At 32.1% G+C, this 72,089-nt stretch overlaps 5 protein-coding genes and 1 pseudogene across 5 annotated transcripts; 2 read left to right on the top strand and 4 right to left on the bottom strand.

Annotated features, from left to right (window-relative positions):
• Window positions 1-12,826: 12,826 nt before the first annotated feature.
• On the bottom strand, window positions 12,827-16,390 carry LOC7463032 (uncharacterized). Its single transcript, XM_002305990.4, has 7 exons — window positions 16,079-16,390; window positions 15,907-16,001; window positions 15,156-15,273; window positions 14,929-15,047; window positions 14,241-14,427; window positions 13,958-14,101; window positions 12,827-13,544 (listed from the first exon to the last, which is right to left on the bottom strand). The coding sequence occupies exons 1-7, from the start codon at window positions 16,319-16,321 to the stop codon at window positions 13,254-13,256; spliced, it is 1,197 nt and encodes a 398-aa protein (XP_002306026.4). The 5' UTR covers window positions 16,322-16,390; the 3' UTR covers window positions 12,827-13,253.
• A 3,161-nt stretch (window positions 16,391-19,551) lies between these two features.
• LOC7463033 (cell division topological specificity factor homolog, chloroplastic) lies at window positions 19,552-21,549 on the bottom strand. The gene is made up of 2 exons (XM_002305991.4): window positions 21,255-21,549; window positions 19,552-20,327 (listed from the first exon to the last, which is right to left on the bottom strand). Exons 1-2 carry the CDS (start codon window positions 21,348-21,350, stop codon window positions 19,818-19,820), a joined length of 606 nt encoding a protein of 201 aa, XP_002306027.2. The 5' UTR covers window positions 21,351-21,549; the 3' UTR covers window positions 19,552-19,817.
• Window positions 21,550-30,220: 8,671 nt separating this feature from the next.
• Window positions 30,221-32,493, bottom strand: LOC7463034 (lamin-like protein; annotated as a pseudogene).
• Window positions 32,494-43,964: 11,471 nt separating this feature from the next.
• LOC112323212 (probable ubiquitin conjugation factor E4) lies at window positions 43,965-52,309 on the top strand. Its single transcript, XM_024599441.2, has 16 exons — window positions 43,965-44,977; window positions 45,071-45,275; window positions 45,538-45,689; window positions 45,778-46,027; window positions 46,148-46,300; window positions 46,764-46,967; window positions 47,111-47,223; window positions 47,331-47,445; window positions 49,452-49,541; window positions 49,658-49,861; window positions 49,962-50,057; window positions 50,138-50,260; window positions 51,220-51,312; window positions 51,454-51,618; window positions 51,711-51,800; window positions 51,894-52,309. Exons 1-16 carry the CDS (start codon window positions 44,148-44,150, stop codon window positions 52,071-52,073), a joined length of 3,063 nt encoding a protein of 1,020 aa, XP_024455209.2. The 5' UTR covers window positions 43,965-44,147; the 3' UTR covers window positions 52,074-52,309.
• A 962-nt stretch (window positions 52,310-53,271) lies between these two features.
• LOC7472597 (uncharacterized) lies at window positions 53,272-55,876 on the bottom strand. The gene is made up of 5 exons (XM_002305993.4): window positions 55,263-55,876; window positions 55,016-55,154; window positions 54,793-54,854; window positions 54,075-54,213; window positions 53,272-53,835 (listed from the first exon to the last, which is right to left on the bottom strand). The coding sequence occupies exons 1-5, from the start codon at window positions 55,808-55,810 to the stop codon at window positions 53,698-53,700; spliced, it is 1,026 nt and encodes a 341-aa protein (XP_002306029.2). The 5' UTR covers window positions 55,811-55,876; the 3' UTR covers window positions 53,272-53,697.
• A 9,274-nt stretch (window positions 55,877-65,150) lies between these two features.
• LOC7463036 (pescadillo homolog) lies at window positions 65,151-72,043 on the top strand. The gene is made up of 13 exons (XM_024600066.2): window positions 65,151-65,317; window positions 65,390-65,475; window positions 65,568-65,816; window positions 65,895-66,020; window positions 66,182-66,266; window positions 66,352-66,462; window positions 66,992-67,085; window positions 67,247-67,533; window positions 68,151-68,258; window positions 68,441-68,562; window positions 69,071-69,290; window positions 70,328-70,534; window positions 71,757-72,043. The coding sequence occupies exons 1-13, from the start codon at window positions 65,285-65,287 to the stop codon at window positions 71,832-71,834; spliced, it is 1,806 nt and encodes a 601-aa protein (XP_024455834.1). The 5' UTR covers window positions 65,151-65,284; the 3' UTR covers window positions 71,835-72,043.
• The last annotated feature ends 46 nt before the right edge of the window (window positions 72,044-72,089 follow it).

The raw sequence follows: 72,089 nt of genomic DNA on the forward strand, positions 1-72,089 counted from the left end.
TTCTGCATAAAACATTGATTAGAGGTCAAATATGCCAATATTCAATCCTAAAATAGTTTTTCTCATAATTTTAATAAACTTGTTATTAAATTCTAAAATGCATGCAAATACATATTTTGAATTTTTGTATGAAAATACTATGCAATATGATTATTATTATTTTATATTTTTGAGATACTTAATTGTATGCAACACAAAAAAAACATCTTTTGTAGTTTTCTTGAGAGTAAAAAAAATTAAGGTTTAAGGGGGGGATTTTCCTAAAAAACAAAAAAACAACATCCTAAAAAAAGGGAAACAAAAGAAAGGTGATTTTATGTTTTTATATAATTCTTTTCTCTTTTTCCTTTTACCATTTATTTTTTATTTTTTTTTGTTTTTGCCGGGTTCGACCCGAAAGAGGTGACCCGGTTGGGTTGACTCGGTTGGCGTTGACTCGATTGAATCAATGTAGAAACAAACCAAAGGAAAAAAAACCATGAACAAAACAGATCAAATGAGGCAAAAACTCAAAAAACAAAACGGATCAAAACAGAAAAGACAAAACAAAACAAATAAAAATGTTCTTCAACTCCTCACAAAACATGATTTTCAATCCAGAGCAGATTTTGAACAAATGAGGGGATGTTTCTATTTGTAATCTTCCATAGAACAAGAATTAAAGGTCCATTTCTCCTAATGACAAACAGAATCACATGATTTTGCCTATAAAGGGTTTTGGTTCGAAATCGAAACCCTAGGATTTAAATCCATCAAAACCTGTTATTGATGCAAAAAAAAAAAAAAACTTCTAGATTACTTATCAAAGATGGTGGGCAGACCTCTCTGAACCAGAAAATAAATCGAACAAGATCTGAAACTAGTACCTAAGGTAAGATTCAATGGATGAATCTCCCTTAAAAACACAGAAACCAGCAGATGCCAAATGCGCCTAGAAAGGCCATTTCTTGCCTTTAAAATGTGTCTTTCCTATCCCCACAGATGAAACTATTGATGAGGAACATAATTATGGCCAAAGAAACAACAAAATAACACAAAAACTAAAAAAATGCATTAATTCCAAACCTAAATGCTACCAACTCAAAACAACAATCAAATTTTGACAGAAAGAGCATCAAAATCTGACCATTTTCACTTCAAATGGTCAAACCAACTATCTAGAATCAGGAGCTATCCTTTCATTTATAGAAAGTGTCACTGCCCCTTTGTTGCCACCTATGGCATCCTTTAAACCCAAGTTTCATGCAAAGGAATGCCAGAAAAGCAATCAAAAACATATCATGGCATTTCAAACTTTGTGTTAAAGATAAAAGAAGGATCTAGCAGGCCTCATGGACTCCACTTTCAAGGTAAGAAAGTGTATACCTTTTTAACTTTGAAAATCCAAATCTGGATTGGTTCTTGGTATTGCCTCCCTTTCTTTTTGTTACTAGACCTTCCTAGACCAGAGCTAAAGCTTTGAAAGCTTTCTAAATAGGACCCTTGCCCCTTAGTCTAAGTTTCTTTCCTCTTCTCTTCTCTTCTCTTCTCTTCTCTTTTCTTTCCCTTTATTTCTTTATGTTTTCTCCCCAATTTTTTTCTCGTGTCCCTCCTCTCTTTTGTTTTATTTTGAATTTTTTTGAAAAATAGCAACTTCAACATCGATTTCAAATTTGCGTTAAAAATTGAATGCGTAGGAAAATGATGCTGCAAGTGACACATAAACATCAGAAAACATATTTTTTAGGTTTTGGTTGTTTTTTGCTATTTTTGGTTTTTTTCAAAAATTTAACGAAAATTAGGTAGAAACAAATGTCTCCTTTTTACAATGCTTACGAAGCAAAACCTCATCAATGTTTAGCATAGTAAGCTTGTAAAGAAAAAATATCTTCTTGTCTTGCTAAGTGATCCACTCATCCAAAGATTTTGCTTTTTAAAAGAAAATGTTCTCATTAGTATGGATGACTTGCCCCTTTTAAAGTTCAAAAACTAGTCTATTTTCTTGGGCGACTTGCTTATACACACTAACACTAGTCTATTTTTACGGGTGACTGGCCCTTTCTGAAATTTAAAAAAACTTTAGCAAGTGTCCATGCTTCCCTGAAAGTGGTCTCATTATCCCGGGCAACTTACCCATTTTGAAATCCAAATACTGGTCTATTTTAACGGGTGACTAGCCCTTTCTAAAATTCAAAAACTGGTCTATTTTCATGGGCGACCTGCTCTTTTTTCATAAAATGGTCTATTTTCGCGGGTGACCTGCCCTTTCTACAATTCAAAAACAGGTATATTTTCATGGTCAACCTACCTATTTTTTCTTATAGAAAATGGTCTATTTTCACAGGCGACTTGCCCTTTCTGAAATTTAAAAACTAGCCTATTTTCATAGGCGACCTGCCCCTTTTCATAAAACGGTCTATTTTCACGAGTGACCTGTCCTTTTTGAAATTCAAAAACTAGTCTAATTTCATGGGCGACTTGTCCCTTTTCAGAAAATTCAAAAATTGATCTATTTTTATAAGGGACCTACCCTTTCAGAAAACTTGGTCTATTTTTACGGGCAACCTCCTCTTTAAAAAATATTGGTCTATTTTCATGGGTGACTTGTCTTTTTTAAAACTGGTTTATTTTCACGAGCAACCTCCCATTTAAAGGAATTGGTTCATTTGCAAGGGCAACTTGCCCTTTTAAAAACCGATCTATTTTCGTAGGCGACCTTCCCTTTAAAAAAAATTGGTCTATTTTCATGGGCGACCTCCCCTTTCAAAAACTAGTATATTTTCATGGGCGACATGCCCTTTCTGAGATTCAAAAACTTGCTGGATTTGATCAAGGATTTTTTTTCTAAAAAGATTCAAAAACATTTATGCAATGCTTTGGGATTCCATGACATGCATGTATCCTTGCCTACTTTGAAATATAGCCTCCCCTCTTTAATGCTCCATCATCATAGGGTGTCTTTGTTTGCTATCCAAAAGCCTTCTCAGTTTTTTCTGATTCATCAGGCCATCCGAGTCTACTGTATCCTAGTCCTCTACTCAAATGCAAATGCAGTGCCCATCCCGGGCTGTCCGCAATGATTACTGCTCTCATTGTTCATCAAGCCTAATCATGCCCCTAAAGTGTGGTGTTGTTTGGTTCATCATAAATGAGTTTGAAATAATCATTCTGCTTATTTGATTCTCTCAAGAATTGTCATTTGATTGGCTATGTGCATCTTGCCAACAATCATCATAAATGTTTTCTAGTGTTAACCTCATCTTAGATTTTCAATTGGTCATGATGTTGTCTTTAGTTGAACCATACTTTGATAAGTAAAAAAAGGCTCATTATTGTATGTTTAATGTCCTTCTCAATTCCTCTTAGCCTGTCTAACCATATCATGAAAAGAAATGCATTATCATCATCACTGATATTCCCTTTTTATCACTCATATTCATGTGGTTAGATACAACTTGAATCAATGAGCTTCAAAATAGATTGTCTCATAGTCAATCTTGGTGGCGTGTAGTTATCCAAATGCACCCATGCAATCACATCTTTTAGGTGTCATCACCATACTTTAGAGGGCAAACCAAGATTTCAGACATGAATATGCCCCTTAAGTGCATCGTTACTCTCAATTGTTGTTGGAATTCACTCATTCATAAATTGTCTTTAAGCAACATTGCCCTTAGTTGATCTGATATGCTCGTTCTTCTGTCTATCAACAAAGAGCATTTGTTATTGCCAGATGCTAAACATAGTTTCAATGGATTTCATTGGATCATCATTTAATTATGTTTCTTTGCCCCCTAGCTAATCTGAATATTGTTTGCATTCCCTCCTAGGGTGCATCGCATTGCCCCCAGTTGCTCAACTGTTAAATGAGTGTCGAGAAGTGTTGATGTCATTTTTATCAAGGATTTTGCAAACCCGGTCTATGGTTTTTTGTTTGAGAATTTTCTCTTGTTCTAGAATCAACTCTTATTTTTCAAAAATCATGTCAATTCAAGTCTAATTGTTGAAATGAAATCAGAAAGATGTCAATGTTAAAAGTATTTTTAAAAATCAAGCGTCTTTGATCAAAGACCCAACACACGCTACTCAACACATGTAATCATTTGATTATTTTGTATTTTGAAAACAGAAATTGACTTGTTATAAAATTAAAATAATTTTCCTATGGTTTTTTGTGTCATTTTTAATATCTAATTTTGGGTATGTCAATTGATGGTATGTGACGAGGTGATCTTTAATGGATTTCAACAATAAGAGGTTTTGAGTAAAGACTCGAGGTTTTGTTGAAAATTTATCTTTTTTTATCATCTATTTTATCAGCATGCATAATAACTGGTAACTTAGTTCATAAAGCCATGACTCTTATAGAAAAGCTCTTCAAGTTTTGAGAGCGTTATTTATTGGTTCAAATCGCTTACTTAATTAAGAAAGGATTTTAAAAAGCATGTAATGCAAGCTATGGTTCATGGCTACGAAAGAAAGGGAAATTCATAGGCTAAAAAGTGTTTGAGGGTTTCAAAGACCTAGGATCATCATCAACTATTCATTAACTCTCTTTCTCTTGTTGTCTTTGTAGAAGAAAATGATATGTCATGTTCACCTAAAAGATCAAAATTCTCTTAATAAAGGTCATAAAGCAAATCCAACCTTTTCTTTTATGAATAATCAATCTAAACATTTGAAGACGCGAGAGACTTTATCACAGATATCAAAAGACATGTTCATGGTTTAATATCTTTTTTCTTTTCTTCTTCTTCTTTTTTTTAAACTCTCGCCCTCAGCATCGACTTATAGCATTTGTTGCGCCCTTTCTCAATTAAAAACCTTTTTTGCCCTTCCAAACTTGATAAGAATTGTCTTGCCTTTAATCTTGAAGTGTAGGTGATTTCTTCTTTTTGGCTTTCACATAGCTTTCCTAAAAGTCTTCTTGGATGCCCCTAGTCTAGGGCTTTTTTCACTTTTAGCCCTTTCTCAATCAATGGTCTTCCATTCTTAGCATTCTTTTCTACATTGAGTCAAACATTGTCTTCATATTTTCAACCAAATTTCCCTCACTTGCTCCTAGTGTGGGAGTGTGATCCATGTTAGGGTTTCTTTTCGAAAGAAAGATTTCATTAGGCTCAAATTGGGATTTGCAAAGGATATATATTTTAATAATAGTGAAGGGAATAAACAAAGATTGTCTTTTCTCATTTCAAGCAAGGTCAACTAAAATCAATAAATTTTGATCTCGTTCAGTGTAATGATTTGGATATGTAAAGAATAATGATTCGTGAGTCCATAACTACTGAATCCACTACAAGTCATTATACAAACTACTAAAACTTAACTATATGATATGTGGTTCAACTTTGTATGCGAACTCAAAATTTGTTTAGTCACCCTATATTATTTATCATGTTAATTTAACAAACATTGAGTAATTTCTGCAATCAAAACACTTTTAATCTTTTAGGATTAACTGGCCTAATTTCGCATGTTGGAGTTCGATCAAAATATTTTGTCAAAATAAAATGCTAAACATCTTCGACTTCAAAACAACAAAGAGACAAAGAGAGACATATTTCGTTAAAGGATGAGATGTGATCCCAAAATAAAATACAAAATAGCAAAATTTCATAACAAAATCATTGACAATCGACATCCTAATCAGCTTCTTTAGCAATCATATATGTCTTGTCATCGCTTATTGATCTTTACTATGCTTGTTATGATACAACAACAATATGATCGTTGATATTATCCTTCATAAAGTCAACCTACCTCTTGCTCACCATCTTTTGAACATGATATTTGAAATTTTTGCAATTTTCAGTTAAATGTCTCAGAACCCTACCATGATATTCACATCTCTCATCTAGATTATACAACTTAGGAAATGGTGGTTGCATGGGATTTGATGGAGTCATGGGAATAAATCTGGAATCTAACAGATGCCGGTAGACAAACTCGAGTGGTAAAGGTATGATAATCTTTAGCAAAGATATTTGAGCAGATAACGCTGCAACGGGACCTAGTTGGACCACGCAACTAGGGTTTCCCACCTGAGAGTCATCTTCTAATTCATCTCTCGTTATTGTTCTAAAATCCATGGTAGGACCTTCAATTTTTTTCATTTTGATAGCTTGTTCAATTCTTTCGACAATCCTCACGGCTTTATAGAAATGTTAAGATGAGTTTCCCATCAAATACTTACAATAAGGGGATTGGAAGGTGTTAGCGAACAACATCACCATTTCTGTTTTTATCAGTAGAGGTTGGACATATGTTGCCTTATCTCACCATATTTGCGCATATATCCTCACAGACTCTTGGTTTCCCTTCTCCATGAACATCAGGCTAGTTCTGTCAGGAAAAGTTTCTAGATTGAATTTAACTAATTCAAGAAGGCGTATGCCAAATCCTTTCACTTATTAATCTCGGTACTATTTAGTCTCATATATTAGCTCAATATAGACCCTATGAGACTATCCTGAAAAAAATAGATTAGCATTTTATCATTATGGATCACTTTAGCCATTTTATTGTAGTAGATCGGAGATGGGTGTTCAGGCGTTCTAGCTTGGTGTACTTGATGATGTCTGACACTCGGAACTCCTTTGAAACCATAATTTTTTTGAACCAAACAAACTTCAGCTGCTAAAATAGGGTTAATTAGATTATTCCTTTCAACTGTTTTTCATCTCTCTTCTAGAGTAACCCATTTATCATAGTCCATGCGACTAGTAGACCTATCGTCAGAAGGTTTTTTTGTTGTTGGATCCATAGTGACTTGAGCTTTAGTTGGCTGGATGAGGGCAAAATGGACAAAATATTGCTCATTTACTGAGTCTACCCTTAAGTTCTGAGATGTGTGAGGGACGTGGGCTAACAGTGCTTCCACGAGAGGTTGTGCAAACGTTCATTGTCCATTCTTGAAACCCAACGTTTGTTCAAACAGATTTGTGAGTCTAGGTATTTCACCTTTGATGCTCTAAATTTTCTTTTGATAATGAGCCTTTATCTGAGCCATTTCTTCTTTTTCCATTTTTTTTATCAATCAAGTGTAGTAGATTTTAGGTTAGAGACCTACGTTTCAACCTTTCAATGATATATGCATGTAAGGATACATGCATGTCAAATGTATGAGCATGTTTTTATATGATGAACTTGCCCTTTAAGGAATCACTAACACTCGTATGGGGGACTCTCGTTGTTCTAGTGATCACCCCTATGAATGCAATATGGGGACTCAACAGGTAGTGAGATAACTTGTATACCAATCACTAACACTCCAAGCACTCAACTAAGAGTTGGATGGTTTCATGAACTTAAACCCTGACTGAAAGTCATAGGGTAAGCCGTTACTTCCCCATCTAACCTGAAGTTTCCATGTTCTTATCCCAGAGTAATATATCAAAAATAAACTAATGATGCATGAAAACATATACACATGGGCTAAAGCATAAATAAAATAAAATAAGTCAAAATACAAAAATTTAAACACATCAAAACAAATAAACCACATCAAATACACAAAGCTTAATCTAATACAACAACAAAAAAATACCTACCCCAGTGGAGTAGCCATTATGTCGCACGTGGACGTGCGGCGTTGGGGGGTCGTTTGGAGTCGCCACCTAGTTGTTTGGTTCAAGGTCGCTAGGAAACCCGAGTGTACTGGTTGTCGAAGATTTGAGGGTAAGGGACTGGTTGTGGCTAGAAAATGTATTAGCACCCCTAGCGCACCCTACCTGAGGTAAGCTGTTTTACGGTTTCATGTGGTTTAGAGGTTTTGATGGTTTTCTAGTTGGTGGTCTATTTGTAATTTAGGATTGAGATTTACTCGTATGAATAAATCTGGTGTTTAAAAATTTAGTATGGACTCGTGTGCTCAAATAAATTTTTAGAAAAAAAAAAAAGATTCTTTGTAATTTGTGCATTATGGTGAAAGATACTCCCAATTAAAATTGGTAAATATTAAAAATAACTCTAAGAATTTTCTAGTCAACTCCGATATTTCAAATATCAGCCTCACTTGTAAGTCCAGCGTTTTATACCAGGATTTTTAACCACTAATTTTCATGAATTAAAAAATAATGGTTTATTGAAATATTGACCAAATTCTCATGAATTTATTAAACTGGTTATTAAATCCTAAAATGCATACAAATATGTATTTTGAATTTTCATATGAAAATACTATGTAATATGATTTTCTTTGTATTTTTTAGACACTTAGTGATATGCAACACAAAAAAATATTTTTTGTAGTTTTCTTGAGAGTAAAAAAAAAATGATGTTTAAAGGGGAATTTTCCTAAAAAAAACATCCTAAAAAAAGAAACAAAAGAAAGGTGATTTTATGTTTTTTTAATTCTATTTTCCTTTTATCCTTTTTTTTGTTTTTTTAATGCTAGGTCGACCCGAACAAGTTGACCCGGTCGGGTTGACTTTGTTGGGGTTGACCCGATCGAGTCAACTCAAAACAAACCGAAGGAAAGAAACCAGGAACAAAACAAATCAAAAGTGGAAAAAACACAAAAACTCGAAAAGTTTTCAATAAAAAACGGATCAAAACAAAAAAGACAAAACAAAACAGATGAATGTTCTTTATCTCCTCACAAAATATGATTTTCAATCCATAGCAGATTTTGAACAAAAAAAGGGATGTTTCTATTTGTAATCCTCCATAGATCAAGAATTAAGGGTCCATTTCTCCTAATGACTAAAAGAATCACCCGATTTTGCCCAAAAAGAATTTTGATTTGAAATCAAAACCCAGAAACTGGCAAGATTTAATGGATGAATCTGCCTTAGAAACACAGAAACTGGCAAATGTCAAATGCGCCCAGAAAGGCTATTTATGTCCTCTAAACCGTGTCTTTCATTTTCCCATAGACCAAATTATTGATAAAGAACCTAATTATGGCCAAAGAAACAACAAAATAACACAAAAACAAAAGAAATACATTGACTACAAACCTAAATGCTACCAACTCAAAACAACAATCAAATTTTGACAGAAAGAGCTTCAAAATCTGACCAGTTTCACTTCAAATGGTCAGACCAAGTACTTAGAAGCAAGGGTTATCCTTTCATTAACAGAAAGTGCTCCTATCCATTTGGTGCCATCTTTGGCATCTTTTAAACACAAGTCTCATGTAAAGGAATGCTAGAAAAGCAATCAAAAGAATATCATGGCATTCAAAACTTTGGATTGAAGACAAAAGAAGGATCTTGTAAGCCTCATGGACTCCATTTTCAAGGTAAGAACGTGTATACCTTCTTAGCTCTAAAAGTCTGAATCTGGATTGATTCTTGGTATTGCCTCCCTTTCTTCTTATTTCCAGACCTCCCTAGACTAGAGCTGAAGTTTTGAAAGCTTTCTAGATAGGACCCTTGCCGCCCCTTAGCCTAAGTTTCTTTCCTTTTTTCTTTTCTTTTCTTTCCCTTTGTTTCTCTCTATTTTCTCCCCAGTTTTTTTCTTATATCCCTTCTCTCCTCTAGTCTTCTTTGACCTCTTCTTTTATAGGCAAGTTTAGGTCTTTTAGATGGGTTGTCTAGGGTTCCAACAAACTAAAATCTAACCGGTTTTGTCATGGAGTTGTTGGCTTTGGGTGTAGGTGGTTTTATAGGGTGCTTAGAGACCAAGGTAAGTGTTCTGCCTTTGGAACCAGAGAGAAAGGTTTTAAACCCTTAATATAATCCTTCTGGAGGCTTCTAAGTGAAAACAAATGAAAACGTTGAACATTTTTCTATAATTGAGTGTTCCTGTCAAGGCTACCTAGGATAACCACTTTCAGGACCTCGTCGGAGCATCTTCAATATTAACATCGCCTGAGACCACCTGGACTTGATAGAGGGGGTGCATGTCTTTTGATTGGACTCACTCTTGCTTGATTTGAAGGTTTGTAACTCCATATTCGAATGTTTAAAAGTGTCCACCCAAACAATAAAATGTCTGAAATTATAGTCTTAGCTGACTAGGGACAAGATGTTGTGGAGATCCATGTGATATGAAAGACATGGGGTTGTGGAGGAGGTGTTTCTTGGTCAAATAGTGATGGCTAAGTTTAATTTATTGGGGGTTAGGGTTTTTGTGTTGTGTGGGTATAGGGAAAGTATGCGTGAGTATTTTTTTTATTTTTTTGGTTTCTCTAAAATTTCTCTCCTAAAATTTTCTCCCCCTCCCCCTCTTTTTGTGTGTTTTAGACAGCCATTTATAGGTAAAAAAAAGTTTGTTATTTTTAATTTCTTGGTCCCCAAATAAACTTGGTAACCAAGCAACCCAAAAAAAATTGGTCCTTTAACTTCTTTCTTTTCATATTTGATCCCTTGTAAATTTGGATTTTTCTTACTTTTTTGTATTTTGAATTTTTTTGAAAAATAGTAATTTCAACATCGATTTAAAAAGCGCGTTAACAATTGAACGCATAGAAAAAAACGTTGTAAGTAACTCAAAGATGTCAAAAAACATATTTTTGGGGTTTTTGTTATTTTTTGCTATTTTTTATTTTTTTCAAAAAAATTATCGGAAATTGGGTCAAAAATTGGATAACAACTATTTTATTGCAAAAAACTTTAGTGTAGTCCCAGAAGTTGTAGTTTTTCTATCATTTGCTCCCTATTATTTTAGCAATTCATGTTTCAATGCCAAACTTTATTTTCTTCACATTTCAGTCCTTAAATGTTAAGATAAGAGAGATAAAGTTGACGGAGAATTTTGAGGAGAGAGAAATTTATTGAATGGTTATATTATGGCCACCAAAAAGGCCAATATTTGTGTCATGGGTTCATCTTCTCGAGATGAGTTAATGGATGTGGTGTAAAGCGCTTTTTTATTCATTTAATTCTTGATTTTAGAGTGATTTTAATTATTTTATGATTAAAAATGATTTTATTGAGGTATCTATGTTATTTTTGAGGTGTTTTCAAGTTAAAACGAGTCGAAAATGGGTTTTTGGTGTCAAAACTTGGACCTCAATTTTCTGGTCACCAAAGGTGATCAAAAAATTATCCAGTAGACAATAGGTCATTTGCCACTATAAATGACCTTTCGCCTGGTTATAAAAAAATGGAGTGTGTTGTCCATTCTTTAAAAAAAATTAGCAAACACGTAACCCAGGCCCAGGTGTGCTCGAGCTTTTTGATGGTTGGCTAGCACTTTGGCATCACCTCATTTTTTTTTCCTTTTCATAATTTTTTTTATTGAGATATTGCTTATTACCCTTCTCTCATTGTTTAAATTGTTTAGTTAAATATTTTTTAAAATAGTGATTGATCTTTTTAAATTTTATACTGCTTCAAAGATATTGTATTTTCAAAAACAGGTGACCTAATATAATTTGTTTTCTCTTGTATTTTATATAAATAAGTTGTATTTTTATGATGTATTTATAAAAACAAAAACATTTGTTATTAGGATTGAGAATCAACCTCTAACATAAAATAAATAAAAACATGTAAAATTAAATGAATGGCTAGTGTCAAACATTTATGTCTATCTTTTTTTTTTACCAGAAAAGTTAGCGTCTCGTTTTATTGTTTAATTAGTATTAACAACTCTTTTTATTTATTATTTCATTTATTTTTTAATTTATTATATTAGAAATAAACAATATCTTTTTGTTTTTCAATTAAAAAAATAAATCATAATACTTGAAAACACATTTATACTACAAGTGTTTCCCTTTCTTTTCTTGAATTAAAAATTAACTTGAAATCCTAGCATAACATGACAGGGTACAAGGCTTTTTTTATACTTGCCATATAAATGTATCAAAATATCAAAAGCTACCCCCTCTGGCACGCAAGTAGCTAGCTTAATCCAAATCAATAGTAGAAGAGCACAATCGATTGACTAATGTGATTACAAATTAGGGTTTTGTAGGCAACGAATGGCAAGTAGAATCACACCCTTAAGCAAATGAAAGGTGCAATGAACAGTAGCTTTCAAGTTAATTTTCCCCCGCACTAAAATGGCGTGATCGCCTAGGAAAGCTATGTTTGTTGTTCGTTCCCCAGCTTCTTTCTTTTCCTTCTCTTATTGGCTTTTCAGTTGCTTTCTTCTTCTCTCACTGTCACCTGTGCATCTAAAAGAACCATTTCTTTGCTGCTAGATAGGGATTGAAAGCATAGGAGGACCTCAGCAATGTTGCCATTTTTATCATTGTCATGGACACGACTCTTTAAGTGACAAAATGGTATAAAATTCTGTTGCCGAGCTAAAGGTCCATTCCCATTTAACAAGATAAACAAAAGAAAAGGACTGCAATATATTCAGTGAAACTTAAAAGGATTAATTAGAATTTTGGGGGGAAGAAAAGGTCAACAAATTTGCATAGTTTAGAAACTACTAGAATTTTGCTAAAATATCATAAATTTGATCAAATGTTAGAACTTAAAAGATCAAGACTCAATTGAAAATATTAAAAAGTTGGAGGATTTACTGTCAGCATCATAGCTTAACTGGAAGGAAAAAAAAACATTGAACAGGGTAGGAAACACAATCCACTACCTTTTGGCAATGTTCCTCGAATTCTTGTCGAGATAAAGATAAAGATTCATTCCTCTGAATTCTTTTTTTGGTCAAGATCTATTTGCGCTGTCCCCTAAACATTTTGTCATTCCTGTGGGATGAAATACATTACATTTATTACATGGTACAGCTGAGGCTCAACCCAAAACAAAAAAAAAAGGCAGAAAGAAGTGAAATGAGATAGGAAGAACGGACAATCTTAATAAGATGAAACATGAGCTACATGCGAGAAGAGTGGAATATGCAAACCCCCTGTCATTAATTGCCGTATCAATCACTGCAAATACCCGCCCATGGAACGCTTGCATTATTAAAGACCAACCTTACATGAGCAACCAACACACTTAAAGACCAACCTTTTGATATCTGGAACATCCTTGAGCACAAAACTCTACAGTTGTTTACATATTTCAAATGGCATACAGCTGTTTTTACTTTGAACATACAAAAAGCATACCATTTCTGCAGCTCAATGTCTGCTCACTAACACATGCATTGCGCATTGATCTTTTCTGTAACAATTGGAAATCCCAACTTTCCTTCGAGTTTCCAGGACATATGCTAAATACAAATGTGAAAATATTCACATTGGCTCCCCCTCCAAGGGCCTCTGTTTTTACTTTGAACTTGATTTTTTTTTTTTTTAACAAAATCGTAACCCGGTCATATGCTGTTACAAATTAATTAAATACAGCACTTGGGTTTCGTTGATTAATCACTCCCAAAAGTATTTCTAAGATAAAGTAGGAGGACGTTCACATTTTTGTTTCAGAAAAATAAGTTGATGAGACAGCCAAGCCGTCTACATCGTAGGTTCTAACCAGTCTTTGTCTCTTCTCAGGTGATTCAAGCCAGCAGAACTCCAGATGAAACGACTTAGACTCTGCCACGTTCTTAGAAATATCAGAAGGGCACCCCATGTACATGCCTCCAGGCAATAATGTAATTTGGTATCCTCCATCAAATGTGATCAAGTCATCTGATCTGGTACCAGTCCAATGCACATTAGTTGTAACATCACCTCCATCCGATGTGGAAGAAATATCCTGAAATTTATTTATTTTTTATAAGAAATGAATTTGGATTATGACCCTGATGAACCTATAATAATGAATATCAAAATCATATAAAGCAGTAAAATGAAATAATATGATAAAAAAAAATGTTGTTATCAGCCAAAACCCAAACAGGAGGGAACTAATGGAGCTGACTAGTTGGTTCTTGATTCTAATGGTATTTTCCATTGCAGAAATAAGAAACCTCCCAGAAAACTAAGTTAGAGACTGAAGCAATGGATGAATAGCCAAGACCACATTGCAGGCAAATTTTCTTTTCTCTTCCAGGACATGACAGACATAGATTTTCCTTGTTTTCATAAACCATAAGTATTTGAAGAAAAAAAAAAACAAGTAAAAAAATAAGAAAAGTGAAAGGACAAGAACTTGGTATGTCTCTTTACCTGAATAAGCTGACCCTTGCCATCCATTTCAAGCAAAGCAATTGTATCGGCTTCAGCAATTGTTGCTCCGTAAACACCACTGCGTTTTGTTTGAGAATGACCTTTCCACTTTCCAAGTAATGGTAAGATCCTGTTTGGGCTATCCTGCAATCAATAAAAGAAACCTAGTCATTTCATGAAGTACACAGAACTGATGTACTGTCAACACAAAACAATTTAGTGACTTAGCAAAAACTAGTTCTTCACTGTCTGTTGAACATTCATAAATGGTCATACAACTTACACTGTTACTTTCAAGTGAAGGATGAAAAGGCACCCCATCACCTCTATCCTCAAGGAAGATAAGAAGCATTTCCAAAATGCCTTTAGGGTCCATGATATGAAAGGCTCTTGCTCGTCTGTCCTTCTCTTGTGAATATAGGCAATTCTCACAAACAATAGATGGCCGACGAGAAGGAAGCTTGAGGTTTCTGTATGGTTCAAAGAACAATGTAATGAAAAATGCAATGATGTGTCGAAACAAAGCTCTTAAAAATGTAAATTGCAAGTTAACATTGAGATCTAAACATAAAAGAAAAATACATGTCTACTGTGAAGGCCATGCAATTCATATAGGAGAAGGCCAATTACTTCATACATAACCACTAACTAGTACAAAGAACTGTGAAGATAAAGGTGGGCTAACTTTTGTATCGAGTTTTGTTCAGAAACGTGTAGAGCAAAGACCAGTTATGAGTCATCATTGCATGCCTTATTGCTACTGGATTCAGTGATTTAGTAGCTCATGCCCGAGATGTGTTCCGGTTAAGTATTGCGTCAACTATGAATAACAGCACAATGCCTAAGAGCGAAAGGTTTCAGGGCCTTCACTTGGGTATCAGTAGATTTATCAAATTGTATTTCTATGTCCATCTGGTACAATGATTTCTTAATGAAGTGACAAGAATGCCGTATAGGAAAGAAGCACTAACTTTGGTGATTCTTCTCCAGTATCATCTTCACCCAGCACCCCTTGCCTTAACACAGTTTCTAACATGCCAGCTGTCTGGTACCTTAGAGAAAAAGCCCTCTCATTGGGGAAAAAGGCAATCTGCAGACTAATCATTATGGATATTCAATAGAAAACACGTAGACCAAGGGAACGAGCAAAAAGGACAATTAATGAACCCAAAATGTTTGAATGATTAGAAGAATTCACCTGTTGATATTTATCTGCAGTGAACATATTGGTTTCTTTGATTTTGTATTCTGCCCATTCTGGCTCCTCATCATGTCTGGAGATTGAGGTGCTTGATGGAGATTGTTTTATGTATAGCCTACAAAGCACATCCAAATTAAGCGACAAAGGAGCAAAAGTTTTACAACTATACTAGTCATGAACTACGAATATCACGCAGTCTGCATTTTTTAAATAGAATAAAGGGTCACACTGCACACTGCTTTATTTTCTTTATCTCAATAAACGATTCCTTGATATCAAAGTTCATGCTTAGTTTTTTCTACATTTCTATCTGAGGATTCAGAGAAACATCAAATAGAAATGTAGAAAAACTAAGCATGAACTTTGATATCAAGGAAGAAGATGCATCCCATGCTCGACAAAGTCAAGCATGTTGCTTATGAACCATGTAACAGATAGATTACTCAAAACCGATAACCATCAAAACTGAATTTCCACAGGACACCCAAGTGAGCCTGCAACAAACTTTATAGTCACTCGGTAACTGAAGATCGCCTCCACCAAAAGAGCAAAAATTATCACATAGAAGAAATGCTAATCAGATAGACAAATTCCTTTCATTACAAAATAACCATTTTTATCAATCAAATAACAAATTAACACAAAAGTATCAGTGTTTTTTTTTATCATATCTTTACTGCCCATTTTCAAAAGCGAAAAAAAGGCAAGAAATGTATAAGAAAAGGATAGCAATAGATAGAAGCTTTACGTTTGAATGAGACTAATGAGTTCATCTTCACCGTAAGAGCTTGCTGCAAGCTTTGTGCTCACTTTTTGCATCAATTTTCCTTTTGCATCAAATTGCTGCCAAAAAGAACAAAACCCATTGACACAAAATAACTCATAGTCAACCCCAATTAAAAAATAAATAAATAACTCACATGGAAAGAACCGTGCCATTTGCCTATGCTAAGGTCAAAAAAACGGTGTAGATTGTCAATGCTGATGGGTTCTGGGGATTTAGGGTCATCTTTAACACTTCTTGTTGAGGAGGAGGAGGAAGAGAGAGGGGTGGTAGGTCGGGTTTTGGGGCTCCAAGAAGTGGAGATGGAAGCAGAAAAGAGTGGGCTTGGTTTGAAAGATAATTTGGGAGCGAGGGATAGGGAATTGCAAATAGAAGCCATGGAGGGAAAGGAAGGGGAGGGGTGGCTTTGGAGGGGCTTATCTCATCTGTGGTTTGTTTGATTGATATTTGAGTAAGTTATTCATAGTCCGTACTATCCGTGGCTTCAATCCAAACCAAGCGTAAACGAATTATTATTAACATTAATTTACAATACACTAAGCACGTGAGGGAAATTGCTGTAGCAACGAATAGAATTGTAACCACGAATAGTATTTTTTATTTTAACATGTTTTAGTATGGCCTAAAAAATTATTTATTTGTCTTGGGTTATTTTATTTTTATAACATCGATAACAGGTTTAACAGGTTAATTTGATTAGCTAAAAAAAAAATTAATTAATTTTTTTTCAATTTTATTTTTTAATATTAGATTAATAGGAAATTACACTTCATAATTTGTTTTATTTTCTTTCTATTAGGTTATTTCGGTCTCAAAACCCGGAAATAATGTTTAACGAGTTAACCTCAGTTGACTCGCGGTGTTTTTTTTTTAATTGAATTTTTTTTAATTTTATCATTTAATATTGGGTCGGTTGAGAATTGAGTTTCATAATCTGTTTTGATTTGTTTTTTATAGGGATATCTTAGTCTCATTATCAAGGTCATGAGTTTTGGTATTTTAACTCTGGTTAAATCATGTCATTTTTTATTTTTTTTCTAAAAGGTTATCTCAGTCTCATATCTTTCAACATTGAATTTGTTTTTTATTGGGTTGTCCATGTCTCATGACCCAAGTTGCGGATTTAACAGGATAATCCAGTTAACTCAGCTTTTTTTTTTTTTAATTTGTTTTTCAATTTCATCATTTAATATTGTGTTTGATTGAAAATTAGGTTTCATGATTTTATTTTGGTTTGATTTTTATGAAGTTATCTCGATCTCATTACCCAAAAATAATGCTTAACGGGTTAACCCATATTGACTTGACTCATTTTTTGTATTATGTTTTAAATTAAAAAATTTACAAATTTCATCGTTTAACATTGGGTCCGACAAAATCAATTGAGAAATAAGCTTCATAATTTGTTTTAATTTGCTCTTTATGGAGCTATCTCAATCTCATGACTAGAATCGCGAATTTGACAAGTTAATCCGGATTAAATCATGTTGTTTTTTATTTTTTTCTATGAAGTTATCTCGGTCTCATGACTCGATTTATGGGTTTGGCGGATCGATTTGGATCATTTTTATGTTTGTTTTAGTCTTGTTCTTTAATATGAGATTGATTGGGAATTAAACTTCGTAATTTGTTTTGATTTTCTTTCTATAGTGTTATCTCAGTCTTATGATCAGAGTTGAAAGATTGATAAGTTAACTTAAGTCGCTTTTTTGGTCTTTTTTTTAATTTACTTTGTTTTTTTCATTTTCATCCTTCAATATTGGATTAATTAGAAATTAGATTTTATAATTTGTTTTAATTTATTTCTATAGGTTATTATAATCTCATAATCCAAGTTACGAATTTGACGTGTTAACCTGAGTCAATCCAAGTTAATCCAATAAATTATTATCTTAATATTAAAAAAAAATCATCTTGAAAAAAAAAAAGGGTTAATTAATATTTTTATATCTTTGTTGCTCAGTATAATTACTAAATTATCCTTAGAAAGAAAAAAAACATTTTGCTTATGTCAAAGGGCTTTTCGGGCTTTTTCAACTTTGTTTTTTGTATAATTCAATTATTTAAATGCTCCTGAAAATAATCAAGGTAACAAGAAAAAGTAGATTAATTTACAGTGTAGCGTAATTAATCTATCTAAAAAAATTAGAATCTAAGATATTGTACTTAAATTCTCTGCCACAATTTAAATTCAATCTGATTTTAAGAGATGAATGGATCTAATAAAGCCTTGGGGATATAGGGCGGGCGCCCAGATTATATGAGATCTATGCCTAGATATATGAAACAAGATTCCATTAACTCACAATCAATTTAATAAGAACTTAATGGAAAACAGCACTCCAAGTGAGAACCCAATCCGCAACCTTCAACAAATTCATCCATGGAACAAATATGTTATCAATCAATCAAAAAAATATATTAATATAGTTAATTGATGAATAGTTAAACCTACTCCAATATTTTTAGTTGTTTTGACTAGTTAATTGCACTCGCGTTACTTTTTGATAGTATTATTAAACTTGTTTTTGTCGGACTAGTTAACATTGTGATTAGTTGATCTGTATTTTGATTTGGGTTGGATTTCAAATTAAAATGAACATGAGTTAATTTGATATAATTTGGTTAATTTGATAGGTGTGTTTACAACTCGATTAATCTGGCTAAAACTTTGTTTAACATTTTAAAAATAAATTAAATCGGTAATGTTTTGAATTGATTTAGGTCAACTAATTAATCTTGTTATCTAGATCATGGACATGACCAGGTTTAAATTTAATAACTTATTTTTCTTGGACTCCATTTTTATATAATTATACAATAATAAAAATAGATATTCATAGGAGAAATAACGAATAAAATTATTAAGGATAAATGCATTTTTTTTTATCAGTAACATTGTTCATTGAATAAAAAGCAAAAAATAATAAAGAAAATAAAGGTTTGGCAAAACTATAATGATTTGAATTAAAAAAAATAGTTATTTTTTGCATATTAGGCATATAATAATTGAAAAGGGTATTTTTTATATTCCCATAAAAGCACATAACATTATTATTTAAAAACTATGTTAAAATTGAATAATAATTTAAATATCATGCTAGGTATTTTATTTATAGTGTATTTCAATAAAAATAAAAAAAAATATTGAAAAAAAAACAATTAAATTGTTGTGAAAAAGTATTGGGAGGATGTATGGAGTTACAAACAAGTATAATATAGGAATATATCATTGTTCTTCTGAAACAAAAGGGATTAACTAGTTATATCACTAAGAGCATAGAGATATTGATATTTAGTGTTTGTACTGCTTGTTCTATCAGAAATTTCCTTCTCTTTCTTTTTATATCACTAAAAACATAGACCGCAAATAGATTGATTTAGAGAGAATACATGGAATATATTTTTTTTCGAATTCTTTTCCTAGTTCTCCTTATTCTGATGATCAAACTACTCAAGTTTATAGCTGAAATAAGGATTGTGAGAATCAGCTATATGTGTAACATTCTGCGGAGGTTGCACGTATATGCTTTCATCAAGTCATTCTGCATGCTAACAAATGGTGTCTGATAATGTCTTGTAAATAAAAAAAGAAGGAAAGAAAGAAGGTTCACCGATGTGCCAAGAGGCTATGGCCTCTACTTTACGGCAGATATTCTCATTTGGCAATAACTTGCTAGTTCCCTAACAGTACATTATCCAAAAATTAATCAAACAAAATTGGTCTATCTACAAAAACACTGTTTCCCACCCTAGCATAGACAGGATTAAATCACTACTTGTGACATTAGCAAGAAGAAATCAAACAAATAGATTTTACTGATATTTCTCGTCTGGAATGTAGAACACCGAACATCAAGAGAGCCAGATCTTTATCAGGTGCCCTTGCCCTTGTACTGAATATTAGCCTCAAGATCTTCCTCGTCATGATACCCAGGCTTAACACGCCGGACCGGAACTGTGATAGAGTAGATGGTCCCCAAATCTGAATCTGTTGAGACACTAAGCTGGACTTTATCCTGTGAGTCTATCTCCACAAAATCGGATAGAGTATTCATAACGTTACTCACAATCTTCTGCTTTGCCTCATCAGTGACTGCACATCTATCAGAGAAGAGAATCATCTTCAACCGTTGCTTGGCAATGTTTGCATTTGACTTGCTTCTTGTTGCAAAAGATGGGAACAATATCTTCCATGCCAAATTTAGACGCTCAAAGAAGCTCATGTTCATAGCATTAAGGAGAAAGCCCTCAGCCTCTTGCCTTACAGATTCAGTAATGAGCTCATTGTGCCCAGTAATCCCAAAAGACTGGTTGCGATAACACTTGGTGTCACTGCAGGACCAGCTAGTAGATCCTACACAAGTGTGACCCTTAAATCCTACCTGCAAGAAGCAATCAGGTATTAAAATAAACATTCATAGATTATCCATCTGCCGTTCATTTTGTTTATTTCTACACTCCTCACCAGAAGCATCTCAAGGGCATGACATTAGTCCAGATTAAACTGATCGATAAAGGCAAATACAACAACAGTAAAGGTCCAAGATTCATGTTATGAAAGCAAAGTATATGCCACAACAGAGCACCATTTGGCCATATGCTTTATAGAAGTGACATTAATAGGTGTGCTAGATAGAGCTTAATGCTACTTGCTGCATTGCAAATATAAAACATGGTTCCTATATTCCCATGCAAAGTAATGCCAACTAACTAGTAGAAAAGGACACAATTCCTATGCTGATGGTAGCACCAGCAGTAGTGGTGGTACTCACAACAGTGGAGAGAGCATTGCAGTATGAATGGATAATTGCAATCATAAATTTCATTATAGGAATAATTAGCACAACTAATTCAGTAAAATAAAAAGTCCCAATTAGTCTACAATAAGGCAACAGAGAGATGGGAAAGGGAAATAGTCACACGGTGCCTGCAATTAGTTGTAGGAATGAATGCAAGAAAGGGAGACAATTTGGGAGCTTATTCTGTTTTCTTGCAACACATTCCAAAATCCAAACAAAGACTACACAAAATGATAGTAAGAAAATAAAGAATTTAAATAGCCATATGAGTATAAAATCAAAAACCCAATTTTGAAATGGTGAATGTATTAACTGAAGCCAAGCAAAACCCTAGAAGGCTCCTTGAGGTGTCTTCTTAGACCTTATTGGTACACTACTAGGCTGTTTCTACTAACAAGTACTAAAGATGGTATGCACAAAATCAAACATAAGCATTCACCATTTCGCATGAAACTGTAAATTTAAGAAAGTTAGAGAGAAAAAATAAAAAGAATGGGAAAAGGATCCAACCTTGGAGGATGAAGAAATGGAGCTTCCAAAAGGGAGATTGGAACTCATTAATGCTGCATTTGTAGAGAACCTAAAAAGATACCCAGGCATTGCCATTTTTTAGTTTTTTCTGCCCTTCAGTTCTTAGCAACAATGAACACAGATTCAGTAAATCTCTCACTCTTTTCTCTGTGTATGGTTTATACTTTTTTTATTGCTAAAAAGGTGCTTCAGCCTCAGGTGCAGCAAGACAGCAGAGGATAGAAAGTAGCTCGCACACACGACACGAGATGTTAGCTGTAATTTTTTTATCAAGTCGAAGGTGTTCAACTTCAAGGGGTTTTGTCTCTTGTTTTGTCTTTTTCTTTTTTCCATAATTCCGTTACTTTTGATAACATGTATAATTGTGTGATTGTCTTTTACGGTTGGGATTTTTAAAAAATATTTTAAAAAAAATTAAAAATTATAGTTTTTTTTTTATTAAAATTTTAAGAGATACTATCCTACGTAAAACTATGATAGATGTTAATTAATTAAACACTTTTTAAATTTATAATTGGAGGGAAAAACATATCATATCACAAAAACAAACAAAGTCTAAGGGAGTGTTTGAGAGTATGGTAGTAGTTGTTTTTTTTAAAAAACATTTACTCATAAATACATCAAAATAATATTTTTTTTATTTTTAAAAAATTAATATTGACATTAGCACATCAAAACAACCCGAAAACATAAAAAAATAATTTTAAGAACTTTTTTCAAATTTTCATGAAATACCGTTGGAACGCAATTCCAAATGGCACTTAAAACCCAATCAATTCAATTGGTCAATCCTGCAATTTGTTGACCTGAACCTGGCTAGAGGCGAGTTTTATTTTGAATTGGAATATTTCTTGTTAAAACGACATCATTTTATGTTTTAAAAAATAAAAAATAAATGGATTAATATGTTAACTTACGGGTTGCCCCTCCCCGAGACTTGGATCGGGTCAAATCTAAAATGAGTCTTTTTAACTATGCTTATGACTTATTTGTGACTTGTGAGGAAGGATGCATTATTGGGTTTCTCAAAACACATATACCTAGTGAAAACGGTAAATTTAAAAAATCTTCAAGAGTCCCAAGATCTTGCTAGACAAATTTAGAGTTGTTTAGGTTATATGAAGATTACCTAAATATTATATGTTCTTTTCAACTTTGAATAATTATTTCAAGATTGAGTTGTCGCAAACCACAAGTTATTCAAGTGTCTAGTCTCTAACGGTAATTCATATAAACCACTAGTAAAAAAAATTAATGTGGATCAACCCACAAACACCAATGACCCATTACATGTTTCAAATAGGTCCATCACAAGGTCCAAAACAAAGGCATTGAATGGGCTGATTATGCAAGTTTTGGATTTTGACTAAGGCTGAACTTGGGGATCCTTTGAAGCATCAAGAGTAGGCCTTAATACATTTAATCTATGTGCAAGAGGGGTTTAATGCACCTTTATTTGGGCCATGAAGTTTCAACAACAAGGCTGCTAATTTTGTATCAGTTTCAGCCAACCTTGTTATGTGATGTTTCCATGTGTTTTGTGGATTCCTAGTTAGCTTTGGATTTTCTATTATGTGTGGTGTCATGACATGCACGCCGTCACACGGTAGAGCTGCCTTCTAAAATTGAAGGGTGAGTTTTGGGTTTAATCATAAAGTTATGATTATAAGGTTCATGAATCGTCATCTAATATTATGGTCACTAGAAAACCTAATGGTTTGTGAGAATCTATGTAAGGGGACTAATTATGCAAGTGGAAGACCTATCATCCCCAATACACTTTACTTGGGGTAAGTTACATTGTTAATTGATTGTTTTTTTTCTAGGTCATGTCTCTATCTATTAGTCTTATATAAAGTTCAAAGCAGATATCCCTTCATGAGAAAGTCCTACCTTATTAGATTACATCCTAATCATTCTAAGTCCCAAATTTAACATCGCATTTATTTTTTATTTTGTATCTTTAATAATTGAGGGAATACTTTACAGTGTAATTTTGCACTTCTAAATATTAAAGTCTACAACTAAATCCTAATGCTCCGAATAACAAACTAATTGTTGTGGGATTTTTAATATTTTGATCAAACCCTAATGGATAATTATAAATCGGTTATGATATCCATTTTGTATTTTTAAAACATGATAAAAATGTGATTTTATCCTTTTTAGAAAATATGCGTGAAAAAACTTTAGGATTTGGTCGTATGCATGAAAATAAAATATCTTTTTTGTTTTTGAAATGGAAGTTTATTTTTGAAATTTCAGAGAAAAATAAGATATTTTTTATATCGAATATGTATCTTATAGTGTAAGTCTACAACCCGATATTAGACAAATTTATTGGAAAAATATGCAACGGGCCTACAAATGACTTTAAAGTGGTCCTTGAAATTTTTTTAGTTTTATTTTTATTATATTTTTTGGATGGGCTGTTTGGGCTAAAGGCCCAAGCTTAGCCCGGCTGGGCCGACTAATGGCCCGACAACCCTTTTTTTAGAATGGGCTGGACCTAGCCTAACCATATAGGTTGGGCTGAAATGGGTTCAGCTTATCTTTGCCTCTACTCGAGCTCAAGCCAACAGTTGCAGGACTTGAATTAATTTACGTCCTGCATGTATATAAGGGAAGAAATTGCAGGAGGAAGGGGGCGGTTACCTGTCGCAGGGGAGAAGCGTCATTGTCGTTACTGGTCTGCTGGTGTGGCTGAGGTGCCGCTAGAGTTGCTCATGACGCCATTGTTGGAGGTTATTGTGTAGAGGAAAAAGAAGAAGCTTGCGATGGAGATGATGAGTTGGTGAAGGAGATGCACATATGTTGGTGGAGGAGACTGGTGTTGGTGAGGGTGTGGAATAAGGCTAACATATGAATTGTAAAAAAAAAAATGGTTTTTTGCTCACTTTTCACTCTTTTTTCTTGTTATCTAATGCCCAAAATTCACTCATGTTTATAGGGGGTGAAAGAGGGACATCTTGTCTTTATTAAGGACAAATCTTAGCTCTTTATTCAAATGGGAATGATCTCAATTATTTGCTCAAAGTCATCATTATAAGCTGCAAACATTTGGTTGCTAAAGGCTGATTGGGTTAACCTCTTTGGGGGCGCCACAGTGGCTATAGAGGCAAGCAACCAGTAAGAATTTTGATGGGGGGTGTAGTACAGTGTCAGGCCATCAGAGTGATGTCTTGTTTGTCTGGTTTGATGGAGAGATGAGGCATTAAATGCTCTTGAAAAGTAGTCACCTGAGCAGTTTTTCAGGTACAAAAGGTTGAAGATAATAAACAGTAGCTAGATGACAAGACAACATCGTTTTGTACCAAAACAAACCACTTTGGTCAAAACACATCGTTTCATTTAAATGAAACAACACCATTTTGATGTTCTTAGGATTTTAATTAAGGATTTGACTAAAGTTCAATTTAGTCTTTTGGCTTTTAATTTCTTATAATTGCATTCCTAAATGACTTTGAACTTTTAATTTTATGCAATTTTACCTTCGTCAAACTCAAATATCAACCTTGGATTTCAGTGCCTTTCCATTTTTGTTCTTGGTTTTGAATTTATGCAAATTAACCATCAATTGACCATTAAGCTTTTAATTTGCTTCAATTTCACCCCTTGTTTTCAATCGAATTAAGTCCTCAAAGTTTAGCATCTTTTTTTTAAAAGGTAAGGGGCTATAAATTTCTTTAACTTAACCCTTAATTGACCATAAACTTTGAATTTCTTGCAATTTAGTCCTTGATTTCAATCAATTGGCTTCGTAAAAATTGAGTTTGGCTCTTTAAAATTCCAATCTTATAAATTAAGCTCAAATTAGGCTCCAAACTTAATTGTTTTACCAATTATGTCTCTTATAAAATTAAATTGACCTATTAAAAGTATAATTAAATTCTCACACCTAATTAAATCTTTTAATTTGACCCAAATTAATTATTAAATATAATTAAACTTTTAATTTGACTCATGATTAAATCAAATTGGCTTATGAAAAATCTAATTAAGTCTCTAGACTTAATTTTTATGAAGATCAGTCGAATAATCATTTAATTTGACCTTGAATCTGCATTGTTTCTTTAGTCTTGGGTACAATGAGGTATGATTATGATCACAATTCCATCCAAAACTCCAACTTAATTCTTCTACATATTTGAAATTTTCCTTCGTTTTCATATTAATTAGTTCATGTTCTTCAATTCTTCATTTTAAGCTTAATTGACTCTCAACTTCATTTGTTTTTCAATTAAACCCTTAATTGATTTTCTAACTTGGTTATTTATTTCAAACTCATCTTTAAACTTCAAATTCCTTTCAATCTTAGCCAAATTAAACCATTTTAATCTATTTCTTCAATTTCTTCTTCAATTCAACCCTCAATTATGACCCAAAATTTCCCAAATTTTATTTTTGCCGATGATACTAAATTATTGATCCAATTTCAACCCTAGCTATGTATTTTTTATTTTTTTTTTATCTTCTTGATTTTTTTGTATTTTTATGATTTTCATGATTTATTTTTAATGCACAATAATTAAATAAAAATAAAGAATATAAAAAAATGATTAAAATTAAATAGATTTACTAAAAAGATATTTTTTGGATTTTTCTAATTTTTTCAAAATATATACAAAAATAAAGTGTCAAAAATTGAGTGATGACAATATTTGTTGCTCCTTAGTTTCCTTATAGAACTAGAAAAAGTCCCAAAATTAGCTATTGAATATTCTTGCATTATTAGAAAACAAATCATCTTCAAATAGGAAGCTCACAAGTTAAAAGACAACAAATAACAAAATTTATATTGCATATGCTGGCATATATTGCAAGACCTTAACGAACTCTAATTTACTTTAAATTTTAACTCAATATAGAAAAATATATTGAAACTCCTGTTAGAATTTTAGCTCGATCCCATAGTCGGATTGAAAATTATGCTCAATAACATAAAATTGAACAATATGCACAATTACACTAGAATCCGAATTTCTTTGTTTAACTTTTTTTAGATCGTATCATTCTCTCCCCCCCCCCCCCCCCAAGATGATTCATCCTTGAATTACCAAAAGGTATAATGGATGTTTTATAAATCTTTTGTTTAAGCTTTCAACGCTCTTTCTTGCCAACACTCGCCTCCAACAATTTTGTATAAAAGTAGCAGTCCTATTTTTTTGTCTTTCATCCCTTCAATGTTTTTTCTCCTCTTGCTTTGAAGCTTGCTATTCATAGAATAGTTCTTTTAACTTATCAAATTCTTACCTCAAAACCCTAACCATATCGAATAGGTCTTTGCGTTCTTGAGTGAGAACTCTTCTTTCTTCCTTCTCCCTTGGAGAATACAAGACACAAGTAGAAAAACAAGATAGAAGACATGAAAGATATGATATAAAAACACTATGGAATAGAGATTCTGACCTAAAATCTTAAATTTGAAACTATAGGTGCCCACCTAATTTTGATGAGATCAAACTTGGATGAGTCTGCCCTTGTAAACTTGAATTTGCGATCCTGTTGATTTTTTAAAAACTTTAAATAGATATTCTGGACATAATTAAACATTAGATACTTTTTTATCAAAAGACCTTAACGCAAAACTAAACAATAACAAAAAAAGAGAAAATAAAATTGACCGAATAGAACTTTAACCAAATCATACCCAAAACAATACATAAATAAAAACAAGAAGAAGATATATGCGAAAACAAATTTAAACAACAAAAACAAAGAGGATATAACCTAATTTTTTAAGTCAAGCTTTAATACCAATTGATGTGAATCATGTTGATATAAAGACCTAAAAACTCACAACAAAGTAGATAAACAACCCAAGAAAACTGAAATTCAGGTTTTTTATAGAAAGTTTGACCTAGATATAATCATTTATCTAAAAACCAAGTGTATTGGAAAAGAACTTGGACTCATTATTTATAGTGAAACAAGAACTTGAAGCATGCAAGGACACCACAATGTCAGCTATACATTGATAAATCAATTGTTGATCTTTGTCTTAGTAACGAAAAAATTATTGTGTCATGCAAAATATAAGTTTATTCAAAACATCATGGCTGCAAAACAAAAACCTAAGTACACGCTAAATAACCTTATTAATATGAGATAAAAACATCATAAACAAGTCTCGAAAAATAATAAAAGAGTTTTTTAAAAATAAAAAAAAATCTTAAATCAACTAGAAAACTAATATAAATCCTTCACAGTAGCTTTTGGACCTTATCACAAAGTCTTACTTATATCAGATTGACCTAAAATTTTATTTAGATATAAAACAAGACCTCTAAAAACTTTTGATAACATTTTAGCTCGATTCAATAATCAGATTGAGAGTTATACTTGATCGAATAAAATCAAAATATGCTAGGATCTAAATTTCCTTGTTCAACATTTGCTTGAATCATATCATTCATATCAAAAGCATTTACCATTAATTTTTTTTGGAAATTCCTTTTTCCTTCACAATAAGATTCTTCTTTTGATTCTTTTTATTGTAGAACTTTCCTATTTGTTCTTTCCTATTTGTTCCATAATATTTGCTTTTGAGCAGCAGAAAAGTTGGTTCTTTTTTTAGATAATTTATTGTTTTTTTCTATTCTTAGCATTAAAATAAGATCTTCAAATCCTTTCTCCTCATGTTTATGCTTAAGATAATTATTGAAGTCTTTTTAAAATAATGATAATTTTTCAATAATTGTAGCTATTTGAAATGACTCACTAAGTAAAACTCTTGAAATTGGTTTATGTTCAAATACACTCTACAAAACTACTGGATACAAAGAAAAAAAAATTGGAATTGATGCCCACTGAGTAACGCAAGTTATGTAGCTAGTATACACTGAGCACTGAGTAAGTTATGTAGCTAGTATACACTGAGCACTGAGTATTGCCACCATTTATGTATCTCAGCTCTACAATTAACTAATATACTAAACCGTGTGGGGAATCACTGTTCCCCCACACACATTTCACTGTGGATTACAACAGTAATCCACAGTGATTCTTCCCTTTTTTTTTTTTTACTTTTCCCTTTTTTTTTCTTTTTTTTTTTCAAATTTTTTTTTTTCAACTTTCCTAATTTTTCTTTTTTTCATTTATTTTTTCTTTTGTTTTTTCCAAAATTATTTTTGTTGATTTTACTTTTTAAATATTGACCTGGTGTGGGGGAATCACTATTCCCTCACACACATTTCACTGTGGATTACAACAGTAATCCACAGTGATTCTTCCCTCTTTTTTTTTTTACTTTTCCCTTTTTTTTCCCTTTTTTTTCAAATTTTTTTTTAATTTTTTTTTCAACTTTCCTAATTTTTATTTTTTTCATTTATTTTTTCTTTTGTTTTTTCCAAAATTATTTTTGTTGATTTTACTTTTTAAATATTGACCTGATTAAAATTTTTGCTTTGTAATTTTTTTCTTGAAAATACTGTGGATTGCTGCGATGTTTTTCCACATAGTTTTTCTATTTTATTTCTTTATTTTTTAAAATTATATTTTTTGATTTTTTTTTAATATGAAGTTGATTGAGAATTTAGTTTTGTAATTTTTTTCTTTAAAACATTGTTTATTGCTACAGTGTTTCTCCGCATGGTTTTTTTTTTATGATTTTCTCCGAAATTATCTTTTTTTATTTTACTTTTTAATATTGAGCTGGTTAAAAATTACAGTTACAATATGTGAGGAAAGCACTTTAACTTTCCTCGAAAATTACTGTTGGTTGCTACAGTGTTTTTTCCCACATGGTTTTTTTCTGTTTTCGTTATGTTTTTCCCTAAAATTATCTTTGTCAATTTTATTTTTTAAATATTAAGCTGGTTAAGAATTGTAATTACAAGTAAATACAAGTTTTTCCTCAAAAAATACTATGGATTGATACAGTTTTTCCTCACATAGTTTTTTTCCAGTTTCTTTTGTGTTTTCTTTTTTTGTAATATTTTTTTCCAAAATCATTTTCGTCCATTTTATTTTTTTAAAATATTGAGTTGGTTAAAATTTAACTTTGTAATAAAGCTTAATCATGTGGGGAAAGTATTGTAGCTTTGTTCATAAAACATTGTGGATTGCTACAGTGTTTCTCCGCATATTTTTTTTTGTTATAATTTTTTTCAAATTATCTTTTTCAATTTTATTTTTTTGATATTGAGTTGTTTGTGAATTACAATTACAAGTCATTACAAATAAAGCTAAATCATGTGGGGAAGCACTGTAGCTTTCATCACAAAACACTGTGAATTGCTACAGTGTTTCCAACATGATTTTTTCCCCTTTTTTTGGTGTTTGTTTTTTTTTTTTTCTAAAATTATCTATGTTGATTTTTTTTTAATATTGAGCCGATTAAGAATTTAGCTTTGTTATTTTTTTTCTTTAAAACACTGTGAATTGTTGTAGTGTTTTTCCATGTGATTTTTTTATGATTTTTTCCAAAATTATCTTTGTCGATTTTTTTTTTTTTTAATATTGAGTTGGTTAAGAATTATAATTACAATAAAGCTAAATCATATGAAGAAAGCGTTGTAGTTTTTCTCACAAAACACTGTGGATTGCTATAATATTTCTCTAAATAGTTTTTTAGTTTATTTTATTGGAAAAAACGCTATAATTTTCCTCACAAAACATTGTCAATTACTGCAGCATCTTTTCTCATGGGTTTTTTTCCTTCCAAAATTATCTTTGTTGGTTTTTTTTTAATATTAAGTTGGTAGAGAATTTAGCTTTGTATTTTTTTTTTGCTTTTTATTAACTGAAAAGCTAAATCATGTGGCAAAAGCACTGTATCTTTCCTCACAAAACACTGTAGATTGCTACAAATCATTTTGTTCAGTCTCTAAGTTTTTGATCACCAACACAACTTTTTTTTCCGTCATGAAATATTTGCTCCATCATACCTTTAATTTCTATTACTTATCTAGCGCTGGTTCACAATTATAACACTATCAAGTGCATTTGTTTTATAAGCCCGCGGCAGCGCGCGGGCAAGTCATCTCGTATATAGCATAAAACATGCCTTAGCGTTTCGATGAACATACTCAACACATTAAAAAACTCAAACACCAAAACCCTAGACTAACTTACACATCAAGACATCCAATCTCGGGTCAACTATCATAAATTAAAAAACTCCCCAACAAAAAGAAAGCAAAAATTTAAAAAGACTCAATTTCCTATTACAGTTTGGTTGAAGGAAATGTTGAAAATAATATGCATGGAAAATGCTGAAACAATGGGGCTACCAGAACCAGACAAATGCATCCCATAGTGCACCAATGGCGAAAACAGTTGATAGAACATACTGGCATTTGAGAATGGAACTTGACGAGCCACTCTTCTCGTTTAGTGGGGCAGCGGTGGGAGGGGGAAGTGGGTTTGCTACATGGACAGCTAACTTCATGCCTCCATAGCAGAACCCCTTGCCACTAATGAAATAGTAAGTGCGAGTGACGTTCAATGGAACCACATCTCTTCCAGCTCCCCTGGTCAAATTGTGAAGAGGATGATCAGAGTTGCATGACTCAAAATCTGTTTTGTTCACCTCTAACACATTCATTTGGTTCCTATCTTACACAAAAACTGGGGAAAATTTTGAAATCAAGTTTAATTTTTGTGAATTAGATGACTAAATTCCACGCATGGTACACGCACAGTACAAGAACTGGAAAACAAGAGCAAATCATGTATTTGAAAGGAATACTCTTTAATAGCAACTTTAGGGTATGTTTCATTAATCATGAAAAGCTTATTGTTTGGTTTTAGCCATCGCCGTTAGCTTAGTAGTATCAACAGGGCAAAAAATGTAATATTTTATCTCTAGCCATGGAACTGAAAATGTGGGGTATCGTGCTATATTCGAATTAGGTCTGACTTACTGAACTTAGCAGCAATCAAAGACTACTTTACACAGCGTGGTAAAGACTTAGACCTTCACTATTCTAAATGAATCTATTCTGTCTAGGTACAGTTGAAGGAAACTTGATCCAGACATATGAACTAGCTATGTGCAAAGATTGCCAAAGTAAAAGTTCACCCCCAAATTTGGACTTAAATATAATGCTTAAATTAGAGTTTGGATTTTGACAAAGTTTATGCTCTCATTTTAGTACAAACAATAATATATCCAAAGATTAATCAAATCCAATAGGAATCTCATTTTGGTCATCATATAATTCAATTTTGCATGCTATAATAAGGTAAAAGAAACATGAATTTAATATCCATTAGCCTCTGATAGAAATGAAATGAAATAAATAAAAATCTATGCAGTTTTCACTTTGATTTCTTTAGAATTTTCTCAGAAGTCGAATTTAGTTAAGAATTCCGGGCATTAGTAGAAAAGACATGCTAATTAACACCCACATTTGAAGAACAAGCTAGCTCTTAATTGCAGGCAGAAATATCCTAAAGAAATGCAAACTAGAAGCTTAATCCAACAAAGAATGAAAAAGGTCAAAACTTGAAAACTAAAGCCAATTTCAAAGGCATCCCATTTATAGATCTACCCATCTAGCTCCGAGACCAACAAAGTAAGTGAAAATAAAAAAACATTACACTACCCTTCACTCAAAACAGCAAAAGCGTGCACACAGAAAGAAGAGAAACCCAGTTAACGAAGCATAAACAAGATCTGAAACTAGATTCATGCAAGAAAGAGTATTTGTAATTACAGAGCCAGTCACCATTGTAGAAGTGCTTGTCTTGAGCCCACATAGTGTAGTTGACATTAGTTGTCCAACCCATGTTGGATCCAACTGTCCATCTAGTTGCAGACACTTCAGGTACCATCACCATCATGGCAAAAACAAGCACTGCCACTGCCACTGCCACCGTCATTGATGAACCAAACCCACTTCTCTCCATTACTTCTTTTCTTTCTGTAGCTCACTCTAGCTAGCTAATGAATTTGAGTTGTGTTATTATAGGTCTTTCTTTGCTTGATGTTTATTTTCTTGGCTTCGCTTTGCGGGTGCTTATCAAGAAAAGGTTTCCTGTAAGCTTCTAGCAATTCACAGCCATCTTTGATTATTTATTCTGAAAAATCTCAAGCTAAACTAGCTAATCTTAGATTATATCAACTAACATAAAGTTTATTAAACTCGCGTGACCTATAGGTTGACTTAAGAAATTTACATTCTCAAACACTAACTTGAGTTTGAGTTTAAATTTTAAGTTAAGTTAGAAAAGACATTGACTTATTAAAATACAGTGCTAATTTTTAGGGACTTGATTAATCCATTTAAATTTGATTTAAACTCAATTAAGTTAATTTCAAAGAACTAAAAAAAAATGTTATAGTTTTAATAAAAATTTAATTATTCAAGTTGTCTTTAATGAGCTTTTTATTATTAAATAAAAAATAAACTAAAAAAAATCAGTGTTTTTATCTACATTGTGAGGTGAAACATTACGCAATTCACACAATATTTTTCTTTTTTACATTTTTGTCCTTTTTTTGCTTTGGTCATTGAATTTTTTTTCTTTTCAATTTTATCCTTTAATATTATGTTGATTGAGATTTGAAGTTTATAGTTTATTTCAATCTATTTTTAAGATGTTTATCCTCATATAAAATAAAATCATGATATCAGGTTGGTGTTTGATTTCACGAAAAAGAATTGGATTATGAGATTAAAAATGAGGGGAGCAAAATTGATTAATAAAAAATAGCAATTCTTTTTTTCTAAAAAATCTTTGGAGCCGATTGTAGTCTGTTTTTTTTTTTTTTTGGCTTTAGTCATCGATTTTTTTTCTTTTCAATTTTTTCTTTCAATATTGTGTTGATTAGGATTTAAGGTTGATAATTTATTTCCATCTATTTTTTTATATGGTTATCTCAATCTCCAAAAAAAAGATTGGTGCTCGATATTATGAAAATGAAAGTCAATTTTATGAAAACAATTACAAATGAGGTGATCAAAATTGAAACACAAAAAATGGGAGCCCTTTTGGAAAAATAAAATGGTGTCAACACCTTTTTGCTTAATTTTGCCTTAGGATATTTTCAAATTTTCTTTGGGTCCCTTTAATTTTCCAATTAAAAATTTTAGTACAAGATTTTATTTAGTTCAATTTTCAATTCTTGAATTTTAGAGAGGAGAGAGAAAAATGATGGATGAGAGAGAAAGAGATTAGTTGGTACTGATGAGAAAAATAGTTAAATTTAGTATTAAAGAGTTCTTTTTAACGAGAGAAATGTCATCAAGGTGGTTTTGGGTTTCTAAGTTTCTGGAAAAAATAGATTTGAGTTGAGAGATTTTTTTCCTATTTAATTTTGTGTTTTTTAATTGATTTTGGGGTTTTTTTATTTGACGAATTCCTTTTCGAGGTTATAAAAGTCTTTTTTAGGTATTTTTAGATAAAATTATATTAAAAATTAATTTTTTGGGTCAAAAAATGCCCATCATTTTCCTGTCCACCTCCCTAGTGCTTGAAAAATAGGTTTGTAGAAGACAAGTCATCTACCTACTCTTTAAAAAAAAAACAAAATTGATCAAATAATAATAAAAAAAAAATATATGGCCTAAGCCCATGGTCCTTTCTTAGCATGTCCTACGTTGAGCTTGAATTTCAATGGGCCAAGCATGTTGGGCCTCTAAGCCGTGCGCAATATTTTTTTCCTTTATTTTTTTTATTTTAAGTTTATTTTATTGGAAATTAAATAACTAAATATATATTATATACATTTATTTTTTTAATTTTTTAAGTTAATTAAAAATATATTTTAGTTGTCACTAGTTATAGGTCGTGTTATGTTATAGGTCAGATCAAAAAAAAAAATTAAACGTAATAAAACATATCTAGGTTATAGATAATTATTTGGTATTGTTATTAAATCACACTCAATTGATCAACTTTAAAATCTCTCGACCTGACTTTTTAGATATCACTGTTTTAAAACTAAATCGTATGAGAGTTGTCTTGTTGTGATCCAGTCAACTTGACAGATCCAAAAGCAACTTGGACAACCAATAGAAAGCATGGCTTGGCTTTAAATAAAATTCCAAGATAACATCTTTTTTTTAATATTGAGATGGTGGCATATTAGATCCAAACCGAACCCATTCTACTTTTTCCACAATGTTTAGAGGGAAAAATCACATCTATTGAAATTCTCTCGAAAAAAAATTTCATTGACACAAAGATCCTCTATTTCGGTATTCAGATTATGGCAAATCGATAACTACACCATTTTCTAAAGATTTTCTCTCTCCTATCTCTAACTCGATGACTGAAAAATAAACAAAATAAAAATTATCATTAATGTGAGGTTAACCTTAAATTTTTTTGTGTTTTAATTTTAGTTCCTTATCTTTAAATGTTGAATGTTTACTATAATTTCAAGCCTAATATCTTTTAATTAGACTATAAAAAGGCTTGATTAACAAAAATAAAAAAGCACATGAGGTGTATGGTTCACTGTTCATATGAACAGTGAACCAAACACCTCATGTCTTTTAGTTCGTAGCATAATTTTTTAAAATATTATGAAAATTTTAGTTTAATTTTTAGTAAGATTATATTTATCTTTTTTTTTTTAATTTTAGCAAGCATTCTTTTTCTACAGCCTATCATATCTTTTTTTAAAAAAAAGATGTTTGGTTACTTTTATATGAGCATCTATTTTTATTATTATATAATTAAATAAAAGATAGTTGAAAAGAAATAAAATAATTAAGTCAAGTTGGGTCAGTGACCTGGGCGTGTATTTGGAGCCTAAACCCGAGTTGACCCGAGTGAATCTGACGTATCATTGTCTTAATATTTAAAAAACAAAAAACACATTTTGAATTTTTTTTATTTTTTCTTGTTAAAAAATGCATTAACAATGCATGCATATTTTTTTGATCTACTTTCAAGGGCTGCTTTGATAGAAAAAAAAAAAAAAAACTCTTGTGTTTTAAAAGATAACTCGCAGTATAACGCAAACAACATATCGAGTGAGAACTATGAGTAAATACCTTTAAGCAACTTTGTTTGAAGGTGATTGTGTGCATGTTACTAAGAGTGATATCGAGATAGAATGAAACTTGTAAAGTTCCAAATGAATGTTTTCACTTACCAAGTTAAGGTATCAAATCAAAGAGATACAAAAATGAACAAACTCACCACTATAAAGATACAAAATAAATCACCACAGCAAATAAACTCACTAGTGTAAAGATACAAAATAAATCATCACTTTAGAGATATAAAGTTAAGGTATAAGTTCACCAATCACAAAGGAGATATAGAACTTGATAGGTTGCCAAAAGGCCAAGTCAAAGATTCTTAATTCAAATTTTGCTAAAAGATCTCAATGCATGGTTTGATTTAATATTTTATACTCGAAACAACCCTTCAAGTCTAGGAAAACATCAGAATGATTGTTGTTGTAAAATTAGACAGAATGTACAATTATGCTAGAATCTGAATTTTCTTATTCAAACCTTTCTTGGATCGTCTCATAAAATTATAGATAATTGTTTAAGCTTTCCAAACAAAAAAGAATGGTTGGGCTTCTAAAACTGCACATATGAGCAGAACACTGAATAGTGTCTTAGTTGTGAGATAGATTCAAACTTTTCTTTTGTTACTAATATTTGAACTTAAAAACAACAGTATTGAGTCTTAGTCTCTTCATGAATGTTTTAGAACTACATCTTAGCTTTCCCTTAAGATAAACCAAACTTGAATCTAAGGTCGATAGCTCCAGTTATAACCTAAAAACCAAATGGTGTTTCAATTTAAATAGAACCAACACAACTAGGATTTGTTCTCTAAGCCTAACCCTCCTTTTGTCTCTTCACATAAACCTCAATTTCAATAATTAAATACATCAATCAATTCTCTGAATTGTGAGATATGTTTTTTTTTTATAAACTTGCATTTAAAAACAACATATACCATAAATTAAAGATATATTATATTATCAGACTTGTTATTATAAAACATGTTTAAGTTAGAAAATTTAATGATACTTTAAATGTAATATGACAATATAAAATCTTAATAAAATATACTTTTAAGTACTTATCACACTGTTAAAAAAAAAAACAATGTTGGGACCAATATTTTTTTAAAATGTTGTACATTTTCAAGAAAATGTTGTTAGGACCACCGTGTTTTTTAAAAAAACACCAATCCCAAAGTTGTTTTATTTTGAAATTTATAATACTCTATATTCAAACTCCAAACTCCAAACTTAAATCATAAATTCAATCCTTAAACCTAACTAAACCCCTAACCTCAAATACAAACCCTAACCCTGATTAAAACCCAAAACCAAGCCCCAAAAAACATTGTTCAAACAAACATTTAATTAAGTATATTCTAAAAATTAAATATTTTTCCAACATTAACAGTGGTTATGTGATTTAATGTTAAGGTTAACATCAATAGTTTAGGGCTTTCTTCTTCTTCTTCTTCTTCTTTTTGGAAAAATAGGGTGCTCTTTTGTCTTGTCATATTATGTTTTATTTCTCTTTTCTTTTTATAGCTTTAGTAGCTACCTGCACTTTTTTTTTCTCTTAAACTTGGTTATTACTATTTAGTGCTTTCAATTACACACTACAGGTAGTTTAGTGTTTAACTAAATGATTGACTCTCGCTATGCTGCTAGTGAAAATCATGTGATGGTTTACTCGATGTAACCCGGTTGACTTTACTAGTCCCAAAACAACATATGCAACCTGTAAAGATAAATTTTGACTAAACAAAATTTTAAGATGATATCTTTTCTTAATATTAAAATAACAACATATTGAATTGACCTTGAATAACCTGGATTAACGTGTCAAATTCATGACTCGGGTTATGAGACTATAATAACCCTATAAAAAGTAAGTCAAAATAAATTATTAAGCTTAATTCTCAATCAACTCAATATTGAAGGATGAAATTGAAAAAAAAATCAATTAAAAAGGGACCTAAAGAAATGACTCGGGTCAACATGTCAAACTTGCAACCCAGGTTATAAGATTGAGATAACTCCATGAAAAGCAAATCAAAACAAATTATAAATTTCAATCCCTAACTAGCCCAATTTTAAAGGATGAGATTAAAAAAATCAATTAAAAAAAACATAAAAAACAACCTGAGTCAATCCATCAAACTCATGACCCGGGTCATCAGACTAAAATAACTTTATAAAAAATTATTTTTAAAAAAATAACATGATTTAATCCAGGTTAACCTGTCAAATCTGCGACTTTGGTCTTGAGACTAAGATAATCTCATAGAGAGAAAGTCAAAACAAATTATAAAGAACAATTCTCAATCGTCCCTATCGGACCTAATGTTGAACAATGAAAATTATAAAAATCTTAATTAAAAAAATTACATAAAAAAGCCAAGTTAACCCGAGTTAACCGTTAAGCACTATTACCGACTCATGAGACCATGATAACCTAATGAAAAACAAACCAAAATAAATCATAAAGCCTAATTCCCAATTAAACACAATATTAATTGATGAAATTGAAAAAAAAAATCAGTTTTAAAAAGAGAAAAAAATGAGTCAATTAGGTTAACCCGCAATCTGGATCATAATGAGACCAATATAACCTCTTAGAAAGAAAGAAAGAAAAAATAACATGATTTAACCAGGGTTAAAATGCCAAAACTCGTGACCTTAATCTTAAGACCAAGATATTCTCATAAAAAGCAAATCAAAATAGATTATAAAGCTCGTTTCCTAACCGATTCAATATTGAATGATAAAATTAAAAACAAAATCAATTAAATAAAATACACAAAAAAAACCCGAATTAACTCGGGTTAATCCGTTAAGCATTAATATCGTGTCATGAGATCAAAATAATCTAATGAAATGTAAACAAAACAAATCATAAAGTTTAATTCTTAATCAAATCAATATTAAAGGATGAAATTGAAAGAAAACAACTAATTAAGAAAAAAATAAAGATCTGAGTCATCTAGATTAATCCGTCAAACCAGGTTAACCCGTCAAGCCAAGGATCCATGCCATGAGAGTATGATAATTAAATAGAAAAAAATCTAATATTAAAAAATAAAATTAAACAAAAAAAGATTAATAGAAAGAAAAAAAAACAAAGTATTATTCCAATGAATAGTACTTTGTGAGGAAGGGTACAACAAAACCACATTCTTTTTTAATTTATAATTAATTATCTCCTTTTTTTCCAGAAAGAATAACAAAAAAAGGGAAAGAGGGTTTTCATATCAAGAAAATAAAGTTGTTGTAACCAGTTGGTCCCAACATTGTTTTTTTAGTTATGGTATTTGTTTTTTAAAAAATTTGCTTGTAATAGTTTTCAAAAATAATAATCAAAGTTGCTAATTTAAAATAAAAAAAATAGAAAAACTCCATGGAGAGGGGTCCAAACTTATGAATCCTTGCATGTTTTTGTTTCTTTATTTCCTCCTTTTTTAGGCAAAGAGGAAATAAAATTTGCTTGTAATAGTTTTCAAAAAAATAATCAAAGTTGCTAATTTAAAATAAAAAAAATGTGTGTTTTTAGAGAGAGAGCTTATATGGCAAAGCGTGAACTAAAATTAAAATTACATTATTATGAGAAAAAAATATTTGAATGTACATTATTATTTTATGAAAACATATTTCTAGTGAATTACACAACTAAAAAGAAATTGGTATTTTCATATGAATTATGAATTTTGTTTTTTTTTTTTTTGAAGGATGGAGGTCTAGATTTCCTCTCTTTCTTCATTTTTTGTCATAATAGTTGTTGATTTCCTCTCCCCTTTATTTTCTCTTTTTGTGCTTCTATCACCTGGCCTCGACCTGTTTTTATCGTTGTTATTGTTTTTTGTGGTTTCAAATTGTCACATATGTCTTCTTGGATTTCACTTTATGTAAAAAGCCATCAAACTTATGCTTGGTTACAGCTGACCTCTAAGGTTCTTGATTTTCTCTTTCATCTAGTTGAAAAAATAGGTATGTTTTATCAAATTCAAGCTACAGTCATTACCCTTTCTTATCGGTGTACATGCACTATGCATAGTAGCTTTCTTGAGATATTCGTCCAAAGCTTTTCCTTTGATCATATTTTTAGTTATGGCAGTGTTCTACAGAGGATATGTTTTGCTCGGAAATACATTAAAATAATATCTTTAAAAAAAATTATTTTTAACATCAGTACATTAATATTTTGAACATGTCATGCAAATTGTGTTGAAAAAAAATCAATTTTGGTTGGTCATGGTATTGTATTATAAGGTATTTGATCTATTTAATAATACTCATTATAAATTATATTTACCACCATGTTTTGACATCTATTTTTGCTCTTTTTAATATATAATTTAGAATTTTTCAAATGTAGAAAAAGAAATAAACAAAAACACCAAAGAAGTTTAGGGTTGTGACACTGTTCATATAATCAGGTGCATCATTATTGTAAAATTTGTTAGTGGCTTTGTGTCTATATGAACTAGCTCTCGGATGGATTATTTCATGCCCGTCCTCTTGCTTGGGCTGATAGTGCCCTTGATTATATAACTTTATGTGTAAATTGCGATATTCCCACCACTTTGCTTTCGTCTCTAGTGACCTCATTTATAGCCTTGCTTTTCATGATTTTAACATCTACTATTTTTGTTTTTTTACATGAATTTGAACTCAAAATGTGGTGATTGTTGAAATCACAAATTCTCTTCTTTTTTTTTTTCTTTTTTTTTTTTGCTGTGTACATGTGTTGATTGTAAAATAAATTTAATATGCTAAATATATAAACATAGGATAGCAGTAAATTAATACGATACATATTATTTCCATCCATGAATAATAAAGTGTTGAGGTTATCTTGATTTTTTAACTTGGATCATATATTTTATAGGTTAACCTGAGTTGATTATTTTTATTTTTTTCAGTCCTTTTTTAATTGAGTATTTTTTTAAAACATGCTTCATAATTTTTTTTTATTTACTTTCTATAGAGTTATTCTAATCTCATAACTTGGGTCACGAGTTTGACAAATTGATCCAGGTTGACTTGGTTTTTTTTGTCATTTTTAATTGAATTTGTTTTTTTCAATTTCACCATCCAACAACTCAATCTTTTTTTTAAAAAAAAAAACAAATTATCCTTTAATATTAGGTTGTTTAGGAATTAAGCTTCATAATTTTTTTTTTCAATTTGCTTTTTATAGAGTTATTACAATCTCATACATTTAGTTTTTTTCTCGTTTTCAACCTTTAATATTGGATCTATCATAAATACAGCTTTATAATTTTTTTTATTTACTTTTTATGAAGTTATCCTAATCTTATGACTTAGATCGCGGGTTTAACAGGTTAGATCAAGTGGACTTAGGTTGTTTTTTGTCCTTTTTTAGTTTTTTTATTTATTTTTTTCCTTCAACATTGAGTTAGTTAGAAATTAATCTTTGTAATTATTTTTGAATTTGCTTTCTATGAGGTTATTTTGCTTTCATGACCTGAGTTGCCGGTTTTGTGGGTTAATTCAAGTTGACTCGAGTAGTTTTTTTATCTTTTTTTTTTATTTCTTCCTTCAACATCAAGTTGTTTATGAATTAACCTTTATAGTTTATTTTGATTTTCTTTCTACAAAGTTATCATGGTCTCATAACTCGGGTCACAGATTTGACAAGTTAATTCGGGTTGATTTAATGTATCATTGTCTCAATAGTTTAAAAACATATCATCTAATATATCGTCGTATCAATATTTATAAAAGATATCATCAAATATGCATTGTATTTTGAGCTCATGATTATTATTTTTCATTAAAAAAACACATTAGCAATGCTTGGGTATTTATTTTACAATAAAAAAAATTAGATCTGATCCGTAGATATCAAAATGAATATATATATTAATTTCAAAATCCACATGGAATACAGGTCACCTTAAGGATATTTTTCTAACATTCTTATATGTGGTCCAAATGACACCATTTAAAAAGTGACAATATCTTTGTAGAGTCCAAATTACTAGTAAGTGAAAACACTCACTTAAATCAAGTCGTACTTTATAATCAAATACTTTCTTTCATGTATTACAATATATTTCATCATCAAAATAAGCATTTAATGAGTAACTAAAATTTATGAATAAACTTTCAATAAGTCATTAGGGTCCAACTTTATATATCCCAATAAATATCAAAAATAATATTTTATGTGCACTAAATATCAATTTAATCTCTAATAATAACATAAAAAATATCTAGACAATCAACTAAAAAAAATAAAGTCAAACATCAAATGAGTTAGCTAGACTCATACAATCCATAAAATCTCTATCGCTATTAGAGTGTGATTGCGGTTGCTTTTCACTTGAAAATACATTAAAATAATATTTTTTTTTATTTTTAAAAAATTATTTTTGATATCAGTGCATCAAAATGATCTGAAAATACTAAAAAAAAATATTAATTTAAACTAAAGAAAAAAATAAAAAACTTTCAAATTTTTTCAAAAGCGCTTTTAAAACGCAAAAACAAACAGGGCCTTAATATGCTCAATGAGCACTTCATATTCCTTCACTTTCTCTTTCACGATGAAATATTTTATATTGATATGCTTCTTTTGGCTTCCATTATTATTATTCTTAGAGAAGAAAACTGTAGTCGAATTATCATAATATATTCTTATTAGTTCTGATATGTAACCAACAACTTTAAGACTAGAAATTAAATCTCAAATCGCATGTGTCATTACTTCATGCTATGCAATGAATTCTGCTTCCATAATAGACAAAGCAACAATAGTTTGTTTAGTACTTCTTCAATATATAACTCCTCTGACAAAAAGAAAAATATATCTTAAAGTATACTTTCTTATTCATATAACCAATAAAATCCGATTCTGAATAACCAATCACCTCAAGGTGATTAATATATTTGTAAGTCAACCTATAATAAATGGTTTCTTATAGGTACCTAATGATTTTCTTAGCAGTTTCACAATGATCTATTCCTGAATTGCTTTGAGTCCTTCTCAACATTCCTACTATAAATATCAAATCAAGTTTTGTATATACTTGTGTATACATCAAAATATCAATTGCAAATGCATAGGGAATGTTACTGATTTGCTCATTTTCCAATGCACTTTGTGGACATTAATTCTGATTAAATTTGTTCCTTTTGATAATAAGTGTTGCCAAAGGTACACAATTTGACATCTTGAACATTTCCAAAACTTTCAATATATGCATATTGAGACAGTTCTAATGTTATTTAAGACTTGTCTTTTTTAATCTTTATGCTAATAATATAAGAGACTTCACCTAAATCCTCATATAAAAGTCTTATATAGCAAACTCAAGTCACTAGTTGTAAACAAAATGTCATCTACATATAGAACACACGAAAGATATATTTGCTCTCACTAACCTTAAGGTATGTACATTGATCAACAATGTTCTCAATAAAGCTGTATGAGATTGTAACATTGTGAAATCTAATATACCTTTATCGGGAGGCCTGTTTTAGTCTATATATAGATTTTTTTTTATCTTATAAACCATGTGGCTATTTATGTCATCACAAAAACCTTTAGGTTGATTCATACATACCTTCTTTATCTAAATTTCCATTTAGATATATTGTTTCACATTCATCTAATATAGCTCTAAATCAAAATGAGCTACCAATGCCATTATTATTCTAAATGAATCTTTATTTAATAATAGAGAGAATGTTTCATGGTAGTTTATGCCTTCCTTTTAAGTGTAACTCTCAGCTACAAATCTAGCTTTATATTGTTAGATATTACAAAAAGTATCTTTATAGGTTTTATAAACTCATTTATAACGAATAGTTACATATCTTTCTAGTAATTTGATGGGGTTTTACACTTGATTTTTAAATATGGACTTCATTTCTTCCTTTATGACATTATACCACAAAATAGAGTTTTCTCCATTCATGGCTTATAAAAATGAATTAGGATCATCTTCATGTCTAACATCAAAATTAGATTCTTAAAGGTATACAAGATAGTCATTAGAAATTACTAGTCTCCTTATTCTTAAAGATCTTCTTAATTTTAATTTTATCATGTGGGTTTACCTTATCAAGAACTAGTTGCTCTTAAACCGATTGCTCTTGAAGTTGTTGTTGTTCAATATTATCTAAGTGATTTTCATAAACAATAACCAAATGTCTTTTACCTTCATACAACTCAATTTAATCTTGTATTTTGTCAAATTCTATCATTCTATAAAACTCAGTCCCTCTAAAATTAAAATTATTAAGAAATTTAATATTTCTTGTCTCTATTATTTTTATGCTATAGTAAGGATAATAAAAGTTATATCCTTTAAAGCTACATAACAAGTAAAATATCAATTAATTTTTCTTGGGTCTAATTTGCTTAGTCTACGATTATAAATCCTTACCTTAACATGACAATCCCATACATATATATCATGCAAAATTTATTAGTTGTAAATGATTTTTTTAAAAAAATATTTTTTTGATAATTCTATAGATAAATACAAAGCAAAATTAGTTACAAAAAAATTTATTTAAAAATAAAATATAAATTATTTTGATATATTTTAATCTGAAAATTTTTTCAACTTAAACTTTAATTATTTTAGCTTCTATTTCTATTTTTTTTATACAATAAATGGATGTCCAGCTCCAACTCCCTCGTTGAATTCCAGGCAAACACAAACCTCTTCAACCTGACAAAAACGACACCGTTCTCCAACCCTTATTACATATATAGAGAAAAAAAGAAAGTGTTCACTTTCTTCTACAACACAGAACAGAGACCAAACACTCTTCCACGTCTCCTTCCTTGTACTCTCAACTAAACTAATGCTTCTCGTCTCAAGCCGAAACCCCAACTCTCTCTCGCTTTCCGTCTCTGTTTACCGAGAAAAATAAATAAATTAATAAATAAATAAGAATCTTCTTGATCCACCATGGCAACGACCTCAAATAAACCTCAGAGATCTCTCCAAGAAATCGAGGACATTGTCCTCCGCAGAATCCTCTCAGTCTCCCTCGCCGACTCCTCTGATCCTCGAATTTTCTACTTAGAAATGACAGCAGCTGAGATTCTCAGTGAAGGCAAAGACTTGAAACTCACTCGCGACTTAATTGAACGTGTCTTGATCGATCGATTGTCTGTTCAAAGCCCTAACGCGGAACCTCCTTTCAATTACCTCTTAGGCTGCTACCGTCGTGCTGTTGATGAGTTGAAGAAAATCGCCAATATGAAGGACAAAAATGTGAAATCAGAGCTGGAATTGTCGATCAAGCAAGTCAAGAAGTTGTCGGTTTCGTATTGCAGGATTCATTTAGGGAATCCTGACTTGTTTGGGGGTGATTCGAGTGTTGTTAGAAAGAGCGGGAATTCCAATGTTTCTCCGGTTCTGCCCTTGATTTTTGCGATGGTTGATGGGTTTAATAGTGGCGGAATTCAGCCACCGCCGCCGGGGTTTATAGAGGAGTTTTTTAGAGAAGGGGATTTTGATAGCTTGGATCCGATTTTGAAGGGTTTATATGAGGATTTGAGGGGAAATGTTTTGAAGGTTTCTGTTTTAGGGAATTTTCAACAACCATTAAGGGCTTTATTGTTTTTGGTTAGTTTTAATGTCGGTGCTAAATCACTTGTTAGTCATAAGTGGTGGATTCCGACAGGGGCATATGTAAATGGGAGAGTTATTGAAATGACAAGTATTTTGGGTCCTTTTTTTCATATTAGTGCATGGCCTGATAATACTATTTTTAAGAGCGAGCCGGATGTGGGGTGAGAGCGTGTGATTGTTTATTTATTGGTTTTTTTCTTTCTTCTCGTGTTTGTGTTATTTATGTGTTGTTTATTTGTTTGTTAAAATGCCAGGCAGCAGTGTTTCTCTGATGCAACAAATCGTCGACCTGCTGATTTGTTATCTTCATTTACTACAATTAAGACTCTTGTGAATAATTTATATGATGGATTAGCAGAAGTGCTTCTTGCTCTTCTTAAAAATGGTGATACTCGTGAGAGTGTGCTTCAGTATCTTGCTGAGGTGATCAATAGAAATGCGACAAGAGCTCACATACAGGTAGATTTCTCCTGTTCATGGAACTTATTGAACTGTAGTTATAGTGTATATGATTTGTCAAAAGCTTTATCTTGATTAATACATGGCATATGAATCAACATGTGGGTTATTTATTTTGTTTAATTTCTTCAGAGAAGGAACAGCTTGATATCTTTTTGCTAAACTGGAATTTGCATGATAGTTTTTTCTTTCCTGAGTGAATGATTTTCAGGTTACTTGATTTGTTTTTGTAGATTAACATGGTATCATGTGACTGTCACAGGTCGATCCTTTATCTTGTGCAAGTTCGGGCATGTTTATCAATCTAAGTGCTGTCATGCTTAAGCTATCCGAACCTTTTTTAGATGCAAATTTGTCAAAAAGGAACAAAATTGATCCAAATTACGTGTTTCACAATAACCGTTTGGATCTAAGGTGATGAACTGCTTATTGTATATATATATTTTTATCACATTATCGGTTTTCCTGGTGTCCCTAATTATTTGTTTTCTTCTTAAGTTAGAGGGTTGACAGCTCTGCTTGCATCATCAGGAGAAATCACTCAATGGCTTAATACTCCGGGAAAAACTGATATCTCTGCACAATCTAATGATGTTGAAAATCGCTTGGTACAATCTCAAGAAGCCACCAGTTCTGGTAGAAGTGGTGAAAAGTCTAAATACTCATTTATTTGTGAGTGCTTCTTTATGACTGCAAGGGTGCTCAACTTGGGTCTGTTAAAAGCATTTTCCGACTTTAAGCATCTAGTTCAGGTAATGCATACATGCTTTATATCTGGACTTGGATTTATAAATCTGTTACCACGTCCTTGATTGACAAATGAAAACGTTTATCTGCCTTTTAAGTTAATTTATGAATAAACATCATGTCAGGAAATTTCTAGATGCGAAGATATGCTCTCCACTTTTAAAGCCTTGCAGGAGCAGACGCCGTCTCAGCAGCTGCAGCAGGATATTGACCGTCTTGAGAAAGATATAGAGTTATATTCACAGGAAAAGCTTTGTTATGAAGCTCAAATATTAAGGGTACTGGACCTCTTCTCTCTGCACTTGACATCCTGGAAGCTAGTCTTGAACATTAAAAGTTTTTGTTCTCCTGTGAGGTGACAAGGGTTTGAGATCTAAAGTTTTGATCATGTCACTTTTGGAAGATGATTCTGACAGTTGGGTGTTGTTTTATTTTCTTGGGTCAGGGGCCATGTCTTTGCCCAAACTAGCACTTCCCTTCCAGTTCTCTCTTGTCCTTCGTCCCTCTCTCCATTCTCCCTCGTTGTCGGTTTAAGTAGTACGTTCATTGTTAAAGATGTCGAACTTAATCATTTTAATTTGGAAAACTCCCTTTCCTCTATCCCCACCCCGTGCTTCTCTCTATTCTATTAATGGCATGTTCATCCTTTGAAGATGTAGAACTTACCAATTTAATTTGTAAATTTAAATAGCTTGCTATTCTTTTTATTCTGCTGATCTTACTTCTCCTTCTTTTTTTAAGGATGGAGCACTTATTCAGCGTGCACTTTCTTTCTACCGGTTAATGTTGGTTTGGTTGGTTAGCCTGGTCGGTGGATTTAAAATGCCTCTTCCATCAACTTGCCCAAAGGAATTTGCCTCAATGCCGGAGCATTTTGTGGAAGATGCCATGGAACTAATTATATTTGCCTCTCGGATTCCAAAAGCTTTGGATGGAGTCTTACTGGTAGGCTTCGTTATAAAATGTTTTGCCATATATTTCTGCCCTTTACACGATACATGAAATTTGTTTTCTTTTGCAAGAGCTGATCTATGAAATTCAATTACCCTGTTGATGTGTTCTTTTTCGCTATTGTACTTGCTGGTCAGGATGATTTTATGAACTTCATTATCATGTTCATGGCAAGTCCTACATATATTAGAAACCCTTATTTAAGAGCAAAGATGGTTGAAGTATTGAACTGCTGGATGCCACGGAGAAGGTGATATACTGTATTCCACTTTGCAAGGAAAGAATATTGTGGAAATTTTGATTGAAATTTATAACTTGAAGTTTGGTATTTACAGCATTTGGTTTTATCATTTGCAGTGGTTCATCTGCTACAGCTTCTCTATTTGAAGGGCACCAACTGTCACTTGAGTATCTTGTAAGGAACCTCTTGAAGCTTTATGTTGACATTGAGCTCACAGGCTCTCACACACAGGTGACTTGCCCTAATATTTGAGTTTCTAAGAGTTGATTGTTTTTGGTGTTAGGGTGCATATATACAGTAAGGAATAAGGAGGACTCATTTTAGGCCGTTGCCTTTCAAGGCTTGCTGGTTTACTCGGTAGTTTTTTCTTGTTGGATGCACAGTTATTATAGATTGGGTAGAAGAAAGATCCTGCAAGGAAACACTTCTATTTAAACGTATTTTTGACAACTTAGCTTGAGAGTTCCCAGAAGTAAGGGCTTTTGGGCTGATATTGGCAGGGACTGGATGTTATCTTGCGTTATCATACTTCAGCTGTAAACAGCAGGATATTTTTTTTTATTTCACTAATATGCTGATTAGGAATTCTGGAACCACTTACTCCTTGCTTTTAGATTTCATAATACCTACTCTTGTGCAATTTAAGCAATAGTTCTAGTTATCTTCCGATTTCTGGTGCATTGTTGACCATTATCTGAGTCTCTACTCTTTGGATTTCGATGCTTAAACATCTGAATCTAAGTCCTCTCGGCCTTTGATCAATATGATTTTATTCTGGGACAATTATTTCAAGTCCGATTGACTAGACCACTCTAGGGGTGATTATTTTCAGTTCGGTTTGGTTTTTACCTAAAAAATAACTTGACTAAATTTATTTTTTTAAAATTAAAAAACGAATAAATTTATTTTTTTAAAATTAAAAAACGAAATCGGTTAACACTAACCGATTTCAGTTCGGTTTGGTTTGGTTGAAGTAAAAAACTGGAAAAAACCAAACCAGCCATCATTTTTCTCTCCAACAAACCAAAGAAACACATGCATCATCTTCAACCTTTCCCATAAGACCAGCAATACCCATTATTTTTGTTTCCTTACATTCATGATCGCCCTTATTTTTCCCAAGAAAACAAGACCACCATTAAACCAAACTCCAGCACCGTCTCTCTAGTAGTCCTCACTGCCTCCCATCATTCTTCACACTGTTATACTAATTGTTGCTAGCACCAGCTACCACCACCCATGGTGACAAAACACCAACACCCACTGCCTGACAATAAGATGGGAAAAGAAAGCTTTTTAAAGATCAAGGGTTGTTGGCACAAATTCACCCTCTCCCTTGTTTCATCTATTTCCAGTGGTGAAGACAAGAAAAGAAACAATAGAAATGAGAGAAGAGGGGACGCAAGAACTGAGATTGAGAGAAAGCTTGGGGGAGGGGGGTGGCTTGGTTTGATTTGGCCTCTAGGGTTAGAAGAAAAGTTTATATTTATACTGTTTTTTTTTTTCTGGTGTTGGTTGAACCAGTTTGGTTTGGTCCGGTTCAATCAGTTTCAGACTTTTGAAACCAAAACCAAAGCGAATGTTTTCTTGGATTTTCTAATCAGTTAATTTGGTTTTTTTTTTCTTGGTTCGGTTTTTTTAGCTAATATTTTTTTTGGTTTTTCGGTTTTTTTTATCACCCCTAGACCATTCTTTATAAAAAGATTTGATGTATTGAATATCTTGATTACTTTTAAAAATTACTTGCTTTGTAGATGAAAAATATGAGTCAAAAGGATATAAACATGGGAAGATGGTCTTTGTAGAACTTTGATTGCTCGTTAGATTAATTAACTGAGATGTTTTGGTTTCATCCCCTGACTGTTGAATAAGAGTCAAGGAGTGTCCAGTTAGATGGTTGATGTCCAAATAAATGGTGAAAGAAACCTTGCCTTTTTTGGGTGCATTGTATGTTGGGTATGCAGATGCAGGGTAGGGATCCTTTTCTGTTTTTTACCTTTTCCATGCCTGGTTTGGGTAAATTGAGCATTTCAAAGTATTCTGTTCAACTATCCATATCCAGGCAGCTGTATGTTGAGATTTTTTTTCTAATTCATCAGTTCTTTGTTCCAAGTCCATTTACCGTTCACTTATTTTCTAAACTGTTGTAACTAATAATTTGCTCTGTTTTGATGTTGAAAATTTTCATTTTTACATTTATTACATGTTGATTCTTGATTTTGTCTCATATGTTACAGTTCTATGACAAGTTCAACATACGGCATAATATTGCCGAACTTCTTGAATATCTATGGCAGGTCCCTAGTCATCGTGATATTTGGAGAAAGGTAGAACAATTGTGTATTTCACCTCTTTTTAGTGGATTAAACACTCCTCTCTCTCTCTCTCTCTCACACACACACACACATTCAGACACAAATTTGACTGTTTTATGCTGTTCCAGATTGCCAAGGAAGAGGAAAAGGGTGTCTATCTGAATTTCTTGAACTTCCTGATCAACGATAGCATCTATCTTCTTGATGAAAGTCTGAGCAAAATTCTTGAACTCAAAGGGTTAGAAGCTGAGATGTCCAACACCACAGAATGGGAGCGAAGACCAGCTCAAGAGAGGCAGGAGAGAACCCGCCTTTTCCAGTCCCAAGAGAATGTCAGTTTGTGTGCTCATGCATATGTGTATGTATTCGTGCACACATCTATCATGAATTCAAAATATGCTTAATTGGATAGGTATATCTTGGCTGTTTCAGATCATCCGCATTGACATGAAGTTGGCAAATGAAGATTTGAGCATGCTGACATTTACATCAAAACAGATTACAGCACCTTTCCTTCTCCCTGAGATGGTATGATATATTTATGCCTTTGACCCTCCATATCTATGTTGTAATCGCTTACAAGTAGGATAAATATTTATTTCTGCCAGGTTGACAGAGTGGCCAGCATGCTCAATTACTTCTTGTTACAACTTGTGGGTCCCCAAAGGAAATCCCTTACCCTGAAAGACCCTGAAAAGTATGAATTTCGCCCAAAACAGTTGCTTGAGCAGGTTAGTTTGATTCTCCAATTTCTAACTGGAGAGCTCTCTCCGGCTACTTGCTGTCACTTCTCTCCTTTTTCTACGTTCTCCCCTTTTTGTTTTGTTCAAAACAGTTATTTTAACATGTTAACAGGATGTTCAAATTTGCACTCTTGAACTCTCCAGATTGTTATTCCCCCTTTTTTTACCCCTTTCTCCTTGTTCGTGTCCAAAACAATATCTTAAGCTGCTTAACATGATTGTACCCCACCCTCTTCTATTTCTTCTTGAGTTTTCTTCTACTGCTTCTTTTCCTTTAGGTTTACATATTGGTTTAGAGGACTTTGCTTATACAATGGCAAAAGTCTTAGATTGCAACCACAGGGTGTAGGTTCAAGTCTTAAGAGTAGTGACTTCATACAAAAGGAAGTTGATGGGTAGGACTTCTTCCCAATTCTCCTGAGTACCCTACTTCAGTGGAGTCATTATTCAGTGGTACCAAAGTTTAGGTTTGAGGCAGTCAGGCAGGTAACTGTGCCGTTTCACCTTGTTGGTTGACTGAGAACATGACTATATATGCAGGTTAAGCGCCAATTCGACTATACTATAAATGCTTCTCTGGTTGTGAATTTTCAAGCTTGTCAAGGTGTCTGATTCAGTTGACTAAGGCTCTGATTTTAAACTCAAGGACTCTGAACCTTAGATCGAATAACTATTAGATGCAATGTAGTGGGGTCATGCTATATTATATATGTGGCTTCACGATGAGCTTTATCTGGCTCATTGACGAGTAGTGATATCCAATTCTTTAATATGTCATGTTACTGTGGCCTTGCTTGAGTGGATCTCTGCATCTATAAATTCTGCATCAATAGAGAATGAAATGTGGAATCATCTTACCAAGCTAACTGGAGGAATCAGTACGATATTGTATATAATGTCATTGAGCCTCTATGATAAACCTAACAGGCTTTATTGATTCATTGAAGATTGTCTGTATATATGTTCATTTGGCGAGGGGTGATAATGAAAACATATTCCCAGCTGCCATCTCGAAGGATGGGCGGTCATACAATGAGCAGGTAACTTCAATGCTGCAAAACTTCCATGAGCTTTTCATTAACTATTAGAATCAAATGTCCATGAGAGAACATCCTTGGTTTCGTTCTGTTCTGAAATGTAGCAGTTGATTGAATACTTTGTGACACTGCTTTCTGCTCTAGTTATTTACTGCTGCTGTTGATGTCCTTCGGAGAATTGGTGAAGATGGGAGGGTCATCCAGGAATTTATTGAGCTTGGTACAAAAGCCAGGGTTGCAGCTTCTGAGGCAATGGATGCTGAAGCTGCCCTTGGAGAGATACCAGATGAATTCCTTGATCCAATTCAGGTAGGTTTCTTATACCTTTTTGGGAAGGACAATATCTTTGGTGGGTCCATAAATTGTACGTGGAAAATATCTTTTATGCTTTTTTTTGGCAGTGCACTTTGATGAAGGATCCGGTGATCTTACCTTCTTCAAGAATCACAGTTGATAGGCCTGTCATTCAAAGGCATCTTCTGAGTGACAATGTACATCTTTCACTTGTTCATTCATTTTATTAAATTTGGTGACAAGGATACTAATTTTGATTAAATTCGCAAATTGATTTCATGTGAGTGCAGACTGACCCCTTCAACCGATCCCATCTTACTGTGGACATGTTGATTCCAAACACTGAGTTGAAGGCAAGAATAAAGGAGTTCGTCAGGTCCCAAGAATTAAAGAAGCACGGGGAAGACTTCAGCTTGCAGAGGGCCAAAGATACAATCCAAACCACAACTGAAGAAATGTTGATTGATTAGAACATTGCTGTAGATTCTTGAAGACGGAATGATGAACTGGGTTTCATATTTGCAGCAAAAATGGAAGGATTTCCACTAATCAATGATGGTGGCAGCTGACCATAAAAAGGTTATAGGCAGTAGTACATACAATATTTATCTTCAGACTAGTGTTGAATGTTCTTGGATGTGTATTAACTCAAGTATGTGTATGAAAGGTATTTAATTTATTTAACAATGGCGTGGATTCTGTTCAAGTATTATATTTGTAGGTGTGGTTACGCATTGCTTTTATCAGGTTGTGCTCCGCAAACAATCCTCAGAAGATCTGGTGAGGACAACATGTAATGCACCAGAACAGAAATAATTCCCTAATAAAATTTGCCGTACCACTTTTTGGTGGTTGCAGATTCTTCTGGTTGGCATTTCGATCACCATCAACCGTCAAGTTGGAAATATCACCATTTCTTGTATAAAAACAAGGTAGGAACCAAATCCCTAGAGCAACCAGAAAATGCCTGTTGCTACTCGAATTGTTCACAAGTTCTGTGCAATCAATCCCCTTCCATGATAAGCCAAGCATCTCAGAATCAGACACAGGATATGTCTAGTGATTGTGGAGATGTGAGACAAGTCATCTCAAAGAAATAACAAGGGATTGCAATATTCAACTCGGCCCTGCTGGTTGAAGGTCATACAAACTATGTGCAGTAATGGCCCGAGGACTAGGCTTGGATGGGCACAGAAGAAATGAAATGCACGAGGAAAGGTAAGACTTAAGAGTCCTGTGAGACATCAGAGCGCTGCATCCCAACATATATTTTTGGACTGTAGAATATGTTGTACTTTGGATGGCTGAGGAACCATTATATAGTTGGAACTTCAATTTCACGTGGTATCTGTTCAGTTGCTGTTCAGCTAATGCCTCACCTTCAAAATGCATAGAAAATGCTGATGCGCTCATTTAACTTCCTCGCATTGCATTAACCATGCCAGAAATTGTTAGGTTAATCCATTGCGATGGTGAATCATCTCTCTATTTGGAAGTTTTCCAGTAGCTACAGGCAGATTCTGCCAACTACCTAATGCAAATGGTCTTCGCTTCAGTACATTGCAGAAACAGAGCTGTGGCCATTTGGCTAGGCTCATGAACAACTTGCCCCCAGAACCAAGTTGCCAGAACTGAAATTTGAAGTCGAGCAGAATAGTGTGAGGTTGATTTGTACATAAGAAATCCAAAATACTATTCTCTTCCCTTGTTTCATAAGCAAAACAAAATTCAGATTATGAAAAGCTGATGCAAAGATGGAACAATGAAAGTATCTTCCTGCTTAAAAAAACATAGTACAACAAATTGATATTGTGAGCCCAAGATAATCGTTGACTCGACTGATGCCTTAGTCACCAACTGATCATCATGTTTAGCATTCTCTTATGAAGCACTCATTGATGTTCTTGCTGGTGTGTTCTCCAGTGCACCAGAAGAAATCCTGTAATTTCAATCAACCCACCGCCTTCTCTGGTTTGTCTTAGAACAGTTTGGCGATGATGTTTGTACCTCCTGCAGTAACTTCTACAGAAATTCCAAAAGTCAATTTGCAGACATCCAACCAAAGGAAAATCACACATTGAGTATTTGTCTCTGTCATAGCTTTGGCTTGGGAGTGGCTGCCTTTCGCTTCGCATAGTCATGGGCAATGCTTATCATATTCTTGCTATGACGAAGTGAAAACTCAGCAAGCAGGATCTGTGTTTCTTCCGGGGTCAAATCACCATGAGAGCCCTGCAAAATTTTGGCGCAACATTATGGTTTCTGTCCAACAGAAAAATAAATCAGGCTGTGAACTTTAGACAAAGGCTAACTATAGGAAACATAGGTTTAGCTTACCGATTTAAATTTTAAAAAACAAAATCAATGCACAAGCTGAGTCAGTGCTAAATGAGCAAAACAAAATCAATAATACTAAACAAAAAAATGGTCCTTGATTCCTGTGCCACAAAATGTAAATCAGTATTCATTACCAGGCGCGAAGTTCTGTCACAAACAGCATGATGCATGAGGATGCCTGCAGCAACTGAAACATTGAAGGAGTCGACCATGCCTTTCATAGGAATACTGCAATGCAAATCTGACAGTTCCAGAGCCTCATCACTAATTCCCCTACAAGTAGGGGCTCAACCATCATCACTAAAGTTTACAACAACTAAAATGTTCTAGATTTCTTTTGGGTATAGAAACCATCAGTAAGATGCCAACTAGTTAGAAAGCAGTCTATATCTTCATCCTTACTGTACATATCAAAAAGCTTAATGTAACAATTAAATCGTCCACCACTCAAGGAAAAATGGTAATGGGTCTATCTGACAAAATATGGAGAGACAAGAAATTCTTGTCTCTTATCAATGAAAAATTTAAATGGGAATCGCCACCTAGTATTCTGGTCACTAGGAACCCTAACTGGTCTCAGAGATGGGGTACGGATCACCTACTAGAGATAAAATCTAACAAAACAGAGCTTCATAAGGAGTTTCTAAGAGCAAGCAAGAATAATGTAGTTTTCTATTATTTTTCTTCCTTTAATCTATTGCAACAAACCGAGGTTCAAAGAAAACCTTTTTTTTCAAATATCAACACTAATCAGCGTAATAAAACTAATGGAAACATAGCCCCCCACCCAAAAAAAAAAACCTCCAGCATTAACTTTGTGATAAAATGATAAAGCATGGGGAAGTAAATTACCTATTTTCATTTCCAACAACTATTGCAGTTGGGCATGACCAATCCATGTCATAAATAGATACCTAAATAGCACAGCACAGAAACAGTCATACATGTATCCACAGCTAGAACGATTCCGCATCAAATTGCCAGAGACACTCCACAGTTTAAACTACTAGCTACAATCACAGTTAAACAACAATGCCAATTACCATTTTCCAAGGAACAAGTAAAGATTCATTACCGCATCGATTCCAACATGAGTGGTAGCAATCCGATAACCGCGTGATTTTAAAACTTGAAAACAGTCTTTAGCAGAATCCCATAATTCAATATCCAACCATTTCTCTGCTCCCATGCTCACATGCCTATTCTCTTTATATCTGTAACACCACCAATACAAACAGCATTAATAAGACAAAATTAACACATTGACAGAAACCTTTAAAAAAAAACCATTTTTTTCACCTCAAAAAGAATCGAAGCAGCACCTTTTGGAGCTATCACAAGAAATGACATGAACAGACTGAAACCCCAAAGCATCAGCAGACCGAAACACGGCCGAAACGTTTCCGAAATCAGTCAATCCTTCAACAACCAAACAAAGGGAATAACTCCTACTCTTAACCGTATTTCGAATCCTCTCTTTTCTCTCTTCCATCATATACGGCCCCACCGCTTCCAAAACCTCACTGCTACTCAAATCCACACCTTCACACTTGAACCTGTCGAAATAAGGAAACCAATGAGAACCCAAGACAGTGTCGTCGTGGGTTTTTGTTATTCTTCTTTCCATTTTCATTAGTCGTAACACATCGTCCCGTTTGGTGAGAAGGAGTTCAACGGTGTCGTCTGGGGGGTCTAATGAGAATGCTGATTGGGTTGCTGTCGAAGAGCGAGGTCTGGTGTGTTGTATGCAGGGAGTGAAGGATACAGAGGGAGGGTGGGTTAGGGTTTGGGTTTGGGTTTTGGAGAATGGAGAGAAGGGTTTTGGGAGGGAAGTAAGAGAGGTGGTGATAAGGGTTTTGCAGGCTCCCATTTTTTGGGGCTGGGAGAGATTTTGTTGGGTTCAAGTTATCGAGGGGGGGAAGAATGGTATGCTTCAGGCGCATCACAAAACAGCAAAAATACTAAGAATACGTTTGGTAACACGTTCAACCGTATTTTTAAAAAAATTAAAATTTTTTTTTATTAAAATTTAATATATTTTAGATCATTTTAATATGCTGATATTAAAAATAATTTTTAAAAAATAAAAAAATATTATTGACATACATTTTAGCACAAAAAATTATTTGAAAAGCAACCGCAATCACACTGCCAATAAAATATACTGTAGACATCTTACAATTTTACATCCCTAATTTTATTTATTTATTTATTACTTTGTCCACATAATTTCATTTAACATCGTAATGTTATCAAAAATGTTTTTTTATCATGGTATAAAAAATACAATATAAATTATATCATAAAATTATATATAATTTTTTTAATTAATTATATATTGACAATACAATATAAATTTGGATCGTAAAATCAGATGTAAATTTTTTTAACTAATTATATATTGATAATTTCAGCCAAGTAATAAATAATAATATAACATAATTATAACAAAAATAAAATAAACAATAGAAAAGTTTAAACGCCTTAAAATATATAGTTCAAATAAAGATTTATACATAGATTAAGTGACTTAAAAATACAATCCAATACAATTCTATCCATAGAATTTCATTAACTAAAAATTAACAAACTTAAAACAAACAATATATTATTGTGTCATGTAAACTAAAATCAGTATCATTGTCTTTATCTTCCTCGTTTTTTCTAAGACATTCATCAAGATCATCATCATCTAGAGAGTTATTACTGCTACTATTAGTATCAACATCGATATTGTGAACATTAGTGTTTCTATTAATACCAACACCAATATTATCAACAATATTTAACTCAAAACTCTTTGAATTATTTGGATTGACATCAATTTAAATCTTTAAATTATCTTCAATACCATGAGTCTTCATCTTGTTGGTGGTGTTTTTTTTAGATGCCATGTATTCATTAGTTCAATAATCAAATCAAATCAACCATGAAAACAGTCATAATAACTTATTTATCACTCATTAACTTTACTAATCATCCCATAATTATTAATATTATAATATAACTACAACTCTAAAGCCTTGACTTATGTTGACATGCAAAGCTATTTAACTAATTTAACCTCGATATGGCTACTTTTTTTTATATGGCGTGAGGTAATGATTTCATTTGACAGTTGAAATAATTAAATACCAACCTTTTTCTTTTTCTTTTTATTTTTTTATTAATCGATTGATATGGTTAGTTAGATTGGATGTTGGTTGCTGGAGATGGCTAAAATCTACTTTCTACATGACAAAGATCTCATGTTGTCGGTCGTTCACGTCACAGAGTCGTGTGGTGCTGAATTCCTCATCATATTTGGATTTATGCTCAATTTTATATAACTAAAATAAGGAAAAAAACAATCATTATAGTCAAATTTCACTTGTTATTGTCTGTCTTTTGAACCGTTATTGTTTTTTTCATCTGTTGTTGTCTATCTTCTAAGCTGTTATTGTTTTATTGTTTACAAGTTTCTAATTCATGTATTTTACTTTTTCAACTAGCTTGTTTATAAAATATTTAGAAATCTAGCACTTTGTTTATCTTAAGTTTCTTATGTTCAGTTTTATATAACTAAAACAAGGAAAAATATAATTGTTATTATTAAATTCCATCCATTCATTCTTTTTAATTGAATTTATAGGGTAGGCATAAAGAGTTAACTTGATCAAAAGAGCGTCGTTTTTTGTTTTTTTCTTTTTCACTCCACTTTCTTGCTTAGTAGCCCTCTTTGGAATCACTGGCATGAAAGGAGATGATTATGAAATTGGAATTGAAGGAGCAGATCAGACTCACATAGGGAAGAAAAAGAATGATAGTACGAGACAATATAACAAGAAGTTTAAAAAACACTAACTTAATTGATTTCAAAACAAGAAGTTTAACAAATAGGAAGGATACAGATTTTGAAAGATTGGCTAGTAGTTTAGGTTTAACAGAAAGGAAGGAAAAAAGATTTTGGAACTATTTATACTTCATGTAAATCGCTGACTCGAACCAATTTTACCGTGTTTACTGATTTTGCACGAGTTAAGTTCGATTTCATTGGTTTTTTATTTTTTAGTTCGATTTTGCAAATAGATACAAATTAACTCATAAAATTGTACAATTTTATAAATCAACTCATGATTTTGACAACAATGATATACATTCAAGAAAAACAAAACAAAAATTACCTACAAGTTTGTCATTAATTAAGCAAATTACTATAACTTTTAACCTTTAAATTGCCCTTTTATTGTCCAATCTCTTAAACCCAAAATATATAAAAGAATTTTACAATGATAGAAAAAAAATTCTTCATTTGAGAGCAAGTGTTTAATGATATTATGTCTATGACGTATATGTCTAAACTTATCATTATATATATTAATTTGTGCTCTTCTAATTGCAGACTAATTGTCACAGTGGATAAAAATAGATGGTACTAGTTTTGGCTAACATGGAATATCCTCTAAGAAATTTTATAGCCACTCAACCTCCTTTCAAACTTTATCAAGAGCAATAAATTCTGATTTCATCATGGATCTTGCGATACACGTTTGCTTAGATGGTTTCCATAATATAACAGCTCTACTGATATGAAAACATATCCACTAATTGATTTTGTCTTTAGTGTTATTCAATTAGCTTCATTATACTTTTCTAGTATTGTATGGTATCCAGTATAATATAGCTCATAGTCCAAGATGCATCTCAAATATTTAAGAATTATTTTTATTGCCTTCCAATAATTCATATTTGGGATACTGGTAAATCTACTCTGTTTGCTAACCGAGCATTTAATATCAGGCTTTATGCAGTTCATAACATGTATCAAGCTTTCAATTATCTAAATATATTCCAATTACTCAATTAGTTTCCCTTGCTTTTTATTTTTGGACAGATAAACACTTATGTCCATTGGTATTTTCACCATGCTATTATCACTTTTAGAAAAATTATAGGGAATTTTCTCAAGATAATAAAATTGGCACAATATCAATCTATCAAATGTTCTAAAAACTTTTATGTCTAATATGAAATATACAACACTCAAGTATTTCATGCCTAATTTATTAGTTAATATTTTCTTGCTAGACTAGAATATGTCCATCATTATTGCTCAAAATAAACATATCTTCAATATAGAGACATGCAATGACATAACATTTATCTGTATTTTTTTATATAAACACATTTATCAACTTTGTTGATTTTGAACTCATTTGACAGTATAACTTTTTAAGATTTTTCATGCCATTGTTTAGGTGTTTGTTTTAAATTATATAATGATTTGACAAACTTAAATACTTTTTTTTTTATCTATTAACAACAAAACCCTCGGGTTGTTCTATATAAACCTCCTTATCAAGATTACCACTAAAAAAAATTATTTTTACATCCATTTGATATATTTTAAGATGGTTAGTAGCAACATTAATTATTAACATTTGTATGAAAGTTGTCTTTGACATAGTTAAATATGTGTCAAAATAACACACACCTTCTTGTTGTTTAAACCATTTAGCAACAAGTCTAGCTTTATATTTATTAATAGTTTCATTAGCTTTCGTTTTTCTTGTCACATCGTGATGAATACAAAACTCTCCTAATTAAAATGGAAAATAAAAGAAAATAGGATTGCCACCTAGTAAATAAAGTAAACTAGGAATCCAAAATTAAGTGGTGGTCTAAGAGATTTATGTAAGAGGTTTGTTATACTTAAGGGAAGGTAGATACCGCTCTTGTTCACGTCCTTTCAAACAAAAAGTTATTTTTACTACATGTTTTCTTCTAGGATTTATTCTACACATGCTATTAATTGTCAAAATTTATTTCTAAACTTATTAATAATTTATTTTTGAAAAATGACATCAATCCCTGTGAATATAAGACAAGTTAATAAATTTGATGTTAATCTCTAAAATTAGAAGATTTCATAGATTTTAACTCTTGAAAAGAAAATTTTTATATTATTCCATAAGAATAAGAGATTTCATTGATTTATGGATTTTAACAAAAAAGTTAACGTTAATTTCTAAAAATAGAAGATTCTGTCAATTTTAAAATTTTAACAAAAATTTTGATGTCATTTCATCGAATTAGAAGAATTTTAACATTATTCCCTAAAAATATCTAGTTTTCACAAAGAATTATAAACTAAACAAAGACTAATTAAGTTAAAGACTTAAAATTGTTGTTCAAAATATACTAGATGATTAGACAAGTGAGCATGAGATATTTAGTTAAAAGCATGCAAAAATATAAGAGAGAAAATGGTCACCTTTCTTGACATGAAGCATCTAACTATAAAATACACTATTATCTAATAGGATTTTACATGTTTATATTCTTTAAGCATCTTTAACACATGAATTAGTTCAAATCGAATTCATTTTGGATTGTCATTTTTCAATTAAATTAATCAATTTATCACCAACATGAACCAGATGCCAATAATTAGATATAAAAAATAGTATACATATATTCTATAATTATAAGAACCACGAGTAAAAATCATACTTCTAAATTTTAAGTCTGCTACGTAAAAAAAATCCTTTTTTTTTTTCATGCATTATTATAGGTTTAATTTGCATTATAGATTATAATTTCATAGAACAAAAATAAGTGGATATCTTTAGAGAATTTGTTTGTGAATTAATGGTGTATAGTTTGTTTCAAGATATTACAATTGAATATGCAATTAATAGTGTATGTTTAGTATGTAATATTAAATATCTCATTAAATTATTAATTGAAGAGTTTTATTTGAAAGATAATCAAAATCCATAATAATATGTGTCTAGAGTTATAGCAAAATCCCCGCTCCTTTTATCTTTCTTCATAATATTTTCTCTAAAAATAACAAATAAATAATGAACAATAACCTTAATATAATATAAAATATTTGTCCATGTCCAAACGTAAAAATAATCCTAGAAAATAGGTTTTATTGAACATGGTTTCCAATTTGCTATTTTTTTCTAAACAAAAAATAATATAATTTGAACATATTATTTCAGTCTTCTTACTTGAAAAAAATATTTTAAAACTTTTTAAAAAATAAAAAATATTTTTGTTACTAAACTCATGAGATATATAGTTTGTACAAATAAAGGAGGGTAGTTTGCGGTTGGGGATTGGAGCATGGCGTAACAACCCAAATATTTAATATAACTCAATTATATATTAACATGCTTTTTGAAATTTAGAGCTAATTTTTTTTTATAAAAAATACATTTCAGTAGAGTTTCCCTTTAATTTTTATTGTTTCAGTTCTTCAATTTCATACCTGCAACAATATCTTTCAACACACAACAACCTTAGATATATATACAATTTCATGCTGCTCAGTTCATTTTAAGCAAGATATATATACAATTTATTTTTCCCAAACTTACCACAATCACCATACAATTAATTAATCAACATTCTAGTTCTTTTTCATAATAATAATAATAATTTAAGGAACATAAGAAGGATAGACTAAAATAATTTAATAGGGTTACTAACTAATACTAAACTATACAACATTTACACTAATTTAGTTTAAGTAAGTGAAATGCAACATATTAACATATTTGTATAAAATACTAATCCTCGGTTTAAAGATACACAAAATGATATACATGAGATTTGGTCTACCTAATAACAAAAGATGACTATAAACCGGGTCAACTCTATCATGCAGTTTGAGAAGATCCTACAAAATATATATATATATATATATAATAAATGATTTCATTATTTCCATTTATTAGGGTGACTCCAATAATATTCACATAATTAATAGCAGTCTACGTCCAAAAGCCGGACTGAGTTTTAGTTTCCATAACTAAATTACTTATCGATCATTCCTTTCTTCTTCTTTTTTTCATGATTTTCTTCATTCGTAACATTATGCATATACTATCTCTTTTGCATAAAAAAGTAAAGATAACACAAAATTTAACATAATTTTTTACCAAATTAATAAGCAAAGATAGAGTACCTACATGCAGTCAATGCTTTACCAATACCGCCTTGCTATCGTACAACTCTTGTGGCCCCTCTTATACCAACAAACATGTATATTACATTATTTTTTTATTCAATGTAAATTCCACATAATAATAATCTATGTTGATTTCTTTCAATGATTTCATCATTTACATTAAAGTTTCAACAAATTTTTAATTTCGATTTTTTTTCCATTCAATTCTTCCTCTTAGTTCACTCAACAAGATAGATATTTTTATACTATGCGCGCGCATACACACAATTGCATGTATGAATTTCATCCTTATCACCTTTTCTAATTAGGTCTTATATTAAAAACAACCTATAAACAAAAAAGAAGCTAATCAATTTCTTGCCAACTTTACTTAATCATTCACGAACATTGTTCTTCATTAAAATCATAACCAAGATTATAGAATTCCATTTCGAACGTGGCTTGATTCCTTCTGAAGTTAAGATACAAAATTGCATCTTCATTGAAGGAAGGGAGACCCGATTTTGCCATTAACGCACCTAAATTACCCATTATAGAAGTTTATCAAAACTGTCAGTATAGTTTCCAGCTTGACCTCCCCTCAAATTTTAACATATATATGGAGTTCTAGAATTATAAATTGAGCTAGGCCAATCCCGTTGTAAAGCTAACATCCCTAGATATAATCCATCCCAAAATTTATCATTTTCTTGCTCTAATGTCCTCTGGAATGTAAGGGACAAAACTGTCTAGTTTTGGCTATGAATTTACAAACCATTAAATATTTCTATTTGACTTCACACCATTCAAAACCATTGTTATGTTATGTAGATAGTAACATTATTAATTACAACCTTCTAAGAACCAATTAACTCCACTCACATTATTCTAACTATTTTTTTACTTGTCTAAAAATTCCAATGCATTTATTTCAAGTAATCACTAATCCAATTCATTAAATTCATTTAAATCCACCATACAACACCTCAATACACAATAATTTCACATGATTTACAAACATATTCTTGATGTATAATTCCATCATTTTTCTCCAAAGTTGGCCGGCCACTTAGCACTAAAGAACAACACCATTTTCTTCTTTCTATTATCCAATATTATACCCCATTCACAACCTTTTACATCTTATTTACATGCCACAACAATACTTCCACATTTGCCCCAAATCATACTTAAGAACCCTAATTTAAGAACTCAACTAAATCTCAACTATCAACTCCTCCAACTATTTCCTCTTTATCGTGAGTTTGTTGTCCCCCCCCCCACTTATTTTACTCTTAATTCTTTGCTTGCTAAGTTGTTTAGGGTCTCACACTTCCTAACCTTTGGTTTTTGTCTAATCTAAGCCTTCTCTCTCTAGGTTTTTGGCTAATTTGCTCTTACTTTTCTTTTTTTATCCTTATCTCTTTTTCTCTCTAGAACTACAACTATAAGAATGAAGAAGAGGCTGAGTTGTTTTATTTTTAAGCCAAAGAGAACATTTTGCCCTTAATGAGCACCTTCTACTTCTATCCTACAATCGTTATTTTGTTTGCAGTCCTCCCGAATTTTGATCGTCCTAAAATTTTACCCCATTATAAAATAATATGTTTTAAGACTTCTCGTAAAATTGCATTGTTATCCAACAATCTGATTGAAAATTATACTAGATAGTATAAAATTGTTCAATAAGCGATTTTTGCGCTAAATTTTCAAATTTCTTGTTTTATTATTCAAAGCACCTCATTAATTTCTTATCCACTAATTCTAAGAGCCATTTTATTGTTCCAAAATATTTTTTTTATTTTTTCCCTTCATTTTTCAAGGGTTCACACATGGTGACTAAAGAAGTTAGGTGCCTTGAAAAATTATCTCTAAATACTAAAATTAAGGGAAAAGTTTTTCTTTCTTTCTTTTTCTTTATACAATAATATCAAAAATTAAGAAAATATTTGATAAATCCATGTATCTTTAACTGTAAGAAGATCCATATGATGATTTTTATATGGAAACACCCTTTTTCTTGTTTTTTTTTTCATTGAGAATATTCTTTATTGAAGTGATTATTAATTTGAATAATGAAAGATACATGTTGAAAAGCACTAATAAATTCTATTATTTTTTAAAACTTGAGAAAGACTAATTAAGTTTTATAATCTTCATGTTAACTGTGACATGATTAACAAATTAGGAGAAAGATAGAATATTATAAATACTTATATAAAAATAACTTCATATAATATTAAATATCAAAAGACTAAAATCAAGCACATAAATATGAAAATAATTTTTTTAAAAATTTAGATTATGTTATCCTCAATAAAAAAAATTAATTTGTGATTTTAACAACAATATCTTGATTGATTTGGGATATATAATTCAATATTTATCAGAGTTAATTATAATTTATTTGAATTCGGATAAGGCCCCGTTTGTTTGCTGGAAAGTAGTTTTTTTTTGGAAAGTGAATTTCGGGAAAATGAATTATTTTCCGATGTTTGGTAGTGTAATGGAAAATAAGTTGGAAAACATTTTCTAATGTTTGGTTATGTCATGGAAAATGAGCTGAAAAATAACTTATTAATATTTTATTTTTTTCAAGTTTATTAAAATAACGAGGAACAAATCTTACAAATTAAAAAGTTGAATGAGAATGAAATTGAAAAAAAATATAATTTCATAAATTATCTCAAATAAAATAAATAATAATAAAAATAATAGAGATCAAATCTAATAAATAAAAAAAATGAAAAGATAAAGAAATTAAAATAATAATAATTACCATTTCATAAATTATTTCAAATAAAATAAATAATAATCAAAAGAATAAGGACCACATTTGATAGACAAAATATTTCAATTAAAAAATGATAAGGGAAAAACAAATAATAATTATAAAAATGAGGATTAAAGTTAATATAAAAATAAAATTCTAAGGTATGAAATTGAAAAAAATATTCAAAAAAAATATATATATAGTAATTAAAAGTTTGAAGATCAAATTTGATATAATTAACAAATAATATGATATTTCTAAATTTTTTACATTTACAAAAAATGTTTTGCGTCCAAAATAAAAAGAAAATATTTTTTTGAAAATCAAGTTAAATTTTTCTTTAACTAAAAAATATTTTTTATTAATCAACTTTTTTTAATAATAGAAAAATATAAAAAAATTTAAATGTTTTTTTTTTAAAAATAACTGAGACTCTCTATAATATAATTAACGGAGTGGGTCTAAAAACTATAGCTAAGCCGGCCCACCTCACGCTACCTAATAAGACCCGAAGTCCATTAAACCCTAGACAAGACTTTCCTTTTCATTTACGCACACAAAAACCCTAGCAGCAGCCCCCTCCTCCTCCTCGCCTCCGCTAAGCTCAAGCTTTGTCTGTCTGCAAAACCATGGTTGCAAGGAAAAAGCATTACAGACCTCCGGTTAGTACTTAACTCCCTAAACTTGACAGTTAGCAATCTACCTATATTAATTTAACCATTTTTCCATTGCAGGGTAAGAAGAAGGAAGGCAACGCTGCCAGATACGTTACCAGGTCTCAAGCTATTAAGCAGCTCCAAGTCACGCTAGGTTTTTTCCGGTAAATATGTTTTTTTTTAAAAATAAATATCAAATGTAATAAATCTTGGTTGTAAAATTAAAGTAAGGATTGATTTGGAAAAAAAACTGCAGGAGGTTAAGCATTCTAAAAGGTATATTCCCTCGAGAGCCAAAGAAGAAGTTCAAGGGAAATAATCATACTTATTATCATGTCAAGGATGTTGCTTTCCTTCAACATGAACCGTTACTCGACAAGTTTAGAGACATAAGGGCTTACCAGAAGAAGATAAAGAAAGCTGAGGCCAAGAAGAACGCTGATCTTGCCACGCTTCTTCGAACTCGGGAACCCACTTACAAGCTAGACAGGCTTGTTAGAGAAAGGTTCGTGAATTCTGCATGCTTGCTTCCTGGCTGCTAAATGTTTTACTGTTTTTGACGTGTTTATGCTTTTGGTTGCAGGTTTCCTAAGTTTGTTGATGCGCTGAGAGACTTGGATGATTGTTTAACCATGGTGCATCTTTTTGCAGCATTACCTGCTGTAGAGAGGGCAAAAATTGATGTGGAACTCATACATAATTGTAGGAGGTAATATTTGCCCCCCCTTTTTTTGTTTTTTAAACGATTAGGTAGGAATTCAGAGGTCTGAGTTTACAATTTTTTTGGATACCCATTAAAAGAATACTCGATCATTGTATTCACAGTTCATGCATGTTTCAATCTGATTTTCAATCTTCTGTTTTCGCTAGATTGAGTCATGAATGGCAAGCTTATGTTTCCCGTACTTATAAATTGAGGAAGGTTTTCATTTCCGTAAAGGGCATATATTATCAGGTATACAAGATTCTTCTTGTCGTTTTGATGTATCTGTGATTGTGCATCATGTCCTCCTTACTAGTTGTTCTTGTAAACTCTGTAGGCTGAGATTGAGGGTCAAAAGATCACTTGGTTAACTCCTCATGCAATGCAACAAGTTTTGCCAGATGATGTCAACTTCAGTGTTATGTTAACCTTTTTGGAGTTTTATGAGGTGAGACTTTTATGAATGCAGGGTTTCACTAATTTCTATTTTATATTTTGTCTCCTTGATTGTTTTGCATTTGGTATCCTTTGTTTGTTAACTTTAGACCATATCAATAGGAGGATTAATATGACATTAAACAAGCTTATTGAAACAAAAAGAACATCAACTGAAACCCTCTGTGGATAAGGATGCATTCGTTTTTTCACATGGTTTTTTCATACAGCAAGAAAGGTTAAAAGTTTTGGCTAGCTAAAGTCACATTTTCATGGTTCAGCTTGTGAAATTAATGAAAACATTGTACAAGTAACAACCTTGTACCCCCCTTCAGATGGCTGTCTCATAAACCAAAAGAAGCTGAAGGTGCCCACTAAGCTGGGAATAAGAGACAAGCTAAATCCCATTGTTGATCAACCTTTGATGTCTCAACCTTTGGAAATTAGCTGATGATTTAACTTAGTACTGTTTTGTGGATAGCATTGCTTTTTCTTAGCTTGCCATCTTTTCCTGCGATTACTTATTATTTATTTGGGTGCAGACTCTCCTTGGATTTGTCAATTTTAGGCTCTATCATTCCATAAATGTGAAGTATCCACCCATTCTTGATCCCCAGCTGGAAGCTTTAGCATCAGGTATGCCTTGTCTTTTCATGTAGGGAGAAATTTCCATGTTCTGTTATGCGATGCCAATTTTGTGTTATTTATCTGTTAATAATGTTTTTTGCATGCCATGCTCTATGGCTTCTGTTTCTTTTGTGTGCTTAACATATCATGAACTGCTATTGATTCTGCAGATCTCTATGCGCTGTCAAGATACATTGTTTCTAACTCCAGAACCTCCACCTTGGAACCCACAGCTGCTAGTTCATCTACATCACAGCAATTAGAGGCTCAGGAGAAGGAGATGCAGGCTGATGAGTCTGAACTAAGGCTTGCTCAACTTCAGCATCAACTTCCTTCCAACGAACCCGGTGCATTGATGCACCTGATGGAAAATACTGAGTGTGAAAATGAAGATGATCAAGATACAAAGGAGTGCAGGAGGCTCTTTAAGAATATGAAATTCTTCTTGGGTCGCGAGGTGAGATGGATTGTTCATTGCTATTATCATACTATGTTTTATTGTTGATGGGGCAGCATTATGTAAAGTCCTATTTTCAGAACATACATGTTTCTTTTTGTGGTCTAGGATTCTTGTGTTTTCTTCCTTGCTTCATTTGACAGTTTTACTAATGCTAATTTCAATACTCTGATTGTCCTCGCTCAAATCTAGGCTCTCCATCTGTTTATAGTGTATAATTTCTAAGCGCTCAAATCTTTGCTCAATTGCAGTTCTTAAGTTTCTGTTTTAAAATATCAACCAGTTATTACATCATATACCTTTTATTTTGTTTCAATTTTGTTCAAGGTCATGTTAAATAAACAGCGGAGGATGTCTATTCCCGTAAAACACGGGTGTACATTTACATATTTTTAAAGTTGTGGAACCTAGGTGTCAAGGAACAGACATTGTTTTGTGGAAACATATTTACTTAATCATGATAGTTTGGCCATGTATGAGGTTGTTTATACAGATCTGAATGATAATTCCTTATTCATTGTGTGATTGTTGGTTACTGTTTCTCCATTCAAATGGATTGGTATTGTGATAATCCCTGGGTCTTGTACTCATGGCATATCAATTGTTTCTATTTTCAGGTTCCTAGAGAATCATTGCTCTTTGTAATTCCTGCTTTTGGTGGGGTTGTTTCTTGGGACGGGGAAGCTGCTCCATATAAGGAATCTGACCAGAGCATTACTCATCAGGTTTGTTATTTTTTCCTAAACCAAGGGTGCCGCATACACTTACAACACTAGCACATGCACATGGACATGCCTACCCGTTGCTAATGCTTAGAATCATCCACATTCATGCGTGCATACTTTCACTTCAATGTTTTATGGACATGAGTTTCAAGTTCCTAATTTCAGTGTTTTCCTTTTTAAAGATTGTTGATAGGCCAACCCAAGGTCATAAATACCTTTCGAGAGAATATGTTCAGCCACAGTGGATTTACGATTGCATTAATGCACGGATCATATTGCCAACTGAAGCTTATATGGTGGGAAGGTAATTTTTGGAAAAACAGTCTGAAATGTTTTTCCTTTGTTTAAGTGTGTTCACTTCCCTATTATTTGATCTTATGCACTATTATAGAGCGACAAGCAGCATTCAGTTCCTATGTTCTGCAATATTGATTGCGTGGATATCATATTTCACAAGGATCACTTCTTTTCCCTTGTTCAAGTGGATACACTTAAACAAGGGAAAAACATTCTCCACTTAAACAAGGGAAAAACAGTCTGAAATCCTTTTCCGTTGTTTAAGTGTGTCGACTTCCCTATTATTTGATCTTATGCACTATTATAGAGTGACAAGCAGCATTCAGTTGCTATGTTCTGTAATTGATTGCATTTCTATCATGTCACAAATAAAACTTATTGCAGGGATCCACATTTGTTGCTACTGAAGACACAATTCTTCTATTATAGATTGCATTTATAAGGGATTGATGCTTAGTCTCTGCTTTTAATGTAAAAATTATGACTTTTTTTTGACGTGATTGTTCTGCTAACAGGATTCCTCCCCCGCACCTGTCGCCTTTTGTTGATAATGATGCAGAAGGCTATATTCCTGATTATGCAGAGACTATCAAACGCTTGCAGGCTGCTGCCAAAAATGAAGTCCTTCCCATGCCTGGAGTAGGAAAGGAAGATTTAGATGATCCTCAAAATTTGTTGGTTGAAGGTTATATTAGTCGAGCAGAGGCTAATGAGGCTGTGAAGACAAAGAAAAAGGTATGTATGTTGTTGAATAGTTGAAGTAGTAGCCCAGTGGACAACTTTGATAGTGTATCAAGGAGGAAGGATTTCCTGCTGCCTTAAATGTGCCAAAAATCTACATTCCAGGTTCAATTGGTTTTGGATCTGTTGTCAGCTGGTGTGTGGAAGCATCTTATGTTTCCTATTTTATTTACAACGTGAACGATATAGTGACACTGTAACTTATTCCTTTATGTCTTGAAGGAACCACCCCTTGCACCATTTCTATAAAACAATCTGTGCTAGACATAGTTAAGAAATTGATTGCCCATAATAGAGCAGGGCAACTTGCTTGTGCACTTAGTTGTTTGTGAGGTTTTGGTATGAAATATCAGAGGTGACATACTTGTCAATCTTACTTTCAAGTGGGCTTTCAAAACAAGGGTTCTTGGTACAATACCATTTTCTTGATATAAGAGATAGCAATGTTCTTTCTGATGAATTTATCAATTTGTTATTAGATAGACATAGATTAATGGGTCTACTAATCATCATGCTTGGCATTTGTTTGTGGTGGAAAATTGAAACTTGTTATTTGGTGCTTTGAATCGAAAAAATCTGGAGTATTTGATTTCAATTGTGTTGTCGTGAGACGTGAAGCACTCTGCTATAGTTGGTCGAAGAGAAATTCAAGTTTTCCATTTTGTGGAGTATTGGAAGTTGGAGTTTTCTCCTCTTCTTTTGTTATGAGATGGTGAGAAGAGAGGAAAAGCCCTACCATTGTTTTTTAAGGCGTCTTACAATATTATTGTGGAGAATAGTTGTATTTAATTTATTAATGACATCTAACACCTGGCAGCATAAAAGTCTGCCACATATTAGGCTGGAGGAACTTACACAGCAGGAAATTTTAGTTAGAAAGTGATGTGTTCACATTTGGTTCCTGTTTTTCATTTTTCTGAGTGAACGCTATTTGCAGATCCAGTTTTGTTCTCTCCTACCCCTTCCCCCTCCATTAGCACATGTCCTTTTGCACTGCATGGCATTTGACATAACCCCATTTTGAATGGCAGATGGCGACTCTTGAGAAGCAGTACCATGAAGAGCTACAAAGGGAACTTCAGGGTGCAGTCATGAAGAAAAGCAAGCAGGGCTCTGAAGAGGATGCAAAGGCTAGTGAAGAGTCTGTCCCTGATCCGAAACAGATTGCTGAGGACATTGACACAATGTCAAAATTAGGGATGTCACGTAAAAAGAGGGGCCTTCTGGAAGCTATTGAGGTAACTTTGATTAATCGCCTGTTCTACTCTAGTTATTTCTTGACGTAGCCTTGTATGGTGCAGCCAAGAATTTTTTCTTGGTGTCATTCAATGATCAATCACATTACTGAAGATTGTAACTTGATGAACCACCTTCTTATATTCATATAAACCCAGTAAATATAATTTGAAGTTTCACAAGTAAAATAATTAAACTTGACAAAAGATTGGAAAATAAGGAAAAAAATTGCAAAACTTGGAACGTTGAAGCTACACATTCTCTAAACAAATGATGACCAATCTTGTGATAGGAGCACATCAAGTCTTGAGTCAAAATTTTGTAACTAAATGTTGATGCATTTGACAGAAAAAATAAGGTCTAAATCTAAGATAATTTAAGAGCATGGGAAAGAGAAAGACACTGGAAGACATTAAAGTTTTGTAGGTGACAGTGCAAAATGACAAAATAAGATGGAAAATGTCAGCGTATCGACGAAGTGTTCTTTGAATGTAACTGTAATTTGGGATTGGACATTGGAAATGCCAATCTTTCAGTTCTGGAAATATTTTATTGTGGTCAATTAATAAAACACATGCAAAAAACGTTTATATCTGATTAGTATATAACTACGTTTCTAAGATTCAGTTGGGTTACAAATTAGCACTTGTCTCTGCCCCTTGGCATGCATTATTTTTTTTATTATCAATTGCAGTCTATCATGCAAGCTTTGATCTTGATTTTACTATTAGAGAATACATTTGTTTACTCTAGATCATGGTGGCCAGTGGCAAAACTTCTGGCACCATGGTGATCAGCAAGTTCCTATTAGCGTTCTTGTGATTGAATTCTCCTATAGTTGACATTTATAATAAGATTGCTATTTTGGATTTTCTGTATGTCGAGTTTTTTTTTTCCTGGTGGTGCTATTTTTCTTTGGTCTGGTGGACAATCTCTGGATTCATGTTCTCTGAATGGCTTTTTTTGTGATCCTCGTTTCCTTCACTTAAAAGGTCTGCTGTTTCAAACAAACTTACTATTGGATGAGTACTGTTATAAGGTGGGAGAATGATTTAATAGTTAATAGGGATTTGAAAATGCCAGTTGGTCAAGGAAACTTTGTTTTGTAGGAGAAACTTCTGTTTTTCAAGTCTTCACATGCTATCTGCATTTATCTTACAAGATGACAACATGAGAAATATGAAGTCTCGTTCATTGATGTATTTCTTCCCATTATTTTTTCAGAAAAGGAAGGAACGGGACACTGCTCGCATTAGCAAGCTGAAGGAGCGGAAGAAGAAGCTGAAAAGCTCAGAAAACTGAAGGGTGCTGGCTTGTGAATGTGGGCCACAATTGAAGGGTCGGTGGATTTTGTTACTTGAAGTTTTGTTAGCTAGTAAATTTGACTTGAGAAGTGTAAAACTTGAACTGCCCCAATATACATTACATCATTTGTTTTTATGAAGAAACCAAGGTTGCTTAAATCAGCTAAAAATGTAAAATCTAAATATTTAGCGCCTTTTTCTTATTCACTTGCTCACCAGTAATCCTATGCTTGGCCGATGCTTTGGTTTACTT

This window comes from Populus trichocarpa, chromosome 4 (assembly GCF_000002775.5).
Source record: "Populus trichocarpa isolate Nisqually-1 chromosome 4, P.trichocarpa_v4.1, whole genome shotgun sequence".
In the NCBI taxonomy this organism is placed as follows: Eukaryota; Viridiplantae; Streptophyta; class Magnoliopsida; order Malpighiales; family Salicaceae; genus Populus; species Populus trichocarpa.

Coding starts and splice junctions, on each gene's coding strand:
- LOC7463036 (XM_024600066.2), top strand. CDS start 65,285: ATGGTTGCAAGGAAAAAGCATTACAGACCTCCG. Junction 65,476..65,567: donor GTCACGCTAGGTTTTTTCCG/GTAAATATGTTT, acceptor AAAAAACTGCAG/GAGGTTAAGCATTCTAAAAG. Junction 67,086..67,246: donor GCTGGAAGCTTTAGCATCAG/GTATGCCTTGTC, acceptor TTGATTCTGCAG/ATCTCTATGCGCTGTCAAGA.
- LOC7472597 (XM_002305993.4), bottom strand. CDS start 55,810: ATGGGAGCCTGCAAAACCCTTATCACCACCTCTCTTACTTCCCTCCCA. Junction 54,855..55,015: donor CTCATGTTGGAATCGATGCG/GTAATGAATCTT, acceptor TGTGCTATTTAG/GTATCTATTTATGACATGGA. Junction 53,836..54,074: donor GTGACAGAACTTCGCGCCTG/GTAATGAATACT, acceptor AAAATTTTGCAG/GGCTCTCATGGTGATTTGAC.
- LOC112323212 (XM_024599441.2), top strand. CDS start 44,148: ATGGCAACGACCTCAAATAAACCTCAGAGATCTCTCCAAGAAATCGAG. Junction 49,862..49,961: donor TTTTCCAGTCCCAAGAGAAT/GTCAGTTTGTGT, acceptor TGGCTGTTTCAG/ATCATCCGCATTGACATGAA. Junction 51,619..51,710: donor AATTCCTTGATCCAATTCAG/GTAGGTTTCTTA, acceptor TTTTTTTGGCAG/TGCACTTTGATGAAGGATCC.
- LOC7463032 (XM_002305990.4), bottom strand. CDS start 16,321: ATGGCTTCTATTTGCAATTCCCTATCCCTCGCTCCCAAATTATCTTTC. Junction 14,428..14,928: donor ACTGGAGAAGAATCACCAAA/GTTAGTGCTTCT, acceptor TGAACCATACAG/AAACCTCAAGCTTCCTTCTC. Junction 13,545..13,957: donor GCAAGGGTCAGCTTATTCAG/GTAAAGAGACAT, acceptor AATAAATTTCAG/GATATTTCTTCCACATCGGA.
- LOC7463033 (XM_002305991.4), bottom strand. CDS start 21,350: ATGGCAATGCCTGGGTATCTTTTTAGGTTCTCTACAAATGCAGCATTA. Junction 20,328..21,254: donor CCATTTCTTCATCCTCCAAG/GTTGGATCCTTT, acceptor TGCTTCTTGCAG/GTAGGATTTAAGGGTCACAC.